Below are 72,089 nucleotides of genomic sequence, written 5' to 3' on the forward strand. Positions count from 1 at the left end.
AACACCTAGTAAGAAAGATTCGATCTGAGTGATTGTGGATAGATTGACGAAGACAACGCACTTTATTCCAGTTCGAGAATATTATTCTATGAATAAATATGTTGAATTATATGTCAGAGAAATAGTACGACTTCATGGAGTACCCATTTCGATAGTTTTCGATAGTTTTCGATAGAGATCTGAGATTCACTTCGAGATTTTGGAAGTCTTTGCATGAGGCATTGGGAACCAGACTAAATTTCAGCAAATCTTATCATCCTCAGACAGATGGTCAATCTAAGCGAACTATTTAGATACTTGAAGGCATGCTAAGGGCGTGTGTTATTGATTTCAAAGGATCATGGGAAAAGTATTTTCCTTTAGTAGAGTTTGCTTATAACAACAGTTATCAATCGAGTATCAAAATGGCTCCTCTTGAAGCATTGTATGGAAGAAAATACCAAACGCCACTAAATTGGTATAAACTAAAAGATCGAGATGTAATTGGTCCAGATCTGATTAAGAAGGTGGAAGATAAAGTGAACATCATCAAAGATAATCTCAAGATAGTTGTTGATTAAAAAAAGAGATTGAATATCAAGTAGATGATAAGGTATTTCTTAAAGTGTCACCTTGGAAAAAAGATTATGAGATTTGGACGGAAAGGGAAATTGAGTTCAAGATTTATCGGAGATTATAAACAGAGTTGGAGCAGTAGCTTATCAGTTGGCGTTACCTGCAATGATGGATAAGATACATAATATATTTCATGTTTCGATGTTTCGAAGGTATCGATCAGATCATTCACACGTAATTACACCGGAAGAAATTGAGATTTAGCCAGATTTATAATACAAAGAGAAGCCATAAAATATTCTAGCATATGTAGTCAAATAAATAAGAAATAAGACGATTTCACTAGTAAAAGTTCTTTGGAGGAACCACTAAGTTGAGGAAGCAACTTGGGAACGGGAAGAATACATGAAGAAAAAGTTTCCCCGATCTATTTAATTCAGGTATGTAGATACGTAGAGAAAATTCGAGAACGGATTTTCTTTAAGGGGGAGGAATTGTAATACCCCAAATTTTGTCTAGTGACTAAAATATAGGTTTTAAAAGTTTAGTGGCTAAAGTATAAACTTTGAAAAGTTTAAGGACCAAAATTGTAATTTTTAAAAGTTATATATTTTAGTCTGTAAATGAACAGTTTGGATTAAAAAAGATATTTTAGTGGGAATCATATTTTTGATATGGGAATTATGTTAAAAGCTAGAAAGCAATAAAGTTCAGAAATCGGATCGAGCTGAAAATTTACAAAAATTTAAAGGATGTTAGAAAATGGTTGGAAATATTATTTTCATATTTTATATCAGAGAAATTTGGCTCAGAACAGTGCAATTTTTCATATTTGTTCGAATAATTGAATGTATGGACTAAATTGAAATTTTGGAAATTAGAAGGGCAAACTTGGAAAGAAAAGATTTGGATTTTTTTTAATGGATAAGGTGATGTAATGGATGGTGTCATGTGATGGAAAAGTGGTAGTTGTGAGTATTTATTAAAGGTAAAATCATCATTTTTGCAAAATGAATATTTTATTCATTTTTAACTTTTTTAAGTACAAGTGTAAAGTGTTTTAATTTTTTCTGGAGAAAAACGTGAAAAGCTCTCATCTTCCTACCCATGACCGTGAACTTCATTAGGTAAGAGGAAAAATTTTAGTTTTTATTTTTCGAGCTATTTTCTTGAGAATTAAACTTCGGTGTAGTTAGGAAAAATGTTCTACGTTCAATTCGCTACGTTTTGACATGAATATCACTAGGGTTTATGTTCAAGTTCATCTTGAGTTGATGAAGGAGATGTTGATTTCTTGTGTTCTAGGGGTTATGAAGAGTTAAGTGATTTTAAAGAACTGGTTGTAAGAATTGATGAAGAACCTAAGGATGAAGTTAATGAAAACAATTTAGATTTTGAATCTGGCAGTGAGTTTGAAAATTCACCAGAAATTCTATAAACATAATTTGGAGGTTATTTTTATATATTTGTGTTCTTATATCAATCTAGTTTTTTTTTAAAACAAACAGGGATCAATTTCAATGTGTATACAAAAAGATATGAATTTTTAACCGAGGAAAGGTCAGAAAAACGGGCAGCAGATTCTGCACAAAACAGATTATGTCTGTCAACTTTGAAAATTCACCATAAATTGTACATAATGAATTAGAAGAAGTTCTTTATATGGATAGTTTTGTATTCAAGTATAGTTTTCAAAGGAAGAAACATAATTAAATTAAATTTTGTATATAAATACATAATAGTGGTTCTTTAAAGGTAGTGCAAATTGTCTGAATATGAAAATTTTAGAATTTAAGTTGAAATGGATTAGAAGATGAAGAGTAATGTTTAAATGTTGAGTATATTTTTGGATGCTTGGAATTGAATTTAAATGGAAAGAGACAATTTTGAATAAATAGGAAAAGTTGAGTTGAATTCTAGAAAGAATTTAAAATATGTGGTTTGATTTTATAATTGGTAAAAGTTGAAGAATCATGTTGGGAATAATTATTTATGGAATTGAATAAGTGTTTCGATAAGTTTGAAGTTATAATGGAGTTATGATTTTGGTTGATATCGATTTAGTTATCGATTTTATTTTATAGATTTTCAAATGTTAAAATGAGCTTATATTAGTACGATACTAATATGTAGTTCGAACAATTTTTGTATTATAATTTAGTATTGTCAGACTACGTTAAATCTAGCAATCCGAACGATTCAAAAGGAAAGGACAAAGCTCGTGACTAGGATTATTATATACAAGTTCTGTAGTGAGGCAAAGGTGAGTGCAGTTTATTTAATTATTCCGATTGAGGAAGACTTGCGATAAGTCAACCTCATATTATCTTTTAAAAGTATGGTTTTATTCTAATCATTGAATATTTCCATAATAAAATATAAAGGGTTTACCATTATTTTGGGTATGAAATTACCCAATACGTTTTTATATGATATTTTCTGAAAAAGGTATTCGAATAAATTCTTTTTATAATGATTTTAAAGAATGATATTTATTGTTAATGATAGAATATTTTCTCGATTATTTTAGAAATGTTATTTGAATTATTTTGGGTATGAAATGCCCATGTCGTGTTTTATAAATGTGATTTAAATATATTTCTGACTCTGATATGATTTTTATCAAATGATTATGAGTTAAAGTGAAAGCCCATTGTATGTTATATGGAGAGTCATAGGTACAATTGGCATGCTATGAGGTAGAGTGATTATCTGTTCTGATTCTGATATACTACGGTGTACCGGAGTGTACACTAGTATATATATTCTGATCTAAATGCACTTGGTGTGCATATTGTTATTTCCGATGTGATAGCACTGTGTGTGCTTATCTGTTCCGACTCTGATGATCTAAGATCTGTATTGCGTACACTCGTCTGACTCACGTACCTTATATTCTCTTAAAATATACTTTGGGCTATAAAAATGAAATAAGAAAGTTCTGAAAAGTGTCTGACTACAAAGGAATATGGACTAATTATTTTGTATGATATGATTTATTATGATCTTGTTAAAATTATCAGATGATTCTTTTCAGGTTTATGATAAAGTTCAGCATGAGATATCTGGTTTGAACGTTCTGAAAATTATGTATGTTTTATCTTAATGATTTATATATATAATACAATTTTTTATTAAATTGTTCTCACCTTTAGTAGTATTGCCTCATTAAGTTATACTTAGCGCGTGATGATTTTCATACGTAGGTTCTGATTGAGACACGGACGTTTTGTGAGGAGCCTCTGAAGCATCTTGTGTATATCATCTATAATCACTACTAGAAAAAAACCCTTTAATGACGCGCATTGAACGTCATCTATGAATGCGGATGACACACAAATACATGTCGTTGAAGCCACCGACATGAATCTTAGATGACGCGCAACTGTGTGTCATAAATCTATGACGCATATTTATGACACGCATTTATGACACACATTTATGATGCGCATTTATGACACGCATTGAGCGTCATTGAAGCCCCCGTCATAAATGAAGATGACACACATTTGTGTGTCATAAATTTATGACATGCATGTATGACTTACATTGCATGTCATTGAAACCCCCGTCATAAATGAAGATGACACACATTGTGTGTCAGAGAGTATATGCACTCAGTTGCTTTCCCATAATTATCAGTATAAATAAAAGAAATTAAGCACATTTTAGTTAAACAGAATCAACATAACATAAGAAACATGATAATTATGGGAATTTACCATGTAAAAGGGACAATTTAACTAACTGGTAGTTGCAAATTAAACAAAGCCATATGGCTTCAAATTAGATCGTAATTGTTCTTAGACTCTTAGAATATAGAAACATGGTCCAATATTTTACAATAAGAATATGATGACTAAATAGAATAGAACATGGTACCATTATTTTGTTACTACATCAATTCTCATATTTCTAGTAGTGAAGAAACCTAAAATCTTTCTTATCGTCTCCTCATCCCATAACTCATAGACATAGTCTCTAAAGATAACATGTTCTAGTGGATAAACAAGCAAATTTTCTGCAACAAAGAAACAAAAGGAATAGTTAATGGAATGCAGCAACAAATACCAGAAATACCAGAAGAATATATTACATTTGTACTTTAGTACACATGAAAAAACATATACAACATCATGGTTTAAGCAGCAAAAAAATTTCTCAATGAATAACCCAGAAACTAAGATATAAGCATTGTTTATCTCTTATATGGCTCTAAACAAGAAGGGAATAGTAGCAATCATATTAATTTCAGGGTATTAAAATATGATATCAGCATAATAGTAGTAGTTAAGCATATTGAATAAACTTGAGGGGTTAAACATTTGAAATTGAAGCAAATCAAAAACACTATCTATATTCCACAGACTAATTAAGAATCACTTATCATTTATAAGGCATCAAAGATATAGAACGTTTACATTTTATTCATATATGCATATGCATCCTTTTCTTTGTTATTATTACTTCCGTGAGCAACCTCCTACTTAATCATTATGCATAATTATATACCATGACCAAGAAGATGAGCCAAATAATCTTCTGGTTTCTTCAGATACTCTTGCAAAAGACAAGGTAGTGCCCAGCTTAACTCAAGGATATGGACATCCTTCACTATCTCTAACCTATAAAGTTTTCCAGCTCTCCAGACAGGACTTTCCACCTTAAACTCTGGCTTCCCTTGAGAACATTGTTTCACACTCTGGCTTCCCTTGGAAGGAAGAAGTAAATTAGAAGGAAATTTTCGCCACTTAATCTTCACATTGAGCCCACTAGATCTTTACCCTAACACAAAAGAAACAAAAATTGTATTTGCTTGGTTTAGGACAGCTATTGTGAGTTGCGACCAAGTTACAACCAAGACAATTAATTTTCTTTAATACAGGCATTAGCATCCAAAAGAAAGTGAGTTGCCCCATAGTATCAGTAGACAATATTGTTGGCTTCCCAAGAATCGGTGCATCTTGTTATTAACACAATGAAAGTGAGAAATTGTGGAACTACTACAGAAAAGGAAAGAGAGAATCCCACAGAAAGGATAGAATTTGTGGAATATATAAATATCAAAAGACTACTAATAGGCAACCTAAAAACAATGTACTGATTAATTAGTAATCACATCCTAGCAAAAGCAAATTGAACAGTCGATGATGAAAATGGATTACATCTTTGAACGAAAAAACTTGAAAAGGCCAAAATTAGAAAGAATGAGATGATGTTCTTGCATTTAATTATTCTGGTTCTGTGGTGGCATCCATTAACAGCAAACAATATAAAAAGTTCCTGAGTAACCCTTTAAGTCTTCGTCAAGGGTGTACCAACCATAGAAAATCTAAGATATGCATGTTAGAGTTTAATTTGCCAAAATTGAGTAACAAACACTAGAAAGACAAAATAAAAGTGGCTTCTATTACTGCCAGTTACAACCAAAAGTGATTTCAATCATAATAGATATTAAATGTGGATAGAAAAAAAATAGATCAATAAAGATATAGCATACCTCGTATTCTTCAAACTCAAAACTTCCAATGACAACAACACTTGCTACATGATTAGGAGGGGGACGAAGCAGTCCTTGAGCTTCTTCCCACGTTAATTTCAGCTCTATAAAGTATTCATTATGAATTCTTAGACGCTTACTCTTTGAACCTAGCATGCTATTCTTTCTCTTTCTGAAAACTGCTACTTTGGCTCCTAATGATTCCTTTGCTATGTGTCCTGACTTATCAATTTTTGACCATAAGCTAGGATCTTCCATTTCAGCCTGGTTCATGGATAAAAAGTTACGTGAACCTGAACTATTTTCAAATAATTGTAAATTATATCAGTAGTTTTATCTTTTGAGGCACTGCCATCTCCATGCATAGAAATTCCATTGCTAGTTTTGTTTTCATTGATCACCTGAAATAAAAATAAATTGAATATATATTTTAGAAAGACCAACAATAAGTTTTACCAAAACTAAAGTGTAATTGTATCCTGAGAATGAACTAAAAACAAGGAGAACAAAAGCACTCATATGAACCAGTTCTATTGCATTTTATCTTAGCTGCTGAGCATATAGATGCACAATCAAAATAGATGCAAAACCTGATCAGATGCTGAAGTAGTTGAAGCCTTTCTGAAACACATGATCAACTTCCCTTCAGGCTCTAACCGACTAAATGTTACTGCGGAAACAACATAACTATGAGTTTCAAAATAGATGTAAGTATAAAATGATAATACATGATCATAGAGAGAAAAAAAGCCACGGGCAGGTAAAAAAGATAAAACAAATGCACGAGAGTGTAAAATAGAACTATAAGGTGGAAGCCAGAGTTTAAGCCGAGAAAGGGACTCGGATCCAGGGTTAAAGGTAAAAGTGAGGAATGAGGACAACACAGACGGCTTCAACTTCCTTCTTAAAGCCATAGTAAATCTTATAGCCCGCAAAATACGGTGAGCTTCACGGTCATATGCACTGGTCTCTATTAGAGATACAATTTCCTTCAAATCTAACATAAACCTAGAAGAATTTATTCAAATCTGAGAAATCCCACAAGTTCTCAGTTCATAAATATTAGAAAATAGCAAATCAAATTCTACCACCAGGCGTAAAAAATATGCGTGCGAGAGGGGGAATGGGTGTTATAGATGCATTGATGGAGTGAGCTTACGATGCAAAGTGGATGGAGAAGATGAATTAACGGAATTAGAAGGAGTTGGTTGTTCTTTCATCTCCACATATTGAGTCATTTTTGAGAACTTGAAACGATTTCAAATAGAAATGAAACGTAAAAAATAAGGGGAAAAGGTGAAATTTTGATTATGGAGATGCTTCCAAGTAAAGGGAAAAATAAGCAGGGAATGATGAAAATAAGGAGGGGGAAAATTAAAAGATGACTTTTAAAGATGACACAATTAAAAAGTGTACTCCGTGTTTTTTCAAATTTTTTGGATTATGACTATTAAATATGACACACATTATTGTAAGTCATAAATCGATCATATTTTAAGAAACATGACATTTTTATGACACACAGTTCAAGTCATAAATTAACATGTGTCATCGTTTGTGTGTCATTAAAGGTATATTTTCTTGTAGTGAATATCAGTATCAGTAAGACATCACCGATGTTTCTTTTGACTAGTAGCGTCATATATATTTATGTTATCAACCTAGTTTATCAGTTATGACTATATGATATGTAATAGTAAATTAGGACTATTTAGTTTGACTGTTTAGTTATTAATATTTTTTATATGTCTGAATATATATATATATAGTTAAAATATTATGTTTGTAAATGGTTCATAAAAAATAGTTTTAAAAGTTGAAATTAGAAATGTTTTAAAAGAAATAAAAAATTTAAATAACTGTGAAGAGTGATTGTTAGTCAGTTTGATGTGACATCTATGGTTTGTATTCTTAGAGATTTACAGGCTATGGGTGTTACAGTTTATATTCCATTTGAACACTTTCTTTCTGTCTCCACATCATGATTATCACACAAAAATTTTCAAAAAATGGTTGAAATAGGTTTCGAAAATTTTCAAATTTATGACATTTTTTAACAAAATTGATTGGTTTATTTGGTTGTATTATATATATATTTCTTGAAGAAGTTTAACCCATTCACCAATTCTTGCTTAGAATCCTTGATTTAGGTTTGTCCACCAAGTGTTTGATAAAATTCTCAAAAGAACTTTCTATTGTCAATAGCCACTATTTTTCCCAAAATGCCTCTTAGAACAAACCTAAAGCGTCTTAAGACTAGTGGCACCACTCATCCGAAAAAATCCTCAAATTCGGTTAGTTTTCAAAATGCTTGCTTTTAGGATCTTAATGCCCTTGATCTCTTCAATCTCTTTTTCAAAACAAAACCCCTTCGAACCAAACGTACCATGGATTCAAATTTTCTAATGTCATGGGTTTACCAATTTACCATTTTTGAATTCTTTGTCACATGGGGTTGGTTGGACTTGTTTAGCATTTCTCCCAAAGTTAATATAAACCTTGTATGTGTTTTCTTTTCAAATGTTATTATAGTTCATGAGGAAGATAACATTAGCAAGGTTATAGGGATAAAGTTGTACCTTATGGGAAAGACATTTAGTCTTAGTCTCGCTTCTATTGCCTCCTTTTTAAAAATTAACAATGATGATGGTCCTTTTAAGGAAAATATATATATGTTTCAAAGGAGATATTTCAAAATGATAGCCATACCTCCTTTGAGTTTCCTGATCGTCTACTCTTACTCCTCATTACATGTTTTTTGCGTCCTTCCGGTAGTAAAGTTACCAATATGCACACCTACGATTATTGGTGGTTTTATCATATAAAAACGACACCCGTCCAAATTTAGCCATGATCAACAACAACAACAACAACAAAACCCAATTCCCATATGTATGGGGTAAGAGGGAGGTAGGGTAGTAGGCTGCTCCCAACGCCAGGTTGAGAGTAGCTTCCGTGGAAGACCTCCGGCAGTCAGAAAATTTAAAATATAGATAAAATTCAATGCATATATAAATAAATACATAAATACATAGCTAAACAACATTCATATGCAGTCATTAAAATCATATGTGCGTCTGTAATGGGAATTAATCCCTGCATAATAATCCCTGCGAAAGAATCTCTGCATATAGACAGAAACATAAGACCCGGCTAAATTTAAAAGAGGAAACATGAGGAGAATGATACACAGAAGTCAACGATAGCAAGCCCAGTTCTAATCCTTCATAAATACCAATAACAGAAACGTATAAAAAGTAGAAGTCATGGAAAATACTACAAAGACATTAAAAGAAGACAGAGATGATACACCCTATAAATGTGACCCACACTACTCGACTACCTTAGTCTTTAGCCTCCATATTTTCCTATCAGAGGTCATGTCTTTGGTAAGGGCTAAATCCCTCAAATCAGATCTCAAGCAGTCTTCCCACTTCCGCCTTAGTCGTCCTTTCTTTCTGGCACCGTCGACTGTAATCGACTCTACCCTCCTGACCGCATCCGACGGTAGTCGCCTAAAGACATGCCCAAACCACCATAGTCTTCCCTCCCTCAATTTTTCGGAAACAGACACCACCCCCAAGGACATCCTAATCGCAGAGTTTGTCGTCATATCCCACAGATTCCTACCACATGTCCATCGAAACATTCTCATTTCTGCGGCCTCAATCCTCCTTACGTGATCCTTCTTGGTTGCCCAACATTCTGATCCATACAACAGCGATGGTCTTATTGCCATTCTATAAAACTTTCCCTTAAGTTTTAGAGGCACCTTCTTGTCACACAGAACTCCAGTAGCGGCCCTCCACTTTAGCCATCCCACCTTTATACGGTGTGTAACGTCATCATCTACACCCCCATCTTTATGTATCATAGACCCTAGGTACTTGAAACAATCCTTTGAGGGGAGAACGTGTCCTTCTATGCATACTTCTACATCTTCATCATTTTGGTTCCCATTGAAGTTTGAACATAAATACTCTGTCTTTTCAATATTGATCCTTAAACCTTTTTCTTCCAAAGCAGTCTTCCAGGTAGCCAGTCTACTATTCAACTCAGATTTTGTTTCAGCAACTAGGACAAAAAAATATTCCCTACGATTGCATCGTTAGTTACATATTTAAAGAAAAGTTTAGAGTGTCCACCGCCTATAACTAGGGATGGCAACGGGCCGGGTTCGGGCCGGGTATTGGTCCCCCCGTCCCCATCCCCGTTTAAAAAACCCATACCTATCCCCACTTAAAAAACCGCGGGGATTTAAATGGTGATCCCCATCGGGTAATCGGGGAAAATCGCGAGGAAACGGGTATCCCGTTTAGCATAAACGGTTATTTAAACGGGTATCAGGCTGGGTATCGGACCAGTATATATATATATATATATATATATATATATATATATATATATATATATATATATATATATATATATATATATATATATATATATATATATATATATATATATTATATATATATTAAATATTTATAATATATATATATTATTTATTTAATATTATCGGGAGGGGTATCGGGCCGGGTAATTGGGGCGGGGATTACCAAACTCGTCCTCGTCCCCGTCCCCGTTTAGCATAAACATTTTCCCCCGTCCCCGTTTAGCATAAACAGTTTTTTTCCCGTCCTCGTTTAATTCAGTTTTCGGTTTTCCTTGTCGGGTTCGGGTTTATTTGTCATCCCTACCTATGAACCTACCTTTCCTCTTGTTAGTGTCATTGATCTTAAATCAGCTCATAAGGCCAATTGAGTTTTTGATGAAGATACCGGTGAATGAGGTCCTTATCGAAGACAACTCGTGGAAGTCGTTGATGAAAAAGAAAATGAAATGGAAGAGCCTCCGGTGCCACCACCTCAAGAAGAGATCTCAATGAAGATTATGTATGATGATAGACTTCAAGGCATTGGAAACTTGGATTCTTATATGACTATTTATGGATCTTCTCTTAGACTCGCTTGAGAATGAAGTTCGCTCGATACGTCACCACTTGATGCACCCCTCTCTTTTGTCTCCTCATCTAAAATATTAGGCATTTTTAGGACCTTTGCTTTTTGTCTAGACTTATGCACTTTATGGATTTTATGTTGGTACTTTATGTTTAATACTCTTTATTTTGGTACTTAATGTTTGAACTACTCTTGTTGATGATTTTATGCTTATGAACTTTATTATATTATGTTAAGCATTGAATATTTGAGTTCCCTCTTACACTAACATATTTTCTCTTTTGAAGATTAATTTTATTTTTTATAACAAAAATGGGAGAAATATATGTAACTGCAAAATTTACTAGTAAAAAAATATTTTAGCCAAAAATTATTTTACTAAGGGGGAGATTTTATTTTTCACAAAACTAATTTGACAAATCAATTTTTATAGCTAAAGCAAATTTTCACAAAAGGTTTTGTTATTTAAAAAAGGGGAGATTATTGAACTAAACTTTGATTTTGATATAACATGAATTTTTAAATGTTTTAAGTTGCTAAATTTTGTATTTTAAGATTCTATAAACAATTTGTCAAAAATTACTTTCAAGTATTTTTTTTAAACATGAATAATAATAAATGTTCTTGAGTGATTTCATATTTTACAAATATTGTTTTAAAGCTCAAAACACTTGAATTTAGCCAAAAACCCTTGTCAATCTCGCGACCAACATGTCAGTCTCGATACCAACATTCTAATGGACTTTTTGGGATCGATACCATAGTGTTGGTATCGATACTGATAGGTGAGTATCAATACTCACATAAACAATATCGATGCCAAAGGTTTAACGACTATATTTTTTACCGTTAGGATGGTCAGTTTTGATACACACTACTTGGTATATATACCAAATGTTAGAAGACATAAACGGCTCTAATCGACTAAAAAGATGTTAGAAGACATAAAAGAGACTAAGATTCGAATGAAGAACAACAAGAAAAACAATTGCAAGATCAAACCAACATCAAAAGAGTTTTAGAGCTAAAATTTTCATATTTTTTTGTAATACACTTGTGAGCTTCTTGTTTATTCTTGACCAAGTGTAATTTGGGTACGTGCTTAATTAGTTGCAAATACCTCTTGTGAAGATAGTGTAAGTAAGGTTTTGAGGTATAAACCTTGTGTGTTATTGTAATGTTACACCTTGTCCTCAAAGGTTAGTAAATCTAGTGGATTTGAGAAATCTTTAGTGTGGATGCTAAGGTAGTGGATGTAGACTTTGGTTTAGAAATTCGAATTGTTCCAAATTCCTTGTGCAAAATTTCAATTTTCAGTAGCTTCCACCACAAATTTTTTAAAGGACAATTCACTCCACTCCTGGCATTATTCGGTTGATCAATAAAGTTAACACATTCTCAGCAACAACACGAACACCAAGAGAATCTTTCACAATAACATTCAAGTATAGTTACCCATAAGCTTTTTCAACATCATCAAGCTCAGCTTCAAGCATTTTGAAACCCATAATTTGTTCATTATCATAATAAACCCATACAAAGCTGAACCTTTGATGGTCATTAAGAATCCTAAAACATATTCAATGTTCAATTCATTCGCAGGACGATCACCACTCGTATACATGGCTAGAACATCACTTTGAAACACGAAAACATGTCGTTTATGGAGTAAGAATTGAACTTTTGCTTTACCAAAATAAAAGTGAACTGCGCTGTGAAAGTTTATTGTGTGGCAATTACAAAAGATGAAGTCGAAACCGGAAGATGAGCGACCTAATAGGCGTAGAGGTAGTTGTTAAAGCCAATAAGGATTCTGATGACAACGGAAGCAAGGAACAAGTAGGGTTTCATGAAGAAAAGTTTTTTTTAAGAATTGGATTGAGTCCTTGAATGGTGAAAGTAAGAGCGTTCAATTGAGAGAATGATGATGGGAAAAGCACCAGCCTCGATCCAACTCAAGAACCAGACTAGTTTACTGCCATAGATAAAGTAAATGAGCATCATAAGTGGACCAGCACAATTGCCTATGGAAAGGATGATGTAGTTTATTATTAGAATAGCTTTTATCATAATGTTAGTGTTTGATTTAGGTTCCTTGCTTTTATTATTAGAAGCAAGGAACAAGTAGCATTTCATGAAGAAAAGTATGTTTTGAGAACTGGATTGAGTCCTTGAACGGTGAAAGTAAGCGCGGGCGATTAAGAGAATGATGATGGGAAAAGCACTGATCTCGATCCAACTTGAGAACCAGACTAGTTCACCGCCATGGATAAAGTAAATGTGCATCATAAGTGGACCAGCACAATTGCCTATGGAAAGGATGATGTAGTTTATTATTTAGAAAGGCTTTCATCATAATGGTAGTGTTGGGACCGTCGGCTCACCCCATGGCGCAACGGAAACAAAAATTCGATGGTCTCACCAGTGATCCAAGTACGATAAACCAAAATCAGGAGGAAATGATGTGAATACTTACAACAGGTTCCTTGAAAACAACAAGGACAACAACGGCTAATGGTGGTGTCAATAGATTCGAATCGTAAGCCTCCACGAAACCACGTCTCAGCCTCTACTCAGTTCACACAATTGAGAGCAATATTTGTTTTTCCCAAAATTGTTTTAAGAAAAAAGACTGAAGATAATGTGTAAAAAAACGACTGCTAGACCTTACACCTCCTTTTATATCCAAGTTACCCTAACATATTAGGGATTTTATTATTTCAAATTATTTAAATCTTTATTTAATTAATTTAAATTAAATATTCGGGATTATTAAAACATATGTATTTATAACATACATTTACTCTAGATATATTTTAGTAACGTACAACAAATTGTACATCTTTGCTCATTCCAATCCTAGGGTGTGACCCTGTAGGTTCTTGTAACGTTAGCAGTAATTATTAGAACAATTCTAATATTAAATACAATGAGTGACATCTAGCAATATATCATTGTCACCTAAGTTACAAGAAAATATGATTCGACATATCATCTTCGTGATTAACTCTTTTATGTATTACATCCTTTTGTCCTTTATATCTAGAATAGGCATAAATCTTGGAATAGTCACACTTGTATAGCCCATCTATTGTTTCTTGATATCTAGAGTAGACTTTAATTAACGAATAATTTATGATATCTCATATCAACTTATTCGTACATGGCCATGCATTTCTAGTCTCATTCAATCAAGTGGCGTGTGATATATTTCCTATTATGTAGGAAGGTCAATCATATTTTAATCATACACTCCCACTACATATATCGAGATATATTCAATAACAGTCTTTATAGAGCAACCAGTTACGGAGCTTGTTTAATTACATCAAAACATACAACAATATATGTTGGGATAGTATTGATCTCAAGTCTAAGATCATACATATAGTCATCACCATGAGCAATGTTATGACTTTCACATAATAATCCAAGACATATGCTCATGGTGGGTCAATCCAATACATTGTTCTCTAACAATATAATCATGTATCAATTTTGACATCTCTATGTCAATGACAACTCGTTGTCATCAATCAATAACATGTTAGTCTTAAGCGTATTATTATTGTCTATGCCCATAATAATACTTGACTAGGGATCTTTTAATAATAACAATTATGTTATTATATGGACTTTATTATCTTTCAGATTATGTTAAACACATATATATAACTGAAAATAATAGTGGCAATGCCTTTATTCAATAAAATCGGTAAATAAAATGTATCATTACAATCATTATATGATTGGTCTTTGGGCATACTCTAACATTAGGTTCCTTGCTAACCTCCATGGACTGATTGCAGAGAAAAAAGTGATTGAAAGAATGGATAAAGAGAGGTCAATGAAAGAGGAATCATGGAGGCGATAAGAGGTTGAAATCCATGATAGAGAAGCCATTGTAAAAGCACATGAACAAGATTTAGCTTCAATTAGATAAGCTTTCATTGTATCCTATTTGGTTATCCTTAGATGTGTTCATGGTCGGTTAATTGTATCGTTTCGGTTAACCATTATAACGACCATTAAATTTTGTTAACCATAACCTAACCATTAAGAAACATTTAACCATTAATGATTAACATTATTAACGGTTCAGTTATAGGGTAACCTATGATTAACCTATTACAATTTTTTTCAAACATAACACAAATTAAAATTTTCAAATTTTCAATCGAAATTTACGACGATGGAAACATATATATTTGTAAAAAATTTATTTATTTATCAATGCATTTTATTTTATAAAAATATATATTATGAGGTATTTTTATTTTTTTACAGTTTAAAATCTTGTGTGCATATTTATATTTTGTAATTTAAAATCATGTATTTCTTCCATCTATGTTTGATTTAACGTGATCCTATATAAGATAAACATGATAAGTAAAAAATAGGAGGAATCATATTGATTTTATTTTTAATTCTATTCTCTAAAAATATAATTAATTAATTATAATTTATTAACGGTTAACTAATGGTTAACCATTTATTAAAGTTTATTAATTGTAGTTATAATTGCTAATCGATACTTTTGACGGTTCAGTTAACTGGAACTGTTTAATCTTAACGGTTTGATTAATTAACCTATAAAATGTAGCGGTTACATCAGTTAATGGTTACGATTAACAGTAACGGGAGTTAACGGGATAAAGAGTTAACGGGAGTTAACGGTTGAGAGACTAAAATCTAACGGATCGATAACGTTAGGGACCATAATCAAATAGATTGACATCGTTAGGGACCATTTACCCTTAATTTTTAAATTAGTGACTAAAGTCGATCAAACCGAAAATAAAGGGGACTTTTCACGTAGTTTAGCCTACAAAAAATACGTTAGTGCTTACAAATTAAAGTGAATTTTAATATATAAACCATGAATTTTATTTACTTTTAAGTAATTAAAATAAATTATTAAGTAATAAACTATTTTTTTAAGGATGTTACTCTTAAATTATTAAAATAAAATGAAAATATATAATTAAGTGGAGCTCATGGATTAAGAATGATAAAATTATAATTTGCTTCCAAAAGGCTACAAATCCTAACTTTTGCTGTTGGTTTGAAACTATCATTCTCATTGCAATTTTTATTTTTTACTCGTTCGACATTAATTTTGAGGTCAAAACGGGTTTTTTAAAACTAAAAGTGAGTTTATAAAGTTACACCAAGCGGGGCTAGTTGATATTTTTTTAGAAATTATTTCTTATAAATATCTAATAAAATAAATAATATATTTATTAAAAATATTATATTTTTATATTTTATTAAAATAAAATTATTTTAAATTATATTAATTATTTATTGAAATAATAATATATTATTAATTATATTAATTAATTGTTAAAATAATATTATTGTAATATTAAAAACTATAATGTTAAAATAAAAATATTATTTTATTTTCTAAAAATTATTAAAAAATATATTTTAAATATTACATAATTTAATATTATTATTTTATGAAATTAATAAATAATATTAATTTTATTAATAATTTATTATATATTATTATAATAAAAGTATAATATTAGATATAATAATAATACAATTGAATATATTATTATAAAATTATAAATTATAATATTATGTTATTAAAATTATCAACAAACATAATTTAATAATTAATATTTTCATTAAAATATATTAAAATAATATATTAATATTAAATATATAAAACAATAATATTTTAATTATTTATGCTTTGAAATGAAAAGTTTAAAAAATTATTTTAGACCGTCATTTTCCAAAATTGTAAATAAAATTTTATTAATTAAAAAAAAGTTATATTAATCATCTATTTTCTGTCAATAAACATTAAAAAAATCAAAGAAAAATGTTTTTAAAAAAATCAATTAGCGATAAATAAATAGACTCTAAAGGCATCTATGTGAATGATATCTATGATGACAGTGATTTGTAGCTACTTTTTCCCCATGAACTCTGCACACCGATTTCTCAACTTGTACTCATTATTCATACATATATTATTGTTATGATGATAATATTTATGCAGATTAGCAGCCTCCCCGGTTGACTTACTGTGCCAACAAAATATTGTTTGGCTGCCCAGTGCCCACCTATGTACTGTGCTCCTTCAATAAAGTTTAGGAATCAGCTTGTCTTTTTCAACAAAATATTATTCATGCATATATTATTGTTATGATGATAATATATTATTCATATGGTTGATGAAGCTGGCGATTGTGTCCTTTCTTTTGTCCACAAAGTTATTGGTTCCTAGTGCTGAGTATTGTTGATGATACCATCCTCAATGCCTTACCCTTCCTACACCAACAGCTCCACTTTGTTAGACTTTATCTTAGCCCTCCATCTTATATCCAATAAGAAGAAAAATTTTAAAACTCAAGAATCTGAGGTGGATAGAGTATAAGATACCCAATTATCACATATAATATGATAATGACATATGCTTGATACGCTTTAACCGGGCTTAGCTAACGAGGGAATCGGGTTCAATGATTTCTCAACAGATATTCTACGATGTAAAATATTAACAAATTAAATTACTTTTAATACAAGGGGCTAAAAAAGTAAAAATATTTAAAATTATAATAAGGTTTATAATTATCATACTAAACTAAATATATAATTTCTACATTTTCCTACAATATGAAAACTAGCCACTTTAGATATCATATATAAGGACTATACATGAGAAATTTTAAAAACCCAACTAAAAGACTCGAAAAAATATATATATACAAACAAATCATGTTGCATCGACAAACGAACCATAAAAGGATAATAAGTAATTGAAAGATTGACGAGAACTGCAAATTAAACTCAAACATCGCAAAAAATTATTCATGAATGCAAAATTATATAAAATAAAAGAAACTGTCAAAGGATCGAGAAATAAGACGAAAAACGTATCAATTAGGTTGAGAAAAATGTGTCACAAAGATTAAAAAAAAATTAAAAAATTCACGACCACCGTTAAAACCGTCATAAATAAAAAGGGAATATTAAAAGGGAAAGAGCGGCTAGAGTTGGAATTCTATTTCAAATTTTATCTAATAAATTAAATGTTAGAATAAAGTGTATATCAGTTTTAAAGAAGAAACGTACGATACATACAAAGTCATAAAAGGCTATATATTTATGGTTACAATTGGGTGGAGCATGGAGACTAGGGATTGGAATAGATCCTAGACCCGACTCAAATCCGTAGAACTATATCCGTTTTATAGGATATGGATCCTAAAACAACGGATCCAGACCAGAATCTGCTCCAGATCTAACACTAAGATATCGGGTTTGGACATGTTTACCCGTTTATAAAAAAGTTCACATTTGATTTTAATATATATATATATACGATATAATAATTTTTAAAAAAATATATAGATATTTTATAGAGGGAGATGCTTGAGTTGTTATAGGTTTTAAACTCGGTTTACTACAATAGAATGTTTCATGATATACATTTTTTAATGTTTGTATTATTCAAAAGACATTTGTGTAATTGTGTGGAGTTTTTCTTTAGACTTTAGTTTAGCGTTTTTTATTTTGTTACTAGTTGTATTGAAATTAATTTTTTCTCCGTTGGACATGTGATGTGAAATTAGTCAATGACAATTTTATCACGTTAAAAAATAGGTCAAATGGTCGTTTTGGACCCGGATCTGTAAGATCCGTTGGATCTGGATCTGCGTCTCGATTTTCTAGACCCGCGATTCGTGCGGGTCTGGATCCAATATGTGACAAGGTTGTACTGAAATCTAAACAAAATTATTTAATTCTTAAATTAATACCGCTATTAAACATTGAAAACGAAGATGAAATTGAACGGTTGAGAGAAGAATGCAGTGGCATTAATGAATTTATAGGGAAAATTGTTAGCTTTCAATTAATATATGAAAAAGAAAAGGTGGGCACTGGAGGCTTTGAGGTCGTGGCCTCTACTTCCCATAAGATCCCCCCAATACTGTTTTCAATTTTAAGCTTTTAGTAACATGCATATTTTCTTCAATATTTCTCTTTCTCCTCATTATATATATAAAAGATTAGAATTTGGAAAATCCCGATGACTCTTCAAAGAAAATACTTTTGGAAAATCTCAAACTATGAGGATGAATTGAATCAAACACATAGATTAGGACTGACTCACACGCCTAATGAACCATCTTTGGAAGAGGTGGAATTAGGAGTGTAAACGAGCCGAGTCGAGCTCGAGTATTGCTGAACTCGACTCGAAAACTCTGAAATGAAGCTCGACTCGGCTCGAAAACTCGTGAGCTTAAAATTTTCAAGCTCGACTCGAACTCGAAATCCTGAACTGAAGCTCGTGAGCAGCTCGAAAAGGTTCGAAATGAAAAAAAAAACCTTAAACTTAACTCGATTGAAAGCTCAAACTCAAACTCGAACATAAACCTTAAATACATGAAATTTTACTATATTTTTAAAATAAAAATCAATACATAAATATTATTATTATTATTAATTTATTTTTTTTAAATAAAATCTTAATATATTATATTTTCGAGCTGCTCACGAGCTTTTCGAGTCGAATATCGAGTAGCTCGTTTCAGCTCGTTAAGAACTCGAGTCGAGCTCGAGCTCGAGTCGAGTCCATTTGATCTGAGTATTTAACGAGCCTTGATCGAGTCGATCTCGAATAGCTCACGATCTGTCTCGTCTCATTTATAGCCCTAGGTGAAATAGCTACTTTTTGTAGAGGGTCTAAAATTCCATCAATGTTTTTTAGACGATCTCGAATTAAAGGACTATATTTACGCACTAATAGTTATGGATGAACATAAGTCAAGTTAAATTTATTTAATAAAATAAGGATATAATTAAAAATATAATATAAAGATATGTATTATTATAATTATTATTAAATATATAAAGTGTAATTATATCATTTTTTAATCGACTTAAATATTTTTTAACCCTTAAACTAAATCCAATCAGACCCAAATTTATACTCTAAAAATATTGACTTATATATATATATATATATATATATATATATATATATATTTATAAACTCAATCTCATGAAATTAAATTAAAATGTATCGAAATCGAATTCGAATTTTTTTTCATTCTACTAATTACCTACTCTGGCAAAACTTGCCATTGAGAAATAAATTTTAAAAATATTTTTAGGTGAAAAAGCTAATACTTGTCATTATAGGAATCAATCTATGAGTGTTAGAAAAGCGGAGAGAAAAGGATAAACCCGTTAACAAAACCGATGAGAATAAACCCTAATGACACGATTCAAATCTCAACCTCCTTAGAAGACTGACAAAATTCACAGAGATTGGCTAATCAGTGTTCATTTGTGAACACCCTAATTAAGACCAACTTGCCCGTTGCATTGAGCCGCTCAAAAAGAAGCACCAAATCAGTGATTGTCACGTCACAAATTTGGTCGATAAGACAATCATACCCTTGGAAAGCAAAGGATCTGATTGGTCCATAATGGCGGTTGGTAAGAACCTCATCCCAAAACAGGCAGTGGAGGTAGGGCAACTGACGAACCCCGTACGCTTAACTCTGTCTCCCCGAATGACACAGTCCAATCATCCCAGTTCCCAAGAAGCCCCAGACCACTAACGAACGAAAGTACCCCTGGTCCGCTTGATCTGACGGTCACTATTGATTTCCATCAACTCAAGGAAATGCATCAGACGATCAACCGGCCAATAAATTACCAACACACAAGTAAGTGAATCAGTGACTTTCTTTTCTCTTTTTCGCCGAGTGGCTTAGAACGGATTCTGTTCTATATATATATATATGCAGTGGGGAGTGTCTTGCTTCTTGTATTCTCTCAGTTTTTCTTACTCTTTTTCTGTCATTGGGGTTTTTACTTGTTTATATTTTTGTTTTCATTTTGAGTTTTGTGCTGTTGATGCGTCACTAATCGACACTATTGTTGTTGGATTAGCTGTTCTATGAAATAAAAAAGACACTTGGGTACGAGTCCGACACCCGTGCGTGCTGCATGATGAGAGAGATTGAAAGATAAGTGAAAATAAAGACTAGTGGATAACGATGAACAACGGGTCGATTTATTTATTTTTTCTTTCTTCTTGTTCTGATGTTGGGGTTTTGGTTCTCTCAGTTCCTAGCTTATGATCCTTACCAGGGTTGGTTTTTGTTTTCTTTTTTTCTTTTAGGAATGGAAACCCTAAAACATGTCGTTTTTTGAAACCATTTTTACTGGAAACGGCATGGATCGTGGATTTGAAGGTCTTACTTTGGTACTTTTTTCTATTAATGAGTATTGTTGTATTTTCAGATCTGACTCTGGGTTTGTTTCCTTATATGGCAAACGCTTTACCTTTCGCTTTTTATTCTTTGGTTCTTCATATGTTTACCGACCGTCTTTGTGTCCTCAAATCCTCATTCTATGGAACATAGAAATTGACAGAAGAGAGTGAGCATACAGAGGCACTTGTATAAGGCTATACAATTGTTTTTGTGTGCTCACTTCTCTTTCTGTCAGCTTCCAGCGCCGGAATTCGACCTTTGGGTCACTTCTCGGCCTGTTTTTGTTCCATATATTCTCTCTTTTTTTGTCTCCCTTGTTACCTTACGTTTCCTTCTACGATCTTTACCATTGATTTGTCTGGAGAGGAGTCGAATTTGACTGCAGGCGCCACTGAAGATGGTTATCTATTGATGATTTCACTGTGTACTGCAGTATGGTTATTTTCTATACCTATTACTCTATCTCAATTTGATTAATTTATGTCAATTAACTTTTTTAATTCAATTAATGGATTCAAAGCGTGGCTTTTGATGTTATTCACTGTGCAGATTTAGCGGCAAAACGATGAATTAGCATGGGACCATTCACGTTATCCAGTGCCTACAAGTAGCTACTATGGTCCTCCTTAACCAAACCCTCTTATACATTTTTCCTGGAAATTTGCTTCTTGTTACTTGTTAGTACTATCTTCTTCATCTTTTACATTATTTTATTCCTACGCATGTAAGACATATTCAGTATTCTCCTAGAAATATGTCTTGCTTGGAGTTCTTTTTTCCACCTGAATCCAGCAGTACCAGGTTGCCTTGTATTCTCAGTTGCAAGTGGAGCTTCCTATTCGTGAGTTCAATTTATAACCCTATCCTTATAACAGTAACAAGCTGCTTATTTGTAAAACTGTTTGCCTTCTATATGTTCCTATTGCAGGGAGATTGATTTTTTTTAGTTTTGTAACGCTGAGTCGTGGCCTGTTCGTAGGTATAAAATTATTACTCATTTTGGTATTAATTTGGAAAGGCTGATCTTGTTTCATTTAAAGCACTCGTCTATCTAGTACCTAGTTGGGGTCTTTGTTATTTCTTGTATCTGCAGAAGCATTTAGCTCTATGATTGATTCGTACCTCAGGGTTACATGCAATCGACGTATTTCAATCCGTAAGGTTTTCTTTTGGGAAATGGAAACATTTGACTAATTTTGTCCTGTTTGCATCCTTTGTACGTTGATTTCTGAATACAAAATTATTTGTCTTTATACTGTAAATTCATTAACAATGAAACAATACAAGGTCATCTTGTCATCAACGTACCTTATTTCTTGGTTAACTACTTTTTTGCAGGCAAAATTAGGCTTTGTTACCCGAAAATGGATGAAGGAAAAAGATTGGTTTTATTTTCAGTATACTGTGTATAGCTCTCTCTAGGGTTTGCATTTCATTAAATATTCAGCACTAGCCACACATCTTGCTTATACTTTCTAAATAAAACGTTGGGGATGATAATAAATATAACATGTATATATATATTACTTGTATTGATTTAACTATATGCGGTTGTTTTTTGCAGGGTTTATATTTCATTAGAAAAAACAGTGCCCTATGTGTAGAAATCTATAATGTGGATTATGAATTAATTTGCTTATTTCAGTTGATCCTTTTCCCCCACATCCAAAGGTCAAACTTCTCTGGTCATTTCTTATTTTATTCACTACTTTTGCTCGAACCATGTCTTAATGCCGAATGCCATGCATTATTCTTAACAAATGTGTTGATGGTATTGGTAATCTTTTGTATAGGTTGTTAAACTGTGGAATCCTTAATGTCATGCAGCCCATCTGAATTCATATTAATAATGCAACTAATTCTTTCAACGCCCAGTGCTCCGATTGTGTCAGTATGGTTTTGTTTATTGCTAGAAGGAAAAATGGTTGCTTTTGCCAATTACAATATTGATTTAGAAATCAATAAAGCCCGTCTTTATGGAGAATTCAGACATTGCATTTACCAATCATGATATTGTTTTTTATTTCAGGGTGTGGTTGCTTCTATGGGTCTCAAGGCATTGCATTAATGATGGATTGTCTCTTTAGTTTTAACAGACACAAGGTGCACATAGACGCAAAGAGACCCTTGGAGCCTAGGCTTAAGACATAGAGTGAAGGTGCATGCCTTTTGCAGACGAGATAAACTTTTTATGCTATAAAGTTTATAAATTAATTCTATGGCATATTCACACTCATTACCAACTAGTTCACTCTTGAAGCACTAAATCTCCTCCCTATACTTTGTTCATTTACCATTGTTATTTACATATTATTTAATTTAATGTTTTATTGTTCAAAATTAATTATATTCACAACTTACATTTCACCTAGTTTTACGGTTAGATAGAAAGCCCAATGCCAAAAGGCTTACATTTCACTATGTTGTTATCTTTTTTATTTTCTGATTACCGTAGCTGATATGTAGCTGGATTCATGCACTTAACTATTGCCATTAATATGTAGTTGGATTCATGTATTTAACTCTTGTCAGGAATATATAGTTGGATTCATGTATTATAGAACAAGGAAACTTGTGTAGTCTCCTTATGAGCTCTTATCTCCTCTCATTAATGTGGTTGGTGTATTAACCCATCACCGTTGTAATATTTATCAGAATATAAAGCACAAGAATAAATCTTAATGCACACTTGCAAAATTAGCATATCTTCCTGAATTCCTTCTTCCATTTCTATTATCTCTTTCTATTCTCAATCATAATACATACTAGGTATGTTTTTGGTGAAAGAGGCAAACGGTGGAAGAGACAAAAGAGCAGCTGAGCAGGTCTATTATTCTAAGACTGTTGAGATGCTATGTCTTAACATCTGTTATAGTTTATTTGAAGGATTTTTCTCATGAATCTATGATAAGTTTGACCATGAGTGTGTTCAACATGGATGTGCATGTGACTTCAAGGAGCTGTGTTTCTAGTTTCAGAAAACTTACAATTAAATGCAATAGGAACGACATAAAACTTACAATTAACTTGTTCTTAATTGTAACTTTTCTATTGTTCCTATTGTATATAATCATGCAAATTATTGATCTCTTATGTAAATTCCCTACGGCGAGTTTAGCACCATAAGCCAAACTTAGTTTTGTAAATAGATTAACTTGTCTGCATGGTAGTTAGAATCATGCTTATAATTTTCAAAGCTGCAAGATATCCAAATCATGATACTGTTTGGAACCATCTTGAAAACCTTAAAGAATGTACTGAGAAACATATGTTTAGATCAATTTGTGATTCTGAGGTTAGAATCCTTTGACTATTAGGTTGTACGGTTCTGGGTTTCTTAATCTTAACCAAGAAAACAAGAGAGGTGAAACTGATCTACGAGCTAGGATTAACAGGATCTCTCGTGCATAAGGTAGAAATGGATCATTTACCCTTTTTTACTTTAAAATTGAAGTTAATGATTTGCCTAAATAACATTGCAGTTCTACACTAATGTTTATTTGCCATTATCTTCTCTTGGTGAGCTAAACGGAAATGATTTCTACTTTCTGCAAGTAATGATATTTTTTTTTTGTTAAGGATACAACACAGTGGATTGATCTCCTATTCTTGGTGCTGCAATAAACTAGCTTTGTAGTCTCGACCCTAAGCCATCTTCAATCGTTGGACAAGATGATCAGATAACAACCCTGTTGATCTTAGTTCTTTTTGTTCATTTCAGAAAAGCTCATACACATCTGCGTGATTCTTTTATAACAGTCTTATGGTACCAAAGCTATTATCACGGTCGTGGGTGGTTAACCAGGAAGGCATATTATTCGAGTTTAGGGATGTAAATGAATGTGGCTTAAATAACTAAGGGTAAAGTACACAAATGGTCCCCAACTATAGGATGCTATTTTATTGAGTCTCTTGACTATTTAAAGTTTCAAATTGGTCCCCTGACTATTGGGAGTTATTTTGTTGAGTCCCTCGATTATTAAAAATTATAAAATGGTCATTCAATTATTCATTAGGTTTTAAACACGTCATTTTTTATTAAAAAATTAACGATTGTTTGAGTTGAACGTTAACATGTTGATTGAGATATGATAATCATTTGAGATTAATTATTGGATCAGATTTTATCATATCACAGTCAGTAGGTTAGCATACATCTTAGATTATCGTAAAAAATTCAACGGAAAAAGACAAGTTTAGAACATAATTAATAGTTGGGTGATATTTTGTAACTTTTAATAGTCGGGGATTCAATAAAGCAACTATTTACAGTCGGGGATCATTTTATAACTTTTTATAATCAAAGGACTCAATAAAATAATATCTTATAGTCGGAGGATCACTTGTGTACTTTACCCAATAAATAAATCTTCACTTATGTTTGATTATTTTTAAGTGTGTTTATGTTTAATTCATGGTTACTAAAAATTTAATTTTAGAATTGTATGTGTGCATGTATTTAAAATTATGAATATATATTTTCTTTTTTTAATGTTTATATATTCATAGATATATAATTAAATATGTTTACGGAAAATGAAAAATCTGTTCTTGAATAATAATAAAAATATCATAAATTCTTTTTTTCTTTTTAGATATAAAACATACCCTTAAACATTAAGCGTACCGCACATTAAGATCATTAAACTATGCTCAAATGATTATTTTAGTTTTTAATTTTTTAAAAATTTTAAAAATGACAATTAATTTTTTTTAAACTATTGTGGAATAATTATTAAATTTATTATTTTTTAATAGTTATTGTAACAGCATAGTTATTATTTTATAATAAATTTAATGATTATTTATAAAATTTAATGGCTACAATGATCTTTTAGTATAGTTAAGTGACTTCTGGTGTATTTTGCTCAAACTGATAATACTATAAATAAATAAATATAAATATTATAATTAAGTTTTAAAGAAAATAATCAAAATTAAATGAATATACTAATAAATGAGTTTATAAATAGATTTATAAATTTGGTAATGAAGATAAACAAACTAAAAATTGATTTTAGGCTCCGAATCTGCCCATGAACCGAGAAATAAATCCAATAAGAATGGGCCTACATTCGAGCAGACGGATTCAAAAAGTCCCGGCAATCCATTACCATAACCATTGACTGTGATCGACAGTTGATTACGAATAGACTCGCCACCAGATACCATACCACACGGACACGGTGCATAAAAAAGTTAATTAATAGATAGATAAATATATACGCTCTTCCCTTTTTCCGGATCTCATTTCACCCTCTCCCTTCTCAAAGAGAGCGTTCCTCCACCGTCAAAATGGGGTTTCGATCCAGATCTATGAACGATCTGACCGTCTCGATCGTATGGCCGCTCCTCTTTCTCTTTTTCATCCACGGTTCTCACTGCTTCTACCTCCCCGGTGTCGCCCCCGAAGACTTCCAGAAGGTAGACTTCCGATTTCCCTCTGTTTCTTTCTTTGTTTTGCTTGATCTGGTTTGAATTTTTGGGAGGATAATAGGATTCATATAAGATCCTTCCGAGAGGCAAAATTAATGGAAATGGAAGTAACTTGTCAGATTCAGCTAGGTTTTTTTTCATTAGAATAAGTTAACTAATTTTTTCACTTGATGATTTCGTTTTCCGTTTCATTATTTTATTTGGAAACGTTGACCGTGGACTGATTTAGCTAATTTGTAGTTTAATTCCATTTTTGGCTTAAATCTAAGGCATCTGTAATTGTACTTTATGCTGATCATGTTCTTTAATGCTATCTAGAATAATTATTGGTTAGGATTTAGGAACTTTATCCTAGAAAGAGGTTTAATTTAAACAATCTGGTTTTTAATTTTTATCTTCACTTTAACCTCTTTTTCTTTTGATTTGATTCATATAGATCGCTACTAGAAGGAAAGTTAATGAAAATTTTGTGTTGGAAATGGAAATTACATATCAGGTTCAGCTAGGTGATTTAAAGTAGAAGTTAGAACAGATTAACTTCATTTCACTTGATTTCGGTTTCAGTTTTTCCCCCTTTATTTGAAAACGTTGAGCATGCACCCTTTTAGCTAATTTATAATTTTATTTCATTCTTGCATTTATCGTAGGCATTTGAGATTCCACCCTATGCTGGTCATGTTCTGTAATGCTACCTAGAATAATATTTCTTAAGTCTCGGGCATTGTATTCTCGAAAGAGGTTTAATTTTCATAATTTTTCAATGGAAGCACCAAAGTATACTTGATTGTTATGGTGATTAGTTGCATACTTGTCATGCGTACTTAATCAATTATACTTTATGCTGATCATGTTCTATAATGCTACCTCGATAGTTACTGCTTATGATTTAGGAAATGTATCCTGGAAAGAGATTTAATTTACGTAATGTCATAATGGAAACGCCAAAGCATACTTGATCCTTATGGTGTTTTGCTACTTGGTGCTTATCACGTGTGTCTAATTGGTAATGATTTTGATTAAACAACTTTAGGTTCTCACTACATGCCATGATGTTTTGGGGAGTGTTCATTTAGGAACCATTTTGGCCTTATTTTGTTTTGATTCTTTTGTTGGGGTTTGCAGGGAGATCCTTTGAAGGTGAAGGTGAACAAATTAACATCTATAAAGACTCAACTTCCTTACTCTTACTATTCGCTTCCTTTCTGTCCACCCAAAAAGATAGTTGACAGCACGGAGAATCTTGGGGAAGTGCTTCGTGGTGACCGAATTGAAAACTCTCCTTATGTGGTTAGTTATTAGGATTTCTGTTGATTTAGGGCTGATTGTTTATTTTATGGCCATTAACCTGTTGATTTTAATTAATACAGTTCAAAATGCGAGAGCCACAAATGTGTACTGTTCTTTGCCGCATTACGCTTGATGCCAAAACTGCAAAGCAGTTTAAGGAAAAGATTGGTGATGAATATCGAGTCAATATGTATGCTATTTGTTTATTCTGACATAGAATCCCTCTTTCAGTCTTTTAATATACTAGGTCCTAGGTTCAATTTCTTATTAATTCGTGGTTCACTTGACAGGATACTGGATAACCTTCCCCTTGTTGTTCCCATTAGAAGGTCAGATCAGGATTCTTCTGTTGTTTATCAGCTCGGCTACCATGTTGGGCTCAAAGGCAAATACACTGGGGTAATTATTCTATCTATTAAAAGAAAAATTCTTTAATTTGTGGATATATTGGCTATTATACTCTGCATGATTATGTTTTCTGATTGTTTGCAGAGCAAGGAAGAAAAATATTTCATTCACAACCATTTAGCATTTACTATCAAATATCATAGGGATTCACAAACTGACTCTGCTAGAATTGTGGGATTTGAGGTTAAACCTTACAGGTTCATTTGAATTCTAGCATATTCTAATATTTTAAATTCCTGGTTTCGGTGGCTGTGATTTTAGTATCATGTTCTGATGCATTTTCTTTGTGTTCTAAAACAATGCAGTATTAGACATGAATATGAGGGGACTTGGAATGAAAAAACTCGTTTAACAACATGCGATCCCCATAATAAGCGCACAGTTGTTAATTCCAACACTCCTCAAGAAGTTGAAGCAAACAATGAGATAATATTCACTTATGACGTTGAATACCAGGTAAGCTCTTCAACTTCAATTAGATTTTGGTCTTGACAGATGCAGTGTTTAATTTTGTTTCTGTGTCAACCATGAGCTGATCCCATAAAGGTGATATTCCTTTGTGTTTAAGTAGATTCTACTGACAAATTATCACTTGCAGAAAAAATTATCTTTTGCATCTCCAATTCTTGAAGTAAAGCTAGTGTCAGTCACCTTTGAGGTGCTAATATACTTAAATTTTGCTGTGCGACTTACAGGAAAGTGACGTGAAGTGGGCATCTAGATGGGATGCATATCTTTTAATGAACGATGACCAAATACACTGGTTCTCAATTGTCAATTCTTTGATGATTGTTCTCTTCCTTTCGGGTATGGTAGCAATGATCATGCTAAGGACACTTTATCGTGATATTTCTCGGTATAATGAACTTGAGACTCAGGAAGAGGCCCAAGAGGAGACAGGATGGAAGCTTGTCCATGGAGATGTTTTCAGGCCTCCATCTAATTCTGACCTACTATGTGTGTATGTTGGCACCGGTGTTCAATTTTTGGGCATGGTACTTGTTACCATGATCTTTGCTGTTTTTGGATTCCTTTCCCCTTCGAACCGAGGTGGTCTTATGACAGCTATGCTATTACTTTGGGTCTTCATGGGCATTTTTGCTGGTTATGCATCTTCCCGTCTGTACAAAATGTTTAAAGGAGCAGAGTGGAAGAAAATAGCTTTCAGGACTGCATGCATGTTCCCGGGCATTGTCTTCGCCATCTTCTTCGTCTTAAATGCTCTTATATGGGGCCAGAAGTCTTCTGGAGCTGTGCCTTTTGGGACAATGTTTGCTCTAGTGCTCCTATGGTTTGGAATTTCAGTTCCACTTGTTTTCGTGGGTGGTTATGTTGGGTTCAAGAAGCCAGCAATCGTGGATCCTGTGAAGACGAATAAAATCCCAAGGCAAATCCCCGAGCAGGCTTGGTACATGAACCCGACTTTCTCTGTTCTGATCGGAGGAATACTTCCATTCGGAGCTGTCTTCATCGAGCTGTTCTTCATTCTTACCTCAATCTGGCTGAACCAGTTCTACTACATCTTTGGCTTCCTCTTCCTGGTATTGATTATTCTCCTTATCACTTGTGCTGAAATAACCATCGTGCTTTGTTACTTCCAGCTATGCAGTGAAGATTATCTGTGGTGGTGGAGATCATATCTCACATCCGGCTCCTCGGCTTTGTACCTCTTCCTCTATGCCACATTCTATTTCTTCACGAAGCTCGAGATCACTAAGCTGGTTTCAGGCCTCCTATACTTTGGGTACATGCTGATTGCTTCATATGCCTTTTTTGTGCTAACGGGCACCATTGGGTTTTATGCATGTTTCTGGTTTGTCAGACTTATCTACTCATCTGTCAAGATCGATTAGTGTGTGAAATGGGGATATATATGCTTAATAGTTCTATTGTTTTCAAAGGACGTCGCCTTAGGTTAAGAGATATATACTCGTGGTTTCGGATGTAAACTTTAATGCCCATTTTTGAACTGAGTTTATGCTGTTATAGTTGGTTGAATGATACATTCTATTCTGTTTTCTTTCTTAAGAGAAGCATTCTGTGATTCTTTTTATTATTGATTCTCGTGTTGTATTAGAAATTTCTGAAATTGATGATTACGTAATAATACTCCCTTCTCTTTTTCTTCGTTTATTTGCAGAAAATGGGATTCCCCCCCCCCCTGAAATTTTAACATTTCCATTAGTGTGTTATCTGATTAAAATAATAGGAGTTAACAGTGTAATGATCAAAATAAGACATTGAAAAAGTATACTTTATCATAACTGAAGATCCGAAAACAAAAAGGACAGACAGTTTGAGTAAGTGATGGAGGGTATGGCCCTTCAGAATCAAATCAAGTATATTATGTTATTTACTATTTTATTTCTGTACATGATAGCCTGCAGCCCGAAAAATTCAGAGCTTTAGGGAGTCTCAACATGAAAAACAATTGATTCGCTTCAACAAGTCCCATGGCTAAAACCTCTTGAGAAATTTTGGTATTTTCTCGGGGTTTTTTATTTTTTGAATGAAAAGATCAACAACAAATCAAACTAGGCTACAGTATATTGTTGCAGGCTTCCTTGAGTATCCCTTATTAGCATGGTTCCTACTTCAACAGGAGGTGCACGAAATATATGTAATCCAAAACGACGCTTCCAGGCCATTCGAGTCGATGCATCTGCCACACGATTGTTTTCTCTAGGTGCAAAGAGGATCTGCAGGTTCCATCTTCGATCAAACAGTTGTGCAATATAGGGTACCATAGATGAGCCACCATTTGATTCTCACTTGCCTCTTCACTTAGCCTTTGCCCGAAGATACATAATCACCTGCACCACCGTCGGCTTTCAACCTCGCCATCAACGTTGTGAGCGACCGACGGTAGACACAGATGAATCTCTCCGTGGGAAGCTTTGCACGCAGCTTAAATCATCATTTGCTTTGTAGTAAAGTAGTTTTCGTACATAGAACGGCATGTAACACTGAAGCTCTCACTATTCCTTCATCAACCTCGGAAATTCATCACATTTGTACACAGATATGTCACGTAATGGCCTGATTCCAGCATCCCCGAATGAGCAATCAGACCAAAGATATCGTATTCTGCTGAACTATCCGTGTTTTCATATTCGAAAGCAAATAGCCTATTTCCAAACCTGCTTCTGATGACAGAGGAAGACAAATATGGGGTCATGTTCAATGAGAAAGGGAACGGCAAATATTTATTGATTTTCCTTGATGCTTTTTGGATTAAAGAATGCTCGACTCGAATCTCTTTAAACACAGCACCCATGGGAGTCTCTTAATCGACAGTTGCTTCAATGTGTCCCTCGGTTCTTGGCAATTCTGACAATGGAGTTTCTGGTCAGAACCCATCCTCACTTCTCTTGTGAACAAATTCAAACAACCTGAAAGTGTAGACAAACCCATCTTTTCATCCGGTTTCAATGGCTTGACAGCTACATCTACCGCCGCCAAGTCTACGGTGTCCAAATTGAGTGAAATATGGACACAAGGATCATAAGCTGTGGAAGTAAATCCACAAGTCCTACACATGACATCCGATCTCAACAACCCGGAGAATGTCCTATGCGGAATGCATTGGCAATCTCCATCACCTGCATAAAAGAAAAACATCTCGAGTATAATAGAATCCAGATTTTCATAGCGAGTGGAATCTCTATCAACACTAGAATGACTGTAAGAATATTCTAACATTCTTATGCCTAGAGGTATGTTATTACTTATTATTCTCCATCTCAGAAGTCAGAGAATCAGTTCTAACTGTTTTCCACCTCTTCAAGATAAGCATGTTATTATCAATATTCCGAATGCCTCAGAAACCTAATCAAATTTCCTATTTTGCCTCTTGTTTTCGTACCAAATGACCTAAATGGCATGCATCGATAGCACAATTGTGTTTATGACTAATATCTAACAACGTGCAGTATAGAGAAACATTACCACCTTAACAACCTAATTGTACATACGACATTGATTTGAAGCAAGCAAACATCTCAGCACCTTGTTACCCTTTTCTATAGTTCCTCGCTTTGCTCTCCTTCTCATGGATACCATCTAAAACTGAAATGAAGAATTCATGAGCGACCTCTCCTCATAACTACCTAAATTCGACTATCAGAATCAATTAGAGGGAAGACCAAGTCGATCGAGAGCAACATACATGCTATCCGAATTGAATATCAACTATCAGAATCAATTTCTCATTTGACTCACGGCTAATATCTCTACAACCGATGTCAAAACCGAAATTCAAGTTTAATCAATACATAAAGCAACAAAAATACACTGAAGTAATCAATACATGAAGCAACAAAAATACACCCAGTTCTATTCACAGTAAGTCATGTAATGTAACAATGAAAATATTGGGAATGATTTAGCACCTGTAAAGAAACTGAGCTGGACAATAAGGGGATTGATCACCGGAGAACATAGCTGAAACAAGAGCATCGATATCACAAAGAAAGCATAGGTTTTCACCAGTTCTTTTCTTGCATTGATCGTGGTTGTGGCGATCACTCAAGAAATAATTCCTCATAGGAGGAGCATGAACCAAAGCCTGCAACACAGAGTTCATGAAACAAGTATTACCTAGATGGATAACACGATTTCGCCCTCCCATCTCTCATTGTAATCAATTGTTTTGCTTTCTTCAAATCCAATTCCATCTCTGAATTAAGAGAATCTCCTTTTCTTGCTTGACCTCACACAACAATTCACAAAATCATTACTACTTCTACCCCCAAGCATGCCCTTGATTTGTTCAGACACGACAACCTTGTCGAAATCAGGGTCGTATACCTGATCACAACACAAAGAACAATAAAGCTCTGATCTTTCGATGTCAATCGCCGCCTCATGGCCGTTCTCGGGTTGGGTGTGCAAAAGAATGCGACTCCAACATGGTATCGATGAGCAAATCAAACAAATATACATTCTGCCTTGACACCCATTACAGAAACAACATCTGGGTACACTTTAGTATTGTGGTTATCAAGATTAATACGTGGTACGTGGTAAATATAAGACGATATTTATTCGAAGATAATACATTTAAATTGAACGCTGACATTATTTGACCTATGACCGTTTGTAATCAGCCAGATGTTTGCAGGGTTTGGGGTTAGTGTACAAAGAGCTCACGCACATGCTGATGTCGATTGAAATTGCTGACCTTGTAATCAGCTAGATTTTAAGTATTATCATTACTTCATAAAATAGAGTATTACAATTTTTAATTCTACAGAAAATTGTAATCGTTAATTTAAGACCATGATAAAAACAGACTACAAATGTAATTTGAATATACCATACTTAATATAATTAGAATAAAATACACTAAAAATCATTAAATTATATTAAAATTATCATTTTAAGGATTGAATTTTTATTAATTATAAAATAATTATTAAATTTATTATATTTTTATACAATTATCAATATGATGTTATAATAAATTATACATTTTTGATAAAATTAATGATTATTCTTTCATATTTTAATATAATTATTGATATTTTATAACAGTTTGATAAATCTGATGATCATTTTATAATTATTTAAAAAAATTAATAATTATTTTGAAAATTTTAAAAAATTAATAATTAAACTGATTATTTGAGTTTAATCAGTAAATGTTACTTTATCTAAATAATTTTAAAAATAGTATTTAATTTAAATTTAAATAATAATATTTGAATAGTTTGTGAATAATGTCATAACCATTTTGTTAATAAATTAATTAATTTTAAAAATAATTATGATTTTATTTTTGAAAAAATTATGAATTTTGGTTTAATTTGAAATTTTGAAATGAACTTGGAGTCGTCATCAACCTTTGGGTTAGGTAGGTCGAATACCTAAAAAATATTTTTTAAAACAATTTTAAGAAAAATCGTTTTAAGACAAAAATTGGTCTTCATTTACCAAAAATTCATTTTAAAGTGTTCGAGAGTCGATTACGCGTGGGGAATGGTAAGTATCTCCATAGCGTCCAAAATCAGCACCCTTGATTATACGTTGTCTAAGTAATGAAACTTTACAAATTTGAATTCAAGATTTAAATTGCGATCCTTTTATTTCGATGAAAAAAATGAATGAACCTCTTTTTAAAACTCTTGACTCGATAAAGGATGATTTAATTCAATCGATTTTAATTGAAAAGGGTGTCGCCCTACTACATGATTTAAAAGAAATTGAAATCCAGTCATGTTGGATGTAATTTCGCTAACCCCACGACGCAAGGCAACATTGCTTTAATTGCTTTAGAAATGAGAAAACAAATGTCTGATTTATGAATGCAACATTAATAAATGTCACATATAAGATTAATGAAATATCAAATATAACATGAAAAATAATAAATAAATAAATAACACATTTAATATTTATTTTTATTAAGATTTAAAAAATTATGGGATATCTTTCACCCGTGTGTCTTTAAGGAAAGGCAATCCAGGTTTTTGAATGTTTTCTTAAAGATTGCTCTTTGTTCGAGACGTTACCCGATAAAATAAATATAATTTAATTTTGAATAAAAATAATTTATTAAAAATATTTTTTTCTTCCGAGTAATCATAAAAAAAGACACTCCAAATATTTGGAGACGTTTCATAAAAATTGAATCCGTAGTTGATTCTAATGTAGGTTTACGATTGTCGTAACCGGTTTTCGTCCGGGCACGAATTTTTTACTTGGCGGAAAAAGTGATGTGAATAAATGGTTTTTAAAATAATTTGGGAGTCGCCATCGGTCTTTTGGATCATGTAGGTCGAATACCTAAAAATCATCCTTTAAAAGAGTTTTTAAGAAAACATCGATTAAAAGATAAATTGATCTGCGTTTTAACCAAAAATTTATTTTTTTTAATAATAAAAAAGGGATTCGTGGTCGGTTACGTTTAGGGAAGGATTAGAACCCCTACAACGCCCAAAATTGATACTTTTTAATTATAAATTATCTCTATTATTAGAAATTTAAAAATTCAAAATATATTTAATTTATAATCCTATTATTTTAAAATTATAATTATGAAAAAAATATTAATTTATATATATTTATAAATAAAATATTTATTTATTTAGAAATATCAGAAAAGGACTTCTAGGTACCTTAAGACAGCTCTTTTCTTCGATATTAAAAAATAAATAAATAATTAAAACAATTAATATATAATTTATAAAATAGGATATTTATTTATTTAAAAATATCAGAAAATGGACATCCAATTGTTTTAATATTGAAAAATAAATAAATATTAAAACAGGATTAAAATAAGATTTTAATAAATAAATATTATTTATTATAAATATATATATTTATGGCTAAATAATAATAGTAATAATAATTAAAAGTAAACATATAAAATTAACATATAACTAAACAATGAATAAAATTAAAACTATATATTTAAAATAAATAAAACTTGTAAAAAAATAAATAAAAATTGAAATTGGTGACTAAATTATAACCTAATAGAATTAAATACCTAATTCATAATTAATTATTTAAAATTTGAGTGACTAAACATGCTATTCTCCTTATTTATTAATTTAGTGACTAAACTAAAATTATATAAAATTCATATATCAAATTAAAATAAATTGAAATATGTTGTTCGGGGTTTAAAATATTAATTATTAAAATTAAAGGACTAAATATGTTATTTATCCTAAATATATTATTTAATATAAAAGACTAAAATAAATAAAATTAAAATTAAAGAACCGAATTATAAAGATCTAAAACTTGGGTTCAGTGACTAAAATATAAAGATTACAAACTAGGATGGTTGCGGAAAGGGTTTGGCCATGCACGAAATTACAGATATACCCCTCCCAAAACAGTGTCGTTTGGGAAGGGGTATAAATGCCCCAAACGGCTGGCCCAAAGGGCCAGCTATCTCATTTCTTTATCTCTTCTCTCTCTCAAAACTCTAAACCCTCCACCGGAGGGAGATAAATTCCGGCCGGCAGCCGTGTTCCGGCACCGGTCACCACCGCCGGCCACTGTGAACGGTGGCCGGAAACTTACAAAATACCCCAAAACTTAGATATTCACTTTCTAATTCCGAATAAGGCCTTTATTTATCCTAAAAACCCTTAGGATTTCCTAGATCTAGGATTTTACCTTCGAAGTTCGAAGGTTTCCGGTGATGTTTCGAAGTCTCCGATGACCGAGTAAGCTCTCTCTTTTTTTTTCTTTTTTTTTTGGCTTCTGGTTTCTATGTTGTTGGTTGGGATCGTTGGTAGCTTTCTGTCTTCCTTCGTTTTTATTTTCCTTCTCTCGTCCCTATTTTTTTTTGCTCTCTCTGTGTCTTTGCTTGCTATGGCCTCCTCCTTTTTTTACAGGATTCGGTGGATTTTATAGCCACCACAAAGTTCTGTTTGGACCGGTCCTGAGAGGGAAACCTCGGTGAGTCACCAAAGCTAGGCTGGTGACTCACCGTAGGGAAGGCTGTTGGTTGCCATCTGGCGTTCTGGAGTGTTCCTTGAGGCGACGGCGTGGCAGCAAGGCGTCGGCAGCAGCTGGTTGGACCATCTGGCTTGGGAAGTGTTGGCAGGCGGCGGCAGCAGTGCTAGGGTTTAGAAACCCTAGCTGAAACCCTAAATGTTTAGGGTTTTATTTTGGTCTGGGCCAGCAGTAAACGAGTCTTGTAAATGGGTTTAGGGTTTTTTAATATTTAATTTAATAATAATAATAATATAGAATAATAATAATATATTTAATAATAATAATAATAATAATAATAATAGAATGAAAAATTAGTGTCTACAGCTGCCCCTCTTTGCTCATTCTTGTGTTAACAAAAATAGAGCAAAGACGAAAAAAACAATAATTTTTCATTTAACTTATTTTGAGTAAGACTGAAATGTTGAAAACATCATTCCAGAGGTCTTAAAAACATCATGCACTGAAGGGCTTACAGATGACCCGAAGGTTTTGAAAACATCAAAAAGCTCCCGAAGGCTTTTTGGAAACATCATGCACTGTAGGACTTACAGATGACCTTAAGGCTTTGAAAACATCGAAAAGCTCCCGAAGACTTTTTGGAAACATCATGCACTGTAGGACTTACAGATGACCCTAAGGCTTTGAAAACATCAAAAAGCTCCCGAAGGCTTTTTGGAAACATCATGTAATGTAGGACTTACAGATGACCCTAAGGCTTTGAAAACATCAAAAAGCTCCCGAAGGCTTTTTGGAAACATCATGCACTGTAGGACTTACAGATGACCCTAAGGCTTTTTGGAAACATCATGCACTGCAGGACTTACAGATGTGGGAAATAGTTTACTAAGTAAAAAAAAACTAAGGAAATCGTTTTCTTACTTTTCAACAATTTCATTTTAGAAAAGATAAAATGAGAAACTATGGAAATCGTTTTCTCATTATTTTTCAAAATAACAACATCAAAAAGCTCCCGAAGGCTTTTTGGAAACATCATGCACTGAAGGACTTACAGATGTGGGAAATAGTTTACTAAGTAAAAAAAACTAAGGAAATCGTTTTCTTACTTTTCAACAATTTCATTTTAGAAAAGATAAAATGAGAAACTATGGAAATCGTTTTCTCATTATTTTTCAAAATAACAACATCTAAAAGCTCCCGAAGGCTTTTTGGAAACATCATGCACTGAAGGACTTACAGATGACCCTAAGGCTTTGAAAACATCAAAAAGCTCCTAAAGGCTTTTTGGAAACATCATGCACTGTATGACTTACAGATGACCCTAAGGCTTTGAAAACATCAAAAAGCTCCCGAAGGCTTTTTGGAAACATCATGCACTGTAGGACTTACAGATGACCCTAAGGCTTTTAAAACGTCAAAAAGCTCCCGAAGGCTTTTTGGAAACATCATGCACTGCAGGACTTACAGATGTGGGAAATAGTTTACTAAGTAAAAAAACTAAGGAAATCGTTTTCTTACTTTTCAACAATTTCATTTTAGAAAAGATAAAATGAGAAACTATGGAAATCGTTTTCTCATTATTTTTCAAAATAACATGTTGATTGGGTAACATGACCCAATCTCAAGATAATGTTCATTCTTGTGGATTGCGTCCATCTATTCTTCAGATGTTTGCGTGATTCCTGTATTTGCGGTTTTGAATATCTTCTTCTTGTAAGGTATTTTTTCCATGAATCTTCTTGTTCTTCTGAAGATCTGTAAAACTTCATGTTTGAATGCACTCAGATGTATCAATGTAATGCATTGTCTATTGTGTAAATGATATTATTATGAATGCATGAATGTTGATGCAATCTTCATTTGACTTCAAAGTGGTGAACTTGGTCTTTCTTCACTTCATCATTTATTGCCAGGGTTACCTCTGGATATCAGTGTAGAAACTTATGCTATCCAGCTTGCATTTCTGCAGAATCATCTGATCAACTTGTATCTTGGTGCCTTCTTTGCTTCATTTAAGTCTTAGAAGAAATGTTTCATTTATGGAACTCTTGTCGTAGTCAAAATTATGACCCTGATGCCCCATTTTGTCTTGGATAAAACCAATTTTATTTGCTTGGACTTGTGTATAAATCCCATAAAGCTTTCATCTTTGAAAAGAGAATCTATCATCTTTAAAAAGAGAACCTATCATCTTTGAAGAGTGTAGATGTAGATATGTCTGACTCAGTGGGGATTAATTAGGGGAGTAGAGTCTGTTATAATTTAACTCTTGAAACACATCACAAGGAAGATTTATTCCAATTCCTTTCATGTCACCACATATAATCAGATCTTGAATAAGGCAACTTGGACCATATCATGTCGAGATGCTTAACAACAACTTGTCGTTCAACCTTAGTTGGCTCCACTAGTTTCTCGTTGTTAAAATTTCTGCTTCCCTTCTGTGGAAAGAAATCTTCATCATATCTCATTTCAAAGCTTGGTGTTGAAGAAGAAAAACTTCATCTTGGATCAATAAAGGAAAACCATATGATAACAACATTGGTTCAATACCATAATCACTGGTTCATAAAACATTTGACAACACATTCTTCATCTCCTATTGCTTCTGCTCGAATTTCTAGTCAATGAAGCTCTTTGCATGGTGTTCAAAGTTTTTGTATGATGTCACAAGACCACTTGAGAACAAAACTCAGTGGGGATTCAAGTGTGATGTTAGTATGACAAAAAAGTTGGTCAAATTCACAAAATGTGCTAGTGTCGAATTGAATAGGAGATACCAACTGATCACGTTTTCATCTCGGGCAAAGGCAAAATGTAATACTGATCACGTTTTCTTCTGTAATGAGCATTGTAGAAAGTAAAAACACTTCAGCTATAAGATCCATGTACAGAAAGATATCCGTAAAATTCTTGCTTATGGGGATGAAACGTACATGATAAAACCAAAATAGATGGAAACTCAGTTCATCTTGGCTAGCAATGATGATCCCAATAACAACGGGAATAACAGTAATATAAGTGAGAGTCGAGTCTCTCTTTTCAATGTCATCAAGTAAGCAAAAACTGATGTGAAAAACAACTTCATAATCTCAACATTATGGTTGAAACTAACTGCCAGGAATCTCAAAGAAATATTTCCAATCATCACCGACACACAGAATGCAAAATTCAAAACTGAGATCTTGAGGAACTGAACTCTGGATCGAGTAGTCTACCTGGGGACCATCTTTATTCATGCAACCATGATGTATCTTAACAAAGAACACGATGTCATGTGAAACACGGTTAAGAAGATTGGGTATTTGAAAACATACTTGCTGAGTAGATATTTGTTCAACAACATGATCATAATGTAACTGCCTGATGAACGAAGCAATTATGTATAGTCAACTTCACTGTCATTGTTTCACCATTTTCATTTTTCATACCTTTCTGTCTCATTGGAAATATTTGTTCAAGTCAATGATCTTGAAACATGATGATGTGGGCCTTCAGCATGCCCCAACGATTACTGATACGCACGTTCAAAATACATCAACATTCTTCATTCTGATTGAAAAAGGCTTTCAGCATGCCCCAGCATTTTGCTGATATAAACATTCAGGATACATCAACTTTCCTGATTCTGATTGAAAAGGGTTTTCAGCATGCCCCAATATTTGCTTCTTGTTAATCTGAGCCTTAAAAATACCCCACATGGATCTGTCTGAAAGAACCTTTAAAATGCCCCAATATTTGCTGATACAAATGTTAAAAGTGTGCTCAACATTACTTCTTGTTGAGATGAGCCTCCAAGAATGCCCAAATATTCATATTGTTGTGAGCCTTCAAAATGCCACAATATTCTATTTCTGGTTGAAAATAGGCCCTCAAGATATCCCTCTAGATTTGTCTGATTCACTCTCAATGTATGTTTGACTGAAATGTCATGATCCCCACGAGGTCCAATTTTGACAATGAACTGTTGTAGGTACTTGTGGCTTTATTCGTGCCCCAAATCTATTTATCTTGAATACTCTCAATCTGGTGTCACTAAACAGTAGTATTGTCAAGTAACTGGAGAAATTCTCTTCATGTTGTCACAAACTTAAGAAGTACTCAATGATTCTGACAGAAACGTCTGAGATATGTGTATTCTGAATGAGGTGACCATTTTCTGTATCGGGAGGGATTTAGTCAGACAGAACAGTAAAAATAGCTTGGTAATCCGTTTCAGGCTGACACAGTGGCTTATCATCTTTTAGTGAAGGCCATCTCTGAAATATACTTTTCTGTGGGAGAGAAACCAATTTATGCGAACAGTAATCTGATGCAATAGCAAGACTACATATACAGTGGTACAGGCTCATCAAAAATCCTCACTCATGCAATATGTTGATTCTGATAACAACTCATCTGATTATGAAGCGATCTTGTAGGATGATTTCACAGATATTGTTAGTTCTTTCTGATACCGAGGAAATCCTGAATTCTGATTCTGATGAGGAGAATAAACTGTTATACTTGATGAAAATAGGGTACTCAGAGGCTGAGGCTTCAATAGCCATGGAGAGATGTGGTCCGGATTCATCAATTGCAGAGTTGACATATTTTATATGTGATGATCAAATGGCTAAGGCTGCTAACGTACTTCTTTCAGTAGAAGGTAAGAAGCAATTATGCAATGATCCCAATTACAAGCAAAGGCGAAACTTGGGCTATGATTTTTGAAAAGGAAGAAATATAGGAAGTTTGAAAAGAAGCTTCTTAATGAAGACGATCATGCAGTTCATCTTTCTAATTCAATGATTAGTTTTGGGGTTCTTATCGAACCAGATCAGATAACTCAAAGAACACTTCCAGAAGTTGCTATTGGGTCTCCTTATTTCTACTATGAGAACGTGGCACTTGCTCCAGTTGGTGTTTGGACTGGAATATCACAATACTTATTTGATGTAGAGCCATAATTTGTAGATTCGAAGCATTTGTGTGCTGCTACCCGGAAACGGGGCTATATTCATAACCTGCCAATAGAGAACAAATTCTTCTTATTTTGCTTACTCCACGCACCACACATGATATTTTTCCATTGAAAAAGAAATGGTGCCTTCCTTCGAGTGTCCAGAAGTATATTCTTGATGAGTGCTGAAAATGGAATCTAGTATGTGTTGGAAGGAATAAAATTGTTCCAATTGAACCTGATGAAGTGGAAATGCTTCTAGGTTTCAATGTCCTGTCTCTTTTCTCTTGGATCAATGATACAGAGGTCGTCTTCTACTGTCTTAGCATATCTTTGAAAACAGATGTGCAAAAACTGAATGATGATCGATTTGGAGCAATTGATGAGTAGATTTGTCGAATTCGACCTTGTTGTCAGTGGCATCCAGCGTAACAACCTTACTGGAAGAAATAAACATCATCAGGATGAACTAGAATATTTTTGTTGGTGTATTTTCTTGCAATGACTGCTACAACGACTGTCTCTTTTGCTACTCCAAGATATATCATACTCTTACTGAACCATGGAAAAGTTTAATTGACGGTAAAACTGATTATCTTTAACTTTTGGAATTCCGTAACCAATGTTACCCTATATAAAAGGCCTATAAGGGTAGATTCTGTTCCAATGTCTTATTCTGTGCCATAAGTCCTCAAATTCAAATTCAGCAATCTTCTGAAGGACATAATGGATGTCATCTTGACGAAGAAAATGATCGGCATAAAAGAAGTAGCAATGATGTATCAAGACTTGAACTAGTATCACGGTATAACCAGAGTGCAGGTAGTGACTTGTTCATGGCTCTATGATGTAATCTTCTACAGAACATGAATTGATGGTTGGGGAAAATAATTTGTCAGGTGATGTTTATCGCCCTCAGCATGAAATAAACGATAATCTTTCCTGATGGATTGCTAATGATATCATAGGAGAGTGTCACAAGTTCAATTCTTTAGACTTTCTGGCTTCTTGGACCACTTGCCTTCAAAAATGTGAGGTGCTTCATTATTCTGGCCTCATTCATTCTTTTTCTACAACAGAGGCAGAATAAGCAACAATTGCTTCAAGGACCTTCCTCATTTGAGACTGTTCTGTTGGAAAATGTTTTTTTCTCCTTTCTTTATTGAAGAATGAAAGAATTTTGTAAAGTATTACCCTTTTCAGGTTCACAATATAATCAAATCATAAACAATGAATTTAATGAATATCAAATAAATCAACTACACTTTTAAATCATTCAAAAATCATAGTCCTATGGTAAGTGTCAAAATTATTGACTGATTTGAGGTGTAGGTTGATTTTGGTAAAGTAGGTTCTTTCAAGTTGGTTCAGTGTGTTGCTTCGGGCTTCCACTAACTTGAAGAAATGGTTGTTATGCTCATCTTGTAGAGATACTTCTTGATTCCAGAATTTTAGGAACGTCTTTTGGGATGTGCAGTGCTTCATTTAAGAGCTTAAGATCATCTCTTATGTCGTTTGTTGCACCATTCAATATTCAAGTCGCCTTTTTAGGTTTTCAACTCGAATCCTCCGTTGGTTTCAAAATGTTATTTAAAAATTTACATCTTGAACCCCCTTTTATCATTTTTTATATCATGCATTAAAGATTTTAAAAACTAATTTTTGCAAATAAAAATCAATCTTGAGAGGCGAAATGAATTCTGAAGATATTTTCTCTTAATTGGATGCCTTCAATCTTGCTTTGCTTGACTTGGATCTGCTTTGCTGGGGATTTTTCTATCATCTGGATCCCTCTAGACTGCCAAATTTTTTATCCATTCATATTTTCTCATATCTTCAACATTTCTTGCTCTTTTTGCTGAATATGAATCTTTGAACTAATTGTACTTGATCAATTTTATAACTTGAGGCTCTATGGATCACCCATCTTGGTTCAAATTTTTTTCCTTTTTTCTTTTTTCCTTATTTTTTTCTTCATTTTTTTCAAGCATAATACTTCTTGACAGAATCTGAGTTTATTTGATTTCTCAGAACTTTCTTTTTCATTTCTACCAAAATCAATGCTTCTCCAGAAAAGGCCCTCTTTTTTTTTTAAAAAAAAAACATATGACCTTTGCCAATTTGGTATTCATTTCCCATGGAAATCTTTATGTATAGGCAATATTCTTTTAACCACTAGATCGCTCTCTTGGAACTCTCTCAGATGTACTTTCTTGTTGTGATCTTTCATCATCCATTTCTGATACATCTGCCCATGGCAAATAGCTTTCAATTGGTTCTCATCAATAAGGTTTAATTGATCAAATCGAAATTGGATACATTCAGTCTTCTCTAATTTTTCCTCCTTTAGGATACAAAATAATGGGATCTTAACTTCAATTGGTAATACTGCTTCCATCCCATAGACTAAACAATAAGGTGTTGCCCCAGTAGATGTTCGCACAGTAATTCAATATGCATATAAGGCAAAAGGTAGCTTCTCGTGCCAATCCTTGTAAGCTTCAGTGGTCTTTGTAATGATCCTATTAAGGTTCTTATTTGCTCCTGCAAATGCCCCATTCATCTTTAAGTGATATGACACTGAGTTGGCATGCTTGATCTGTGCGTGAGTTTTAGTCATCTCATACATAGAAGTCCTTGTAAAAAGAGGTATCTCCAGGGGGATGAATATTCAAGATTAACTTTACTTACATGAAAAAAAATGTAATTAATGCATGATATATTTATTTCAATCAATCATTTTTTCCTTCTTCTTTAGTATGCCCCAATCACTCAAAATTATCTTCAATAAGTTGGTCCATGATGCCTCATATCGTCTCTTCTTGAAGGAAGATTCCCGGATAATTGAAAGTTTGGTTCTTTTGAGGTCTTTTGGTTCATGATGGTTTTGTATTTGGAATGACAAATGTATGACTTTTAAAGTCATGTATATGGTGGAATGTAGTATCATCAATCCACTCTACCCGAAAAGGTAAACATCTGGAGTAGGTGTCTCAAAAACAGGTGGAGACACTTCTTCAGAGTCTTTGTAGTGTCAGGATTTGGTTTTGGTAAGGGTCGAGTAATTGGCGTTGAGTGAGATATGGAAGATATAATTTTACCACTTGCCAAAGATCTATAACTCTTGAAAATTTAAAATATTTACTCTACTTGATACTCAATAATCTCAAGATTAAAACTTGATTCTTTGCTCATAACCATAAAAACAACACACATTTATTTATTACACAAAAGGTGGAGAAAGGAACAAAAAAAAGTTCAAACAAGATACTGAAAATAGAAAGTACTACAGTGGTAGATAACACTTCCACTTGTTTATGCATCATGCCTCATTATTCCTATAATGTTGGGTATGTAATAGGATCAAGGTTCTTTTCTTCATTCGCCCCCTATTTCTTGATCATTTCTTGTGTCAAAACCCCTTTGTCAACAAGCATCTCAATTTCTTTTAACAGTGGCCTACAATTGCCTGTAGAATGCCCAGATACCCCCAAGTGGAAATTACAAACTCTATCTTGATCATAGCTATGAGCAGAAGGGTTTGGTGTCACTTTAGTTGGTCTTGGTGTGATGTATTGACCTTTAACAAAATGAGGATACAAGTTTGAAATGGAAGTTTGGAACACTTCCAAAGTTTTTCTTGATCGCATGACTTTCTTTGGTCGATCTGAACAGTTACTTGCTCTTTTTCTTTTGCAAATGCGGAAACTCTGGATACGACACTCATTTACATCATCAACTTTTACTTTTTGATCCGTCGGGCTCTTGGATGTGAATTTTGAGTTTTCTTCACTAATTACATTCTCAATTAAATCTCCACTTGTCACAAGATTCCCGAATTCCTTTGTCGGATTTGCATGCATTAACTCGAAAAAAGGCGCTGGAAGGGAATCACGAAACATACGTGATATTTCGTCTTCTAATATGAGAGGTTGAACTTATGCTGCCACTCCTCTCCATCTTAAGGCATATTCTTGAAATCATTCATTGGTTTTCTTCTTTACTCTTCGAAGATCCATACGTGTTGGAGCTAAGCCTTTAACATACAGATATTGTCCCAAAAATGCATCAGCTAAATCAACCCATCTCTTGATCTATTCTTGGGTCAACTGATTATACTAGACTACTGTTGGGCCAATGAGGCTATCATGGAAAGAGTGAATTAACAAATCATCAGAACTTAAATATCCTTCCATTTTTCTGCAAAATATTCTCAGGTGGATTAGGGGACAACTGGTGCCATCATATTTCTCAAAATCAGACATTTTGAAATCATGGGGAATAATCAAGTGTGGAACCAAGCTGAGCTCTCTTGCTTCTAATTCTTTGTGGGAGGCATCAACACTTTTCATATTTCTGATTGCTTCATCCATCCTCTTGAATATTTCCTCATATTGTGAATAATGAACAAGGCTATTCTTTGGGTTCAATTGGGATGCCCCAGAGGGTTTTACCATTTTCGACTCTTCAATCTGACAGCATGGTTGCTCTTTATCAATTATCTCTTCTTTATCAGATGCCACACACTGAATAATTTGATTTGATCCATCTGGTACTGAATCTGATGTTTCTTTCCTTATATCCTGAGGTAACCCTGTCAATTATTCTAGCCATTGATCTTGTAGTCCCTCATAAGATTGCTCCATTGTTTTCATAATGATGGTAAAGTAATATGAATGAATGATCTTGGTTTTACTGTTACAAAACCTTTCATAGACTATTAACATGTTTTTATAATTAATGTATATAACAATACTAAAAAAATGTAATGTAAATGCGAAAATGCATAAATGCAAAAATAAGAATGCAAACTGTGTAATGTAAAAGCATACATAAAAGTATGAATACAAAATGAAAATGCAAAGATGTGAAATGCAAATGCATGTATGAAAAGGTGTTACTCAAGAGTGATCATCTTAGAACATATTTCATTGAACACAAAAGTTTTCGTGCATTAAACAAAACTTTTACATATAGGGGATGGCTTTTACTCCTAATTTCTCTATTTCCCTTAAAAGCCATTTTAACTTCCACTCATGTTCAGGTGTGGAGTTATCCATCTGCTTTAATTCTCTTGCGAAGCCAGCTATGTCCACCAGCTTATGAGCTACATTGTTTGCTTGAGCAGTAATTTCCTTCGTGACATTGTCTTTTTCCTTCATCTTATGTGTCAACTCTCGGAGTTGTAGGCAATGTTGCTCATTTTCCCTTGTAAGGGAAACTTTATGGTTACAGAGTTCTCGTACAAGATCTCCATAATCATCTAAACATTTCTTCAATGTCTTGTTCTTGCCGATAGTGGCTTTTAATTTAGTATCAATCTCATGCTGATGAATCTGATATGAAACTTCCATGTTGGTCATAGCACTATTCAACATTTGATTTTCGACTTGACATCTTTTCAATTCACCAACAGAGATATTGCATCTTTCTTCTGCAACTCGTGAATTATGATAAAACTTCTTGGCTCGTCCTTCATGTATGTTACAGTTCTTCTTCAATTTGGTGACCCCTGTTATCCACTCTTCTGGGGTGTTCCCTATACCAGCATTTTGAAAGGCTTGACTGACCTTCTGGAAATCTTCCTGTATGCTTTCTATTTCGGTGCTTAATTTATCGTTTTGATCATTCAAATGACATATTTGAGCTTCGAACCTCAGCAAATCTTCTTCCTTCTGGACGTCCCTACTGATGATATTACCTTTGAATACATTTGGTGTTGATCTGGAAGGATCTTCAATTACCAAACTAGGTTGATCATTTATCATAAATTGTAAGGTTCCATGATCCAAAAGACTTTGGACTCGACGTTTGAAGGCAAGACAATTCTCGATGGTATGTCCTTGAGCTCCGGTATGATATTCACAATGAACGTTGATGTCATACCAATTTGGATACGGAGGTTGGAATGGTTTTATATAATATGGAGCTACTTCTCGTGCTTCAAGTAACTTTTCATACAACTCTTTATATGATATATGTATAGCGTCAACATGAGAACCGCCTTTTGTCTTGGATTGAACCTGAGTTTTAGATGTCGGGAGCGGACTAAACTTCGATGATTTCAGGTTACATGATTTCTTCTCTTCTCTGGGAGTTTTTACAGTTGTCATCATTTCTTTGGTACCTCCAGATGACTTGTGAATACGAATGATGATTGTCTGTAACTTCTCCAATTGATTAGGATCAGAAGTCCCTTGCATATATGAAATTGCAAGATTATGTTTATTGATCTCTATATCTTTTTGTGCATGAATCTCTTTTCCTTTGGTCAAAACAGATATTCTTTCCATCATCTTGGACATCTGCTCTCTTATTTCTCGTATCTCCTCTTGCTCCTTAATGGACACATGATCTTTAGGTGCATAGCTCTCCTCTATCTTTGGAGTTTCCTCAGGATACCATTCCATGATTGCGCCATATTTTGTTCGATCATAAAACTTGTTGTCCATTTACGATTTCTTTCCAATATGATGAACAGTCTTTCAAGTAAAAACCTTTTGGTTATGCCATGATCATGCAATGCAAACAAAAGAAATCAATGTGAACAGATTAGAGCAATGTAACATGCATGAAAAAATAAGAAAAAATAGAATAGTTAGTACCAACTAATGGAAAAAAAATCTATCTATCAAGGTATAAATCTTAACCTCATGCTTTCTAGTTCTATGCTTTGTTTGAAAAAATTAACCTAACCGCATGATTTCTAGTTCGCATGCATTTATTCAGAAAAAAGAAAAGGAAATAAAATAAATTAAAAGCTAGAGCTTATTTCTCCTTTGTGTATACCTACTGACAAAATTTCGGCATGGTTTCAGATCGGGAGAGTTTCTAGGGTTTATTATATGCAAGGTTTCAGTTCTAGGAGTAAAGGTACTCAAACTGTCCTTGTTGATGCCCCCTTGGGCTGTCAAACCCTCAATCCTAGTCCATTACAGACTTTAGTGGATCGAGTTCAATTCGAGGGGACATATTTCTCTATGCCTGACACGGAGAATAAATTCTCACGAAGATATAGAGCATATGAACCCCAAAAGTTACTTGCTAGGTCTGACACGGAGAATAAATTCTCACGAAGACATCGCTTTCACTCCCACTTAAAAAGGGACAAGCTTGATTAGAAAGCTTATGTTATGCAATGCAAATGTTGTGTGTGAGAATAAATATTCAAACCTTTGACAAATAATTAAATGAAAAATTTAATATCTGAAAATAAAGTAAAAATAAAAAATATAAAAAAATATTATGAAAATCATAAAAATTTGAAAGAAAATAATTAAAAATTAAATAAATGAATTTTTAATTTCTAATTAATAGAGATAATTTATAATTAATTTTAAAGTTTGATAGTCCCCAACAGAGTCGCCAAGCTGTCGTAACCAGTTTTCGTCTGGGCACGAATTTTTTACTTGGTGGGAAAAGTGATGTGAATAAATGGATTTTAAAATAATTTGGGAGTCGCCATCGGCCTTTTGGATCAGGTAGGTCGAATACCTAAAAATCATCCTTTAAAAGAGTTTTTAAGAAAACATCGATTAAAAGATAAACTGATCTGCGTTTTAACCAAAATTTCGTTCTTTTTAATAATAAAAAAGGGATTCGTGGTCGGTTACGTTTAGGGAAGGATTAGCCCTCCTACAACGCCCAAAATTGGTACTTTTTAATTATAAATTGTCTCTATTATTAGAGATTTAAAAATTCAAAATATATTTAATTTATAATCCTATTATTTCAAAATTATAATTATGAAAAAAATATTAGTTTATATATATTTATAAATAAAATATTTATTTATTTAGAAATATCAGAAAATGACTTCTAGGTGCCTTAAGACAGCTCTTTTCTTCGATATTAAAAAATAAATAAATAATTAAAACAATTAATATATAATTTATAAAATAGGATATTTATTTATTTAAAAATATCAGAAAATGGACATCTAGTTGTTTTAATACTGCCCTTTCTTAATATCGAAAAATAAATAAATATTAAAATAGGATTAAAATAAGTTAAAAGTAATTAAATAAGATTTTAATAAATAAATATTATTTATTATAAATATATATATTTATGGCTAAATAATAATAGTAATAATAATTAAAAGTAAACATATAAAATTAACATATAACTAAACAACAATGAATAAAATTAAAACTATATATTTAAAATAAATAAAACTTGTAAAAAATAAATAAAAATTGAAATTAGTGACTAAATTATAACCTAATAGAATTAAATACCTAATTCATAATTAATTATTTAAAATTTGAGTGACTAAACATGCTATTCTCCTTATTTATTAATTTAGTGACTAAACTAAAATTATATAAAATTCATATATCAAATTAAAATAAATTGAAATATGTTGTTCGGGGTTTAAAATATTAATTATTAAAATTAAAGGACTAAATATGTTATTTATCCTAAATATATTATTTAATATAAAGGACTAAAATAAATAAAATTAAAATTAAAGAACCGAATTATAAAGATCTAAAACTTGGGTTCAATGACTAAAATATAAAGATTACAAACTAGGATGGCTGCGGAAAGGGTTTGGCCATGCACGGAATTACAGATATAGCCCTCCCAAAATGGGGTCGCTTGGGAAGGGGTATAAATGCCCCAAACGGCTGGCCCGAAGGGCCAGCTATCTCATTTCTCTCTCTCTTCTCTCTCTCAAATGAGAGAACCAGAGTTCTCTCTGGCCTCTCTCTAAACCCTCCACCAGAGGGAGATAAATTTCTGCCGGCAGCCGTGTTCCGGCACCGATCACCACCACCGACCACTGTGAACGGTGGCCGAAAACTTACAAAATACCCCAAAACTTAGATCTTCACTTTCTAATTCCTAATAAGGCCTTTATTTATCCTAAAAACCCTTAGGATTTCCTAGATCTAGGATTTTACCTTCGAAGTTCGAAGGTTTCCGGTGATGTTTCGAAGTCTCCGATGACCGAGTAAGCTCTCTCTTTTTTTTTCTTTTTTTTTTTGGCTTCTGGTTGCTATGTTGTTGGTTGGGATCGTTGGTAGCTTTCTGTCTTCCTTCATTTTTTTTCCTTCTCTCGTCCCTATTTGTTTTTGTTGCTCTCTCTATGTCTTTGCTTGCTGTGGCCTCCTCCTTTTTTTGCAAGATTCGGTGGCTTTTATAGCCACCACGGAGTTCTGTTTGGACCGGTCCTGAGAGGGAAACCTCGGTGAGTCACCAAAGCTAGGTTGGTGACTCACCGTAGGGAAGGCTGTTGGTTGCCATCTGGCGTTCTGGAGTGTTCCTTGAGGCGGCGGCGTGGCAGCAGCTGGTTGGACCATCTGGCTTGGGAAGTGTCGGCAGAGGCGGCTGTTGGGAGTTCTTGGAGGCGGCGACAGCAGTGCTAGGGTTTAGAAACCCTAAATGTTTAGGGTTTTATTTTGGTCTGGGCCAACAGTAAACGGGCCTTGTAAATGGGTTTAGGGTTTTGTAATATTTAATTTAATGATAATAATAATATAGAATAATAATAATAATAATATATTTATTTAATAATAATAATTATTATTATTATAATAATAGAATGAAAAATTAGTGTCTACAACGATCATAGAAAATATCGTATGCATGCATCGCCCCAAGTGAAGGTTATTTCATGCGTGCATTAAATGGGATCTTTTTCATTAATGAAAGAAATAATTTAAGGTTCACAATAAATTCAAGGCTAGGCCTCATTTTATTTTATTCTGCATGTTCAATGACAGACGAATGGAACTCTATAGTTTTCCACCTGCCTCGATTCATGAGGTCCACAATTTCCATTAATTTATTTTATATATATATTTTCTTATTTCTCGAAGTTTTAAAATTATTAATGATAACCCATTCATATATCATGAATTTTTCGATACCTCTCTATTGTTCTCTTTTCCTGTGTATCTTCATCTTTCTTCTTAATTTGGCTCTATTTTTCAATTAGTTTTCTAAAGAATAACTATAAATATAAACAAATTAATTACTGTTTCATCTTTAGAGTACAGATAGATATACGGTAAAATAAAGATGACGATTGGATATAGCATCAGCAATGCAATTTTTAGCTTTGAAGTCAATCTAGCTAGCACATGGGAAAGAAACAATTTCTTTTGTATTTTAAATGGGAAATGCCTTCAAAGTTTGAATTATTGAGAAAAGGACATCATTCTCTTTACTGTTCCCACTTGCCCTTTTTACTTTTTTTTTTGTTAATTTCGTAGTGCGAAGTAAGAAATCGTTTTCGTATATAAATAATCCAATCAAGCTCGCAAGAGAAGATTATAATTCAGCAATGGCTCGTTTGGAAGATGAATAAAAAAATTAACCATACTTAAAATAAGTAAAATATTTTTTATTTATTCAAATACAACCATGCGACTAAAATATCAAATGAAAACAATATATTAACACACAAACGAATTATTAATAAAAAATATTTTTTGAAATTTTATTTTGAAAAAAAAAAACAGATATCCAAATCAATAGAATATCAAACACTTTATTTGCTTTTCCTTAACTTTCTTTTTAAAACAAAGACTAATAAAATTATCAATTCAAATTTATTGATAGGGGATGTATAAAAAAAGACAATTTAATATAAGATTAAGAAAATATATTATCGGAAATGTTAATATTTATTTAATATTTTTGATAGATCGTTATCTAAAATGATATTTTTTTTACTGAAAATGCTAATATCAAAAATATTCATTTTAAATAGAGAAATTAACATTTTCAGTAAAAAATAATAATATCTTAAATAACGTTCTATTAAAAATGTTAAAAATATTAATATTTTCGATAACACATTTTCTTAACGAATTGGAAAACTATCCCCGATAATATTATGAAAATGACAAAAATTAAATCTCATATGTTATCGAAATTAGATGATTTGGTAAAACAAATAAATGATAAAAGATGAACGCATTATCGGGTATGGCAGCGCAGCCACCGTCCCACTGACAAATCTTTTACGCACCAAAATCTCAACAGTAGCCAGCAGTTCCAAAAATATCCCCCACAGCCACAAAGCAATTGTCGCAAACGCAACAATGACATCCAAACAAACAATCATCATTTCACTTTTCACAGGCCCTTTGATAACCCCAAGAAAACGAAAGAATATAACAGCAACGGATAAATCTTAGCACATTTGTTAACTGTTATCTGGTTTTATTTTTTATACTCATTAATCCAAAGGGAATCACATACTGAAAAAAAAAAAGAAATTATTGAATTTTAAATTAAAGAAAGAAAATGAGTTTGTTGTTGTTGTGAAGATTAACCTCGTTACATCATTTGTCGTCATCATCACCGTCATCACCAGACTTGTGGTGATTAACCTTCGAACAACCCATTCCACGAGCAGCAGCCGCCGTCTGAATCGATGACGGCGTGAGAGCGTCAACCACAATCGCCGACGACATCTCCATCTGGCAAACCCTAACGGCACCGATCAATTTTTCCGGCAACTCATCCTCGGTCTGCGCTTCCACCAGAAATCCCATATCGATCGTTACGCTCGTCACGTATCCCAATGCGAGGTGCAAAATCGCATTAGCGATTGCCGAGCTGGCGATATCTACATCAATTTCCAAATAATTAGGTCCTCTATGGTAATTGCAGGTCAAAGCTTTACCTAACAAACAGGCGGCGTAATTGCCCACCGCCTTTTTGACGATCCACGGTCCTTTGACAATCCGGTTGACGATCTTGAACCGTTGGTTCCTGAACGCATCATCGCCGTTAATGAATCGGTAAAGTAAAGAGCCGGGAGGGATAGGATCCTCGGTAGCGAAATAGAACACGGCGCTATAATGATCTTTGCCGGGAACTTGAAGATTTACTGCGAAAATAAAGCTTTTCATGGATTTGCCTAGGGATTGCGCCTTTCTGAGCGCGTGAGAAACACGGTTGTCAGGTCGGGCGAGTACGTTGTCGACCTTAGAAGTTGACTTGAGCCAGTCCATCCCGAGCGGAGCGAGTAGGTATTCTCCGGCGGGGGATTTTTGTCGTTTAGTGAGGTAGTTAACGGAACGGAGAGAGAATAGATGACCGGGAGGTGAGGCCCAGCCGTTGGTTCCGGTATCAAGGTCGACGTGACACAAGGATCCACCGTTTATTGAGTCGGAGATCCAATCGGGGGTGAATGCGGTGGATTTGGCGGCGGAATCCATGGCAGAGCCTCGCTGTTTTTGCTTAGTCGTGGGGCACGTGATATTTATACTCTCGCTCTTTTTCTACGTTCTCTACCACTTTTTTGTCTCTTTAAAACGAAAACAAACCGAGGCAGAGAGAGAAAGAAGGTCGGTGTACTTTGTTTGTAGAGTGAGCACAGTGGAGGAGGCATTGATAAAGGATACAGGTAAAATCCCCCTTGGATTTGCAATTAATTACGATGGAGCCACTATGGGAAACAAAGAACCGCTAGATTTAGTACAATCCGGAGTCTGCGAATCTTTTAACATTTTATCGCCTGATTTTATAAGTTGTTAAGCAATATTTAAAAATAATTAATTAATTAAATATATGTGTTTGCATATATCACATTATACGTGGTGGAATTTCTTTATTAACTGAATTAGATACTAAATTGAATAATATATTGAACGGTTAAACATTTTAACGTAATTTAAAATTAACTAAAATTCCCATCTATAATTTCATAAAAGATGAAATTTAAATCTGAAACCTACTAATTAATTTTTTAATTTATTTATAAAAATGAAAAAATATATAATTTTCATCTTATCATATCAAATAATAACCAGATCTTAAATTCTAAAATTAATTTTAAAATATAATTATATATCAAATATAATAATTCCTCCGGATTTAAAAGAGCTAGCAGATGCTCATAATTGATTGCCAGCCCAATTAAGTTGTGAAATTTAGGCATTGGCCTTTTGAATTAATTTCATAACCATATAAGATTACAAGTTTTAATTTTTTAAAATCCAAATCATTAAAAATAATTATCACATACATAAATCAGATGCTATTGAATTCAAAATAAACTTAATTAGGTAGGGGATTTAATTGCATGTCGTCTCAATTAATTAATTTCTAAATCTGTGGTTTTCATAAGTCCTACGGCAAATGCATAAGATAATCGAAAGGAAGAAAAGAAATATTTTAGGTTGGTTTATCGTTGACATTAATTAACGACACAAAGGGAAAACGAGAAAGGTGAGGTGACTTCAACGACAAAACTTTTGGGATGAATTGAAGAAGAAGAAAAGAGAGCCGTCGGACAACAAATTTGACGCTACTATTGTTGACATCATCGATATTGACGATGGTGACACGTGGGAATAAAAATAATTACAAGGGCTTAAGCCTAACCACTTTTAACGATTAAAGATTTCATAAAAAAATGTATTGATAAAGCCAGAAAATTTATATTGGATAAAGTACACAAATTATCATCTGATTATAAGATATTATTTTATTGAGTTTCTTAATTATAAAAAGTTATAAAATAGTCCTCCAAATATAGAATTTTGCTTTATTGAGTCCCTCAATTATTGAAGTTACAAAAAAGTTACTTAACTATTCATTATGTTCCAAACTCGTCATTTTCCATTCAAAGATTAACGACAATTTGAGCTAGATTTTAATTTTTTATGTGAGATATGATAGCCGTTTAAGATTATGGGATCAAAGTTTATCATATGTCATACAATATATTAACATCCAACTCAGACTTTCGTCAATATTTTGAATAGAAAATGACAAATTTGGAACATAATGAATAGTCGAGTGACAATTTTATAACTTTTAATAGTCGAAAAACTCAACAAAATAATATCCTATAATTAGGGGACTATTTTATTATTTTTTGTAGTAGAGAATTTAATAAAGAAATATCCTATAGTCAAGAGACCATTGTGCACTTTATCCTTTTATGTTCAAGGTTGATATTAAAAAAAAGGGTAAACTACATCAATGATCACCTAAGTATAGGACTTGGTCTCAAAATGACAATCATTTTTAAATTTACGTCAATATGATTACTTAACTATCTAAATAGTTTCAATATAGATAATTTTCGTTAACATTGTTTACGTGGCCGTTAACAAAATTGATATAACTAGAGTGTGGGTCATTGTAAAGTTACGTATTCGCGGCTCTGACACCTTGCTTTGTTTTCTTCCATTTTGGTCGCTACTTATATATGATTTGTTTCCTTAGGTTTTCATTTAATGCAATTTGATCTTGATTCTATTTTTAATTTATCTAATACCTTAATTTGAGCATTAACTTTAAAATCTTTTATTCTCGTCATGTATTAAATTTATAGATTAAATCCCCTAGATTTTAGATTTAATTGTTGAGTCAGTTCTCACTATTGTTATCAAAATAATACATATATTATATAACTTGTTTAGGTTTAAGCATAAAAATAAAACTAAAATAACTTAATTGCATTTGAACCCAATATCAGTTAGAAACCAAGCAAAGCCTTAACCTATAGGATAAATCTAATATTTAGGAATCAATCAATTTTTTTATATATTATATATTATAGTTAATTATAGAAATAAAAATAGATAAACAAGGACTTAAATCTAAGCCAATTGAGAATATGATAACACTTAAATGGCTTAAAAAATCTAATTTTTAAATTAAATTTATTTATTTAATATTTATTTATTAATGAGTATATGTATGAAATTATATTTAAAATTAAATTAAAAATTTATTTAACATTCCTAAACTCACGAGCACAATTTTTAAATATGAAATTATTTTTTCTGCCTAAACTTGAACAAGTTATATAACATATGTATTATCTCAATAACAAGCGTGAGAATTAGTTCGGTGGTTAAGGTATGCGCATGTTACCCTTGGATGTCAAAACTCATCTTTATTTATTTTTACTTCAATTCAAAAGGTGACACATGCCACCTTTTTGATTCGATTGAAAATTTATTAAATTAGGGTAAACTATATCGTTGACCATTTAACTATAGCCCTTTTGTAACACCTCTGACCCGTACCTGACCCGGATACGAATCCGAGGTGTCACCTTTGACTTTTCAAAACATATGCAATTCACAAATAAGAACAAAATTAAAATTTTTAATCAAAATAAAAAGGTATAAACCTCTTAATAAGATAATCATTTCACATACATTTTTACATAAAAACTTTAATAATTTACATAAATACCAAAACGTAGGAGTTTACAAAATCAATAGAGCATTTCAAATTAAAAGTATAATACATGTCAACCATTTACAAAAGTAACATAAAAACCTACATTTAACTTGTCCTGATCTGATCTTCAAGTGATATGATATCCTCGATAACTCAGTCTTCTGCTCTCTTAAAACCTATGCATGAGAAAATCACACGCTAAGTCGATGACTTAGTGAGGCAAATACTAAGAGTGCTAATCTTAATAATCAAAATATTTTATAATGAATTCCAACTTATTTTCCACATCCCAAAGATATAATTATTATATATATTTCATTTTATTTAACTTGGTTTTAATTTCCCAATGTATACTATTGAGAACTCTAGGTATTTGAGTACTATGAGGTTGTGCACTAATATTGTCACCACAGCTCATAATTTGCACCGATGTGCCACATATTTGTCCCGAAGGACCACATAGTTTTACACCGAAGTGTCACATAGATTGCACCGAAATGCCACATATTTGTCCCGAATGACCACATAAAACCCTCGACTCTTAGCATGCCAACTATACCTTTAATCCTCATACATATACTTTGGACTATTAATCACATAATTATGTTCAATCATTATTTGAAGTGTTTCTTATTCACATAGTTTCTCTCTCATAGAGTTTATTCATATTCACTGGTTCAAAGCTCACATCCACTTGTTCAAAGTTCACATTTCCATAATCGTATGATCATAAAACATAACTTGTATAATATAACTTGAATAAAACGTTGAAATATAACATAAAAGAAATTATAAAGTTTTCAATCGAAAACACTGAGGTTGGCTTATCGCAAGCCTTCATCAATTCTGTTGTAAAACTGAGAAGTTGCACTCACGTTTGCCTTACTGAAGTCTAATCCAAATCTTTAACCCTTTCGATTCTTTAATTAATATGTAGAGCTGACCGGAAGTCGATTATGTTCAATCACTACGTAAAAGAATCAAAAATCAATATCGTTCTTCGAATCATTTCTAACCAATCAGAATAACTTATAATGCAAGAAACTATTACTTTCCATTTTATATCTAGAAGTATCGGTACTACCCTTCCAGTACCGATACTTCCCTTCAAAGGTATCGATACCTCCTCAAGGTACCGATACCGAATTAGTATTCTGTAATTGCATCATAAAATGGTATTGATACCATCCCCCTGGTATCGATACTACCCACATAATATCGATACACTCTACAACTGGTATCGATACTATCTATATAGTATCAATACCTTCTTCAACGAGTATCAATACTACCCTTAATAATTTCACAGATTTTCTCTTGAAGTATCGGTATTGTTCTAACGGTACCAATACTTAAAGCCAAAAATTGTAATTTTTACTTCAAAAATCACCCTAAAATTCCTCTCAAATCTATTATATCATCATTCCTTAAGCCTTTAAACTAAACTTCTTTCATTTAAACCAACTTGTCATCAATTACTACTCTTAAACATACCAAATTCTCACTAAAACACCTACATCTAAGAATCATACCATGTTTCAACCAAGTTCTTAATCATTTCTAATACTCATAAACCTTTAATTAGCTCAATAAAAAGTCAAATATCTCAACAAAACTTCAAAAACTACTCCATATCAAAATTTCATTTCAAAACCCATTTTACAAAATCCTTTCAAATTCACTTATCTTGTTATTATACACCTCTATAAACCTTCCTTAAGGATATATAATACCCAACCTTTCATTAACCAACCAAAAATTGAAGAACCGATAACTCTTAAAAGAACTTACCTTTGATGGAGATAACGGGAAGAGAAAGAAGATGAGAACATAAGCTTCCATAAACCTTATCCAATAACTCATGTTAAATATCTCTCCCAAAAAGAATTTTTAATTCAATCTATCAAAAGATTTCTTTGCCCTCAAAGTCTTCCATATTTGCTAACAAACCTGAATATAATTTCCAAAATTAATCCTTATACTTTTCAACTTAATACAATTTAACTACTAACTTTTTTTTCTTACCTTTTTGGTCACCGACCTGATGTTTGTGATGTTACAAATCTTCCCCCTTAAGAAAATTCGTCCTCGAATTTTCATTGAAAAAAAGGTAGGGATATTGCTTTCTCATATCTTTTTCACGCTCCACGTAGCTTCTTCTACTTTATGGTTCCTCCAAAGAACCTTAACTAGTAGAATTGTCTTATTCTGCAACTGCTTGCTCTCAAAGGAAAAAAATCTGAACCGATTCTTCCTCATATGTCAAATCAGATTGAACTTCAATTTCATATGGCGTAAAGATGTTTGCAGGATCTGATCGATACTGCCTAAGCATAGACCCATGGATTACATTGTGGATCTTTTCCATCCCTGGTGGCAACGCTAACTGATATGCCAGAGGTACAACTTTCTTCAAAACTTCATAAGGTCCAATGAACCTAAGACTCAGTTTTCCTTTATGCCCAAAGCGAAACGCTTTCTTCCAATGTGATACTTTAAAAAACACCTTATTACCTTCTTGAAATTCAATTTCTTTTCATTTCAAATTGACCTATGACTTTTGTCTATCCGAGGCCACCTTCAAATTGTGTTGAATCACTTGAACCTTTTCTTCTACTTCTTTAATTAAATCTAGACCATGCACTTCCTGATCCCTTAATTCATGCCAATTGAGTGGTGTTCTGCACTTCCTTTCATACAATGATTCATACAGTGCCATCTTGATGCTAGATTGGTAGCTGTTATTATAAGCAAAATCAACAAGTGGTAAATACTTTTCTCGTGATCTAGTAAAATCAATCACACACACTCTCAATATATCTTCCAGAATTTGAATTGTTCACTCTAATTGACCATTAATCTCATGATGAAAAGCAATGCTAAAATTCAATCGGATACCTAAACCTCCTTGCAAAGACTTCCAAAATCTCGAAGTGAATCTGGGATTTCTATCAGAAACTATTGAGATTGGAACACCATCCAGTCACACTATCTCCTTGATATACAATTCATCATATTTATCCATAGAGAAATATGTTCGCACATGGATGAAATGTGCAGTCTTTGTAAGACGATTCATAATTACCCAAATCGAATCTTTTTTACCCGACGATAAAGGCAAACTCGTTACGAAATCCATCGTAATGTTTTCCCATTTCCACTGAGGAATTGAGATGGGTTGCAATAATCCTGAAGGCACCTGATGCTTAGCTTTTATTTATTGACAATTTAAGCACTTTGATGCAAATTCAGTAATGTCCCTTTTTCATGCTTGACCACCAAAAACGCTCTTTCAAATCTTGATACATCTTGTTTCCTCCTGGGTGCATCGTTAAGGGACTACAATGTGCTTCATACAAAATATCAGCTCGCAATCATTAGGAACACACACTTGATTTTTAAAGTATAAACACCCATTTTACTTAACCCCGAAGTCCTTGAGTCTACCTTTCTCTACTTACTCGAACCAAGTTAAACACTTATCATCTTTCTTTTGCAACTCCTTAATCCGCTCTAACAATAATGGTTTCTACATTAACTCAGCCATCAATGAACCATTTTCCTTTAGCATAATTCGAGCGTCCAAACTACGCAAAGCGGTAAAACTCTTCTGACTAAGAGCATCTACTACCACGTTGGCTTTCCTAGGATAATAATCAATGATTACATCATAATCTTTCAAAAACTCCATCCACCTTCTTTGCCTCAAATTTAACTCCTTTTGCGTTAATAAATACTTCACTCTTATGATCGGTGAAGATGTAGCAATGTTTACCATACAAATAGTGCCACCAAATTTTTAATGCAAAGACCACAACTGCTAACTCCAAGTCATGCATATGATAATTCTTTTCATGAGACTTAAGTTGTCTTGAAGCATAAGCAACTACCTTTCTATCTTGAATTAAGACACATCCCAAACCATTATCGGAAGCATCACTGAAAATCGTGAAATCCTTGTTTGGTTCCGGTTGCACCAGCACCGGAGCTTCGGTAAGAATTTTCTTAAATGTTTCAAAGCTTTTCTGACAATCAGGAGCCCAATCAAAATACATATCTTTTCTTTATAATTTGGTTAAAGGCAGATATATCATCGAATTTTTTAACAAACCTTCAATAATAACCTGTGAGACCCAAGAAACTTCGAACTTCTGACACATTCTTTAGAATCTCCATTTTAACACAGCTTTAACTTTCTGAAGATCTACCCGAATTCCCTCCGCAGAAATCACATGTCCCAGAAATGCCACTTCAGACAACCAAAACTTACATTTTGAGAAATTTGTGAAAAGTTTATTGTCTCGCAACGTTTGGAGAACCACACAAAGATGGATATCATGTTCCTCATTCGACTTAGAATACACTAAGATGTCATCAATAAAGACGAACAAGAACTAATCAAATTACAGTTGAAAAATTCTATTCATCAAGTCCGTAAATGATGCAGGTGCGTTAGTTAGTCTGAATGGAATTACTACAAATTCATAATGACCATACCGAATCCTAAACACCGTTTTAAGAACATCTTTTTCTTGAATCTTCAATTGATGATACCTTGAACGTAAATCGATCTTTGAAAACACTGTCGCTCCCTTGAGTTGATCAAATAAATCATCGATCCTTGGAAGATGATACTTGTTATTTATGGTCACCTTGTTAAGCTAACGATAATCAATACAAAGGCACATAGAACCATCTTTCTTTTTTAAGAATAACACTAGAGCACCCCAAGGTGATACACTAAGTGTAATGAATCCTTTATCTAAAAGCTCATGCAACTGAGCCTTTAACTCTTTCAATTCCTTCGGAGCCATCCTATAAGGAGCCATAAAAATTGGTGTTGAGTCTGACATCACTTCAATCTGGAACTCAACCTCCCTATCTGGAGGTAAACCAGACAACTCATCCGGAAATACTTCTGGAAACTCTCTGACTGTCAGAATATCTTCAAGATTCATTTCTTTGACTCTTGTATAAATTACATTAGATATGTACGCTTGACATCATCACATCATTAATTTTCGAGCTGACATCAACGATATCACATTAGTTAAATGATTGATTCTTTCGCTGACCATACTAACTTCCAATATAATTGAACCCGCTTAAGTTGGCAATCCACGTTGGTATGATAAAGATAAAGCCAATCCATACCAAGTATAACCTCGAATTCGTCAAAGGGTAATTCTATTAGATTAACAGGGAATTTAATTCTCTGAATCTATATGGGACGCCCTCGACAGATTTACCTCACCCGAGCACTATTTCCTAATAGATTCGTCACAATCATCTCACAATGAATAGGCTCTAATGGAATGTTTAATTCTTTAACCAATTTACTTCAAACATAGGAATAATTATATCCCGGATCAATCAATACCAAAACAGACTTATAAGCTATCTTAAAAGTACCTGCAATGATTTCAGGATCATTTATACACCCTAGCGGTAGAGCAAACTTCAGGTTGAACAGTCGACTCAAATTGATTTATTCCTTTTCATCGACTTATACTTCTCATTGGTGTATCCGTAGATCTCTCTGTTTGGGCAGGCTCTCCCGTCATTAATGGGTAGTCTCGGATAAAATGCCCTGCCTCTCCACACTTAAAGCAAGCTCCGAAGACCCTTATACAAACTCCACTATGGTTCTTCCCATAGTGCTAACATTATTTCGACTTGTCCACTCCATATTCCACTAAATAAGTTTGTCTTACTCTTACCGGATTTGATCCTCTACCCGAGGATGTTGCAGATTCTACTCTAGTCTGAGGTCGAGAACTCGAACCTCTACTCTTATTTGATTGAGAAGAACCAGACGATGCACCAGATCTCTTATTCTATTGCGTCATTTGCTCCATAAATCTTTCATTTTGAGCTATCTCCAAAGATTTAGCTCGGTTCACTACCTCTTGGAAGAAAGAGAGGTTAAGTGCCATCAATAACTCTTTCAATCGGGGTCGTAAACCCTCTACAAACTAACTCGATAACAAATCGACTCAACTTGTTAAATTCGCACTCAAACTCATACACCGTACGATTCCCTTGATTTAGATTCATAAATTCTTACTTTATCTGTCTGATAAACGGATCCCCTATGTATTTGTTCTTAAACTCCTCCAAAAAAAAGGGTCAAGTCACTTGATCCCTTAAAACTCTCATCGTCACATTCGACCACCAAATTCTGGCATGACCTCTTAATAATGAAACTGCACCATCCAATTTCTCCATTTCAGAACAATAGAGTTTCTCTACCATAACTTTCAGATCATTGAGCCACATATCGGTGACAATCAGATCTTCTTCATCTTCTCCCCTAAATTCATGCACTCCTAAACTTCTCAACTCTTTAGAGACATTCATCTTAGGGGCTGAGGAGGCAGACTATTGTAAACACATCAGAATCGTGTCCAACGTCTAAAAGAAAGTCCTCTGATCTTGCACATGTACTCCCTGTTGTGCCTGTTCCTCACCCTGCTCGGGGTAGGTGAATTACTACTTTCTTCCATCCTATCTTCCATATCACTTTAGGAGCCTTCAAAGTTCGACATCTATTAAGATCAATTTACTAATAAATTAGTAAGGATAACATATTGATCACCCATTCAGATCAGAAAAACTTTATTAAAAATTTGCATGTACACTTTTTAAAGCCAAAAACGACTTTATTTTGAACTTAAAACCACTTAAACCATGGCTTTAATACCATTAAATGTAACACCCCTGGCTTGTACCCGATCCGGATACGAATATGAGGTGTCACCTTTGCCTTTTCAAAACATATGCAATTCACAAATAGGAACAAAATTAAAATTTTTAATCAAAATAAAAAGGTTTAAACCTTTTAGTAAGATAATCATTTTACATACATTTTTACCTAAAACTTTAATAATTTACATAAATACCAAAATGTAGGAGTTTACAAAATCGATCAGAGCATTTCAAATTAAAAGTATAATACATGCCAACTATTTACAAAAGTAACATAGAAACCTACATTTAACTTATCCTGATATGATTTTCAAGTGATATGATATCCTCGATAACTCAATCTTCTTCTCTCTTCAAACCTACGCGTGAGAAAATCACACACTAAGTCGATGACTTAGTGAGGCAAATACTAAGAGTGATAATCTTAATAATCAAAATATTTTATAAAGAATTCTAACTTATATTCCACATCCTAAAGATATAATTATTATATATATTTCACTTTATTTAACTTGGTTTCAATTGCCCAATGTATACTATTGAGAACTCTAGGTATTTGAGTATTATGAGGTTGTGCACTAATGTTGTCACCACAACTCATAATTTGCACCGAAGTGCCAATATTTGTCCCGAAGGACCACATATTTTTGCACCAAAGTGCCACATAGATTGTACCGAAGTGCCACATATTTGTCCCGAAGGACCACATAAACCCTCGACTCTTGGTATGCCAACTATACCTCTAATCCTCATACATATACTTTAGGATATTAATAACATAATTATGTTCAATCATTATTTGAAGTGTTTCTTATCACATAAATTCTCTCTCATAGAGTTTTTTCACATTCACTGATTCAAAGCTCACATTCACTTGTTCAAAGTTCACATTTCCATAATCGTATGATCATAAAACATAACTTGTATACTATAACTTGAATAAAACATTGAAATATAAAATAAAAGAAATTATAAAGTTTTCGATCGAAAACACTGAGGTTGGCTTATCGCAAGCCTTCATCAATTATGTTGCAAAACTGAGAAGTTGTACTCACCTTTGCCTCACTGAAGTCTAATCAAAATCTTTAACCATTTCGATTCGCTAATTAATATGTCGAGCTGACCAGAAGTTGATTACGTTCAATCACTACACAAAACAATTGAAAATCAATATCGTTCTTCGAATCGTTTCTAACCAATCAGAATAACTTGTGATGCAAGAAACTATAACTTTCCATTTTATATCTAGAAGTATCGGTACTACCTTTATAGTACCGATACTTCCCTTCAAGGGTATCGATACCTCCTCAAGGTACCGATACCGAATCAGCATTCTGTAATCGCATCGTAAAAATGATATCGATACCATCCCCCTAGTATTGATACTACCCACACAATATCGATACCCTCTACAATTAGTATCAATACTACCTACACAGTATCGATACCATCTTCAACGAGTATCGATACTAACCTTAATAATTTCACAGATTTTTATCTTGAAGTATTGGTACTGTTCTAACGGTACCGATACTCAAAGCCTGTAATTACCATTTTCACTTCGAAAATACCCAAAAATCCTATAAATCTATTATATCGTCATTCCTTAAGCCTTTAAACTAAACTTCTTTAATTGAAACCAACTTGTCATCAATTACTACTCTTAAACATACCAAATTCTCACTAAAACACCTAAATCTAAGAATCATACCGTGTTTCCAACCAAGTTCTTAATATTTCTAATGCTCCTAAACCTTTAATTAGCTCAATAACAAGTCAAATATCTCAACAAAACTTCAAAAACTACTCCATATCAAAATTTCATTTCAAAACCCATTTTACAAAAATCCTTTCAAATTCACTTATCTTGTTATTATACACCTCTATAAACCTTCCTTAAGGATATATAATACCCAAACTTTCATTAACCAACCAAAAATTGAAGAACCCAACAACTCTTAAAAGAACTTACCTTTGATGGAGATAACAAGAAGATAAAGAAGAAGAGAACATAGGCTTCCCATAAACCTTATCCAATAATTCATGTTAAATATCTCTCCCAAAAATAATTTTTAATTCAATCCATCAAAATACTTCTTTGCCCTCCAAGTCTTCCATCTTTGCTAACAAACCTGAATATAATTTCCAAAATTAATCCTTATACTTTTCAACTTAATACAATTTAACTACTAACTTTCTTTTCTTACCTTTTTGGTCATCGACCCGATGTTTGGGATGTTACACCTTTTTTATTTCGACCACCATTTTTGAATTATTATCAATCAGACTACCCAACTATTTAAATGCATTCAATCATGCCACTAGTCGTTAACAGTTAACAAAAATGTTGATGTGACAAATAATAAAATTGGTATAATTGACATTTAGTCCTTATTATTTACATAATCTATCAAAAATTCATAATTTTAAATTAATTCAATATATTTAATCTTCAAATTATATGATGACACATGCCATAATATCATTAGAGGGCTTTTATTAATTTAATTTATATTTAATTTAAATATTTTTCCTCCAATCAGATGGTGACATATGGCCCCATCTGATGGAAAGAAAATAAATTGAAACAACATTGTCCTTGGAGGGGGAATAAAACCTGGGACTCTTTAGATGACATGGAGTAGCCTTAACCACTATTCCAAGACTAATTTTTTGGTATAATGCTTACATCAACTAATATTTATCTTATAATATAATGAATGCTAGAACAATGAAAATAAAAGCAACATTAAAACGAATCGACGAAATCATTTCATACAATAATTTTAAATGGACTAAAATGTAATTTTTCCACTTATTAAAAGAGAGCCAAACCTGTTTGTTTTTGGAGTCACTAACAAATTATTTACTATTCCACGATGATTTAATCGATGAAATCATCTCATACAATAATACATTCTTGTATATCGTTATTTAATCACAACGTATAGTTTAGTCAGTGATTTTTTTTTATTTCTTTTACATTTAAAAATTTGTTAATAATTTACTTCAAAAGCTAAAAAAATTGTTAATAATTTACTTCAAAAACTAAATTAGTCAGTGATTTTTCCACCTTTCTGTTTTACAAATTCAATATATGTTTACAATAGTTTGGTACGAACAATAGCTGTAAGATAACAAGATACTTTTAGGAGTCCATCAATACATTCAAGCTCGAAAATTCATCTAAAAGTTATTTGAATTAAAATATTAAACATGAAAATAGGTTCGGATAAAAAAATATTGTGCAAGCTCGGATTTCACATTTAAGATCTTAACTTGACCCGATCTATTTTCTATATGTATAGTATATTTATATAGTTTATATCATATAAAAATTAAATTTAGATTAATATATGATACTATAAAGCCTTAATCACACAAGATCACACAAATAAATTAATTTAATTGCACAATCTAACAAAACCATAGAAGAAACCTAACAAGAGTGCGTAAAAATCGATTAACCAAATAAATTGAATCCAACTAAGTGAAATGGTCATATATGACAGTGCAAAGCCAAACATACATGATGCACAAGATGCACATCCAATCACACAAGATCACACAGATAACAATAATTGTATATATTGAGTCAATTGATCAAAGAAAGTAGTCAAAAGGGATGAATTGACCATAAAAATTTGTTGAAAGCTTTTTGCAAAAAATAAGAAAAATAACACTGTTGAAAGAATGCTACAAAGCTCACGTAAATAAGTGTGTGCTCATGCATGTGCATGCAGCTCCATGCATGCCCAGGCGTAAAGAAGTTCTAGAAGTTAGGTTGTTATGAGTTTGTTAGTCCAGCAAATGCTTAATTGTATAACAACTTAACAACTAGTCGGTTAGGTAGTTTTCTTGTATTGCTAAGGCTACGTAAGTAAGCTGTATAAATATAGTAGTGTATGTTTTGCTATGGGTGATTCTTGATTTTTGACACAATAAAGTAAAGAGTTGTTTTCTTTTCTTCTTGAAACGTTTATGTAATATTCAACATGGTATCATTCGCTTTCGGTCCTAGAGTCCTCTGCTAGCTGCGATGGTTCTCTTTGGTGATTCATCCTCCTTGCAAGCCCGGATGTTTACCAATAAACGTGTAAATGTGGTGCTCGATGAGATGAACTTCATTTTATGGAAGCAACATGTTCTACTTACAATTCGCAGCCACCACCTTGAACGATTGCTCAATGGCTCATTAACAGCTCCACCGGAGATGGTTGTTGATGAACATGGAGAAACTATTTCTAATGAAGCCTATGAAGATTTTATAGCTCAAGATAGTGCTCTTGCGTCCTGGCTCCTATTCACGATCAGTGCTCTATTATTGCTGTAGTTCATTGGTGCCGATTTAGCCGTTGCTGTCTGGAACACAATTTTACAGTTTTTTGTCAATCGATCCTCCACCACGGTTATGAATTTACATTACAAGCTTCAGTCTATGAAGAAAGGTGATGATTCAGTATGGGTTTACCTCACCTGTGTTAAAGAAATCTGCGATGCACTTGCTTCCTATGGAAGTCTAGTGTCTCAAGTTGAACATATTGTGAGTATTCTTAAAGGATTGCAGTGAGAATATCAACCATTCGTGGAAGAATCACTACCACACGAGAAACTCTTTCTTTGGATCAGGTTTACTCGATGCTTGTTGTTACTAAAACGTAAATTGTTAGGTTTGATTCTCAGCCTGAGAACCTTCCAATGAGTGCTCATGTTGCTCAAGGAAGAGCGGTGGCTGGTTCGTCGGAGGCATCTCGTGGTGGTTGATCTGGTGGACGTGGTCGAGGTCGTGCTCGTCTTTAGTGCCAGTTGTGCGGTAAGAATGGGTATTCTATTGATCGGTGCTGGTATCGATTTGATCGAGACTTTCCTGGGGTCAACGCATCTTCTGGTTCATCACGATCCAATGATGACTCTGGTGCTGCTAATTATGCCACATTTGATTCATTAGGGTGTTCTTGCTGTAGTGTTAAGACTAGTATGTCTTCTTCTAGTCATCCTCAAGCAAATGTGGCTTTAGGTGAGCATTGGGTTGTTGATTCGGGGAAAACTCACCATGTTACCCCAGATGTCTCCAAGATGATGCATTCCACTGATTTTACTGGCCCAAGTAATCTTCTAGTAGGTAATGGTGTGTCACTAGGGGTGAACTCGATTGGTAAAAATGTTTTAAATGATTCTTCTCGAGCTTTAATATTGAGTGATCTCTTGTATGTTCCCAAAATAACAAAACATTTACTCTCGGTTTTAATGTTTACTAGGGAAAACAATGTCTTCCTTGAGTTTCATGCTAATGAGTGATTTGTTTGAGATAAAGTAACTGATGCAGTGATTCTTCGAGGGAAACAACATGAAAGGCTGTACACATTTGGTATAGAGCCTAAAGCTTTCTTGTGTAATAAAGTTGTGGTCAATAATGTTGTTGGTTCTAGTGTATTTGACATTTGGCATAGGTGATTAGGACATCCGACTTTTCAAACTTTGAAAGATATTTGTAATTCGATCAATATTAATGTTCCAAATAACTTGAATACAACTTGTGTTGCATGTTGCATGGGAAAGAGTCACAAGTTGCCTTTTAATTCTTCTACTACTGTGTATGATGTCAATTTCCAGCTTATTTTTATTGATCTTTGGGGTACTGCACATATTTCTTCTTGTGGCTATCGATATTATGTGTCGTTTATGGATGCATGTGCATGTCATACATGGGTGTATATGCTAAAGGATAAAACCCAGTAACTTGATGCGTTTTGATTATTTCAAGCCATGGTTACCACTTAGTTCTCTTTTCCCATTAAGTCTGTTCAGAGTGATTGAGGAGGTGAATACAAGAGGCTGTCATATGAACTAACTCGTGCATGCATTTCTAATCGAGTCACGTGTCCTCACACCTCTGAGCAGAACGGTGTAGTTGAACGTAAACATCATCATTTGGTTGAATTAGCTCTTTTGTTGCTAGCTCAGGTTGCTCTTCCATTTCGATTCTGGTCATATACTGTGGCTATAGCTGCGCATTTAATAAATCTATTGTCTACCAGAGTGTTAGGTAATGTTTTACCGGTTGAGAAGTTGTTTGGTTCAAAACCAGATTACAACACACTTTGTGTATTTGGTTGTCATTGTTTTCTACATTTGAGGCCTTTTCAGCAGCATAAGTTGATGTTTAGATCATCACCCTGTGTTTTCTTGGGTTACAGCTTGCAACATCAAGGTTTTCAATGTCTTGGTCAGGATGGTCGTGTTTATATCTCAAGGCATGTTAAATTTGATGAGGATGTGTTTCCTTTTACAGATAAGCAACAACTTGAGTGTGTGCCTCATAATAGTGCGTGGTGGTCTGCTCTCTTGTAGGTTATACCCGAGCGTGTGAGAACAAGGGTTGTGTCCGGCTCATCAATACACCCTAACACATCATCGTATGCACTTGCAAATGGTGCTGACTCTAGTGTTCAAGGAGGTGTTAACTCTAGCCTCCAAGATGATGCTGATTCAACTATGGATAATAATGTGGCTGAGTCAAGTGGTCCTGAGCCTCCAATGAAGTACCCAAAAACATAATCAATGCTGGTGTGCAAGCTTCTATTGATCAGAATATATCCCATGTTAATCAACATCCTATGCTGACGAGAAGTAAATGTGGGATCTTTAAACCCAAAGTCTTTGTTAGTTCTTTGGATGAGTCACTTCCTGTTTCTATTGAAGAAGTAATGAAATCCAAGGAATGGAAAGAAGTTGTGCATGCTGAGCTCACTTCTCTTCGAAGCAATGGTACATGGTCTCTTGTCCAATTACCTGAAGAACGGACCACTGTTGGCTGCAAGTGGTTGTTTAAGATAAAACGTAATTCTAATGGAACTGTTCAACGGTACAAGGCTCGATTGGTGGCTAAGGGGTATTCTGAGGTACCTGGGCAAGACTTCAAGGAGACCTTTACTCTAGTGGTGCAATTTGCTACATTAAATATTATACTTGCACTTGATGTTTCTGGAGGATGACCATTACAACAGGTTGATGTCAACAACGCATTTCTTCATGGTAATCTGAATGAAGATGTGTTCATGCAACAACCACCTGGGTTTGAATAGTATACTCTTGAAGGCATCAAGTTGGTGTGCAAGCTGTAGAAGTCCTTCTATGGTTTGCGTCAAGTACCACAAAATTGGCATGCTAAATTAAAAAGTAGCCTTGTGTATCTCGGGTTTAAAGAATCCAAAACGGATGCTTCTCTATTTGTTTTGACAGAAGAGGGAGTGTCAATATATGTTTTGGTGTATGTTGATGACATAATAGTTATTGGGCAATCCTCGAATGAAATAGAGAAGGTGGTTATGTTGTTAAAAATCACTTTTCTTTAAAGGATATGGGTGAGCTGCACTATTTATTAGGCATCGAGGTTAAGCGATGTGATCAGCTTTTAATTCTTAGTCAGAAGCAATATATTTTAGAATTGCTTGAGAATTCAAAGATGGTTAAGGCTTCATTCACCTCTATTCCTATGATAGCTTCCTCGAGGTTGAACAAGGATGAAGGGCAGTTGCTTGCTGATGCTCGAGAATTTCGAAGCCTAGTAGGGGGCTGCTCTATGTGTGTCACACAAGGCCTGATATTGCCTTTAGTGTGAACAAAGTAGCTCAGTATATGCATGCCCAAAGAGAGCAATATCTGCTTGCTGCTAAACGCATTCTGCGTTATCTAGCTGGGACATTGAACTATGGTCTGGGGTTCGTGCCAGGCAAGTTGCATATATTAGCCTTCTCGGATGTTGATTGAGGTGGATGTGCTGATGATAGACGATCAATGTCTGGTGACATGGAGTGCAAGAAAACAAAATATGGTATCATGATCAATCATAGAAGCTGAATATAGAAGTATCGCAGATGCAACAGCTGAAGTAGCGTGGGTTGATGCTTTGCTCACTGATTTGAAGGTATCACAGTATAAATAGCCAACAATATGGTGTGATAACACCAGTGCAATTGCATTGAGTGTCAATCTAGTGTATCACTCTCAGTCCAAGCATGTGGACTTAGACGTGCATTTTGTTAGGGAAAAGATTACTGCAAATCAACTATGTGTGAGCTATGTTCTAGCAGCTCATCAAGTTTCGGATGACCTAACTAAACCCTTGAAAAAAATAACCTTTGCTAGTTTTCGTGACAAACTGAATATTTGCTTGTTTGCTGAAGAAGGGAAGAAGCAGATAGAATGTTGAAAGAATGATGCAAAGCTCACGTAAATGAAGTGTGTGCTCATGCATGTGCATGCAGCTCCATACATGCCCATGCGTAAAGAAGTTCTAGAAGATAGTCTAGAAGCTAGGTTGTTATGAGTTTCTTAGTCCAGCAGATGCTTAATTGTCTAACAACTTAACAACTAGTCAGTTAGGTAGTTTTCTTGTATTTCTAAGGCCACGTAAGCAAGCTATATAAATACAGTAGTGTATGTTGTGCTAT

General features: G+C 33.4%; 2 protein-coding genes and 3 pseudogenes across 3 annotated transcripts; 1 reads left to right on the forward strand and 4 right to left on the reverse strand.

Annotated features, from left to right (window-relative positions):
- Positions 1-12,457: 12,457 nt before the first annotated feature.
- On the reverse strand, positions 12,458-13,086 carry LOC120181864 (annotated as a pseudogene).
- A 13,414-nt stretch (positions 13,087-26,500) lies between these two features.
- LOC120181871 (transmembrane 9 superfamily member 8-like) lies at positions 26,501-30,424 on the forward strand. Its single transcript, XM_039186910.1, has 7 exons — positions 26,501-26,693; positions 27,828-27,992; positions 28,073-28,182; positions 28,283-28,391; positions 28,485-28,597; positions 28,706-28,856; positions 29,096-30,424. Exons 1-7 carry the CDS (start codon positions 26,565-26,567, stop codon positions 30,251-30,253), a joined length of 1,935 nt encoding a protein of 644 aa, XP_039042841.1. The 5' UTR covers positions 26,501-26,564; the 3' UTR covers positions 30,254-30,424.
- An 819-nt stretch (positions 30,425-31,243) lies between these two features.
- Positions 31,244-32,102, reverse strand: LOC120181865 (annotated as a pseudogene).
- Positions 32,103-32,721: 619 nt separating this feature from the next.
- LOC120181853 lies at positions 32,722-33,557 on the reverse strand (annotated as a pseudogene).
- A 15,698-nt stretch (positions 33,558-49,255) lies between these two features.
- Positions 49,256-54,092, reverse strand: LOC120181847 (protein ENHANCED DISEASE RESISTANCE 2-like). Of its 2 annotated transcripts, none has more exons than XM_039186890.1 (2): positions 53,052-54,088; positions 49,256-49,266 (listed from the first exon to the last, which is right to left on the reverse strand). In XM_039186890.1, the coding sequence occupies exon 1, from the start codon at positions 53,940-53,942 to the stop codon at positions 53,061-53,063; it is 882 nt and encodes a 293-aa protein (XP_039042821.1). In that variant the 5' UTR covers positions 53,943-54,088; the 3' UTR covers positions 49,256-49,266; positions 53,052-53,060. The 2 variants fall into 2 exon arrangements, with proteins under 2 accessions (XP_039042821.1, XP_039042820.1); XM_039186889.1 differs by lacking the exon at positions 49,256-49,266 and having other exon boundaries at positions 52,947-53,072; positions 53,146-54,092.
- Between the last annotated feature and the right edge of the window lie 17,997 nt (positions 54,093-72,089).

The sequence above is a fragment of the Hibiscus syriacus genome, unplaced genomic scaffold (genome assembly GCF_006381635.1).
Source record: "Hibiscus syriacus cultivar Baekdansim isolate YM2019G1 unplaced genomic scaffold, ASM638163v2 tig00112540_pilon, whole genome shotgun sequence".
Taxonomy (NCBI): domain Eukaryota; kingdom Viridiplantae; phylum Streptophyta; class Magnoliopsida; order Malvales; family Malvaceae; genus Hibiscus; species Hibiscus syriacus.

Coding starts and splice junctions, on each gene's coding strand:
- LOC120181871 (XM_039186910.1), top strand. CDS start 26,565: ATGGGGTTTCGATCCAGATCTATGAACGATCTGACCGTCTCGATCGTA. Junction 28,392..28,484: donor TCAAAGGCAAATACACTGGG/GTAATTATTCTA, acceptor GATTGTTTGCAG/AGCAAGGAAGAAAAATATTT. Junction 28,857..29,095: donor CTTATGACGTTGAATACCAG/GTAAGCTCTTCA, acceptor TGCGACTTACAG/GAAAGTGACGTGAAGTGGGC.
- LOC120181847 (XM_039186889.1), bottom strand. CDS start 53,942: ATGGATTCCGCCGCCAAATCCACCGCATTCACCCCCGATTGGATCTCC. Junction 53,073..53,145: donor CTCACGCCGTCATCGATTCA/GACGGCGGCTGC, acceptor GACGGTGATGAT/GACGACAAATGATGTAACGA.